The sequence below is a fragment of the Magallana gigas genome, chromosome 9 (genome assembly GCF_963853765.1).
Source record: "Magallana gigas chromosome 9, xbMagGiga1.1, whole genome shotgun sequence".
Taxonomy (NCBI): domain Eukaryota; kingdom Metazoa; phylum Mollusca; class Bivalvia; order Ostreida; family Ostreidae; genus Magallana; species Magallana gigas.
Window position 1 is genome coordinate 5,980,152 of NC_088861.1, and position 71,689 is coordinate 6,051,840.

At 32.6% G+C, this 71,689-nt stretch overlaps 2 protein-coding genes across 3 annotated transcripts; both read left to right on the forward strand.

The window, feature by feature from the left end:
* Positions 1–441: 441 nt before the first annotated feature.
* Positions 442–13,943, forward strand: LOC105328059 (uncharacterized). Of its 2 annotated transcripts, XM_066071387.1 has the most exons (16): positions 442–460; positions 588–734; positions 2,717–2,847; positions 3,134–3,263; positions 3,770–3,838; positions 4,912–5,027; positions 7,301–7,385; positions 7,499–7,753; positions 8,666–8,760; positions 9,290–9,406; positions 11,154–11,214; positions 11,405–11,515; positions 11,812–11,876; positions 12,456–12,527; positions 12,787–12,956; positions 13,229–13,943. In XM_066071387.1, the coding sequence occupies exons 2-16, from the start codon at positions 588–590 to the stop codon at positions 13,342–13,344; spliced, it is 1,740 nt and encodes a 579-aa protein (XP_065927459.1). In that variant the 5' UTR covers positions 442–460; the 3' UTR covers positions 13,345–13,943. The 2 variants fall into 2 exon arrangements, with proteins under 2 accessions (XP_065927459.1, XP_034334547.2); XM_034478656.2 differs by lacking the exon at positions 442–460 and having other exon boundaries at positions 484–734.
* A 16,444-nt stretch (positions 13,944–30,387) lies between these two features.
* LOC105328058 (uncharacterized) lies at positions 30,388–42,241 on the forward strand. Its single transcript, XM_011428807.4, has 15 exons — positions 30,388–30,677; positions 32,197–32,327; positions 32,606–32,735; positions 34,005–34,073; positions 35,791–35,906; positions 37,101–37,185; positions 37,300–37,554; positions 38,377–38,471; positions 39,402–39,518; positions 40,033–40,093; positions 40,268–40,378; positions 40,669–40,733; positions 41,315–41,386; positions 41,652–41,821; positions 42,091–42,241. The coding sequence occupies exons 1-15, from the start codon at positions 30,531–30,533 to the stop codon at positions 42,204–42,206; spliced, it is 1,740 nt and encodes a 579-aa protein (XP_011427109.3). The 5' UTR covers positions 30,388–30,530; the 3' UTR covers positions 42,207–42,241.
* The last annotated feature ends 29,448 nt before the right edge of the window (positions 42,242–71,689 follow it).

Here is a 71,689-nt window from a genome sequence, read left to right on the forward strand (position 1 = left end):
AAACAAATATTTGTTTACAAAAAATGTAATGTAGAATTTCACCATTTTTTAGACAAAATGACATTTAAAAAACAATTTAAATTAATTCAATATCTTCATAAATACTATTATCAACAAAAAAAGTTACATTTGATTAAAACTTACACCAGTACAACACATATATGTAAAAAATGACAATATTCGAGCTTTGTTTACAAAACAAGGAATTATGAACTCGATCTGTATCTTGCTTATAAATAACATGATACTTGAGTTTCAAATTTTGACATAGTATTATAAACTTCTATATTTATCAGTATAAACATTTATTGTAAACGATTTTATTGTTTCGTTTGATAGGAAGTACGTCAAAATATGAAGGTGTCCTATACATATACCTCATAAATATTATTGTGTCAGTTCAATTCTGATCGGGATCGAAGGCATCGAAATCTCCATTTCTATTTTCGTTTTTAGCAAGGTAAGAGGGTTCATAGTCTGTAACTTGTTGTCCTGTGTATCTTGTTTAACTGTTGGATATGGTTTTTCAATTATTTAGAAAAATACCTTTCAAGTTCATCTCTCGCACGTTTCATTCATTTCAAAAGATGGCGGACAGCGATGTACGAGCCCTCTGTGACGAGTTCTGGCAGTGGAGAATGCGGCAGAGCCCCGAGTTTGCATCATTCTGTGGGGATCAGCGGTACTCGCATCTGTTAGATGAGATCGATACGAAAGCTTTTCTCAGTTTTGAGGTATCATATCTTTTATAATGAAAGTCTGCCCCGCCGTCACAAACTTAATGTCTTTGAAGTTCATCAAGTCAATACTAATCTGACAGTCTCAACTTGACTCAAGTCTGAGTTTGACCTCAAATCTATACACTTTTGTTTGGAGGATCTGACTGAGTTGAGAACTGAGTAGAGTGATTTGAAATATTTGTGATGTAGGCGGCTGGCCTACAGAGATATCAGATGTAGAAAAGCCAATGGAAGGAAACTACACTTACTTGTGTACTGGCGTGCGACCCATAAAAAAAAAAAGTTATAAACTATTTCTTGTGTTTTTCTGAGAGAAAATAGTAGTATCTGTATAAATATGTAAAAATATTGTTCTTATATCATTGCACAAATCAGTATTTTACAAAATACACGCCATCAGGTCATCAGGACATTATACATATCAGGTCATTATACAGTCCCCCAGTACTGGCCGAGTACCATTTCTTGCCAGTGCATTGTAACATCATTTTTCATATTATAATTTTATGTGTTGGTAAAATGACGTAACAGCTAGTGCAATGGCGAGAAATGGTACTCATCGGCAAGAACTGATCGCACGTCAGTAGTGCAATAAGCCCCAAATAATAATTTTTTAATAAATCAAGAAGTATCAATTGCTTAATACAAATTTCTTGCTGCCATGAGAGATAGCATTGAACATTAATTTATAAACCAATCTTATCTTATAAACCAATCACCCCATCCAATCTAATTAGGACCCCTGTAATTCTAGTCAGGAGCTCTACCACTGAGCTACCCAGGCCAATATCCACAGTCCATACAGCACTAACTACTACTGTAACAGTCCTCTCTCTTTGACCATAAAGACCCAACACGAGAGTGCACCTTTAATTTCAGGATATATTATAATCTAATGCCTGAACAAGGCAGGCCACGTACGGCATCATTTGAAGTAGGAATTAAAGGATTGCTATAAAAACAATATTTACACCTAATGTAATATTTGTTTATATAAGTTTCCATTTTGCCTTAATTCATCTTAGAGTTTACTAAGGCAAAATGGGAATGCTAAATTTTACAGTTATTTATTAAGGCAAAATGGGACTATAAAACCCTTTTGTATGAACAGAGTTAATATCCCTTAATTTGAAAAAAATCCACCAGGGGGGCGCATTAGCATCTATCCTCCAATTTGAGATTTAAAAAACCTATTCTCCAATAACGGAGGTTGGTTGCCTGCAGACCTGATAAAGGGGAAAACTTAAATTTGAACGATAAACCTGATAGAAATAACGCATGAGAAAAGTAGGATTAAGGCACGATAGAACACATGCATGATATGATAGGATAGTTACACAATAGGACAGAACAGGATTGTTAAAAGTTACATCACAGATATTGTAACAAGCAAATAAAAAAATTATATATGTAGACAAAGTTTGTACTTACTGTTCAGTGGATGTAAACACAAAAATTGGCACAATTAAGCTTTAATTGTTTTCAAAACAAGAAAATGCTAGGCTTGTATCTCTCTTACAGCTTGACAGCCGACATCCCAATTTCAGTTACAAATTCGAAATACTTTAATAAAGCATTATTTTCAACAAAATAGGGAAAAAAAGTTAACTCAAATCATGACCATGAATGTTCCATCAAAATTATGAATCAAACTGCACTGTATTAAATATCCGATAAAGAACCTGACAATTTGACCAGGGGCTATACAATGATCATTGTGACTATACATACATGTATATGACATCCCGTTAGCTAATAAAAATTCACACAGAAATAATGATTTTTGCAATGCACAGAATAATTTCAATCAGTTACTCTTTTCTCTCTTTTATTTTTACCAATTTGATAATTTTTGACAAAACTTAGCTCATCAAGTGCACTATAGGCCCATACACATTTAATGATCGAATTTATTGTAGTTTAAGATAAAAATTTAATCAGATGATATTTTTTTTTTTTTTTTTTCATTTTTATAGTCAGATGTCTGCAAGCTTTTGAAAAAAGCAGAAAATATACAAGTGAACAATTTATCAAGCTGTTGCAAGACTGACTTGCTTCTTATGAAGGATCAACTGCAGACATTTCAAAAGGGAATGACATATAAGGGGTAAGTAATATGAGATAGTTTGATAATGCATGTACATGTATGTATGAAAATGATCATCACGTACATCTTGCGGTCAATATAAGGTTTGATAAACTGTCTTTTAAACATTGTTTTGTGTGTGCATCATACTCATATTTTATGTGTATGCATATTATAAAAATCAATTTTTTAAAATATATGTAAATGGATGAAATTGAATAATTTAATGATGTTAAATTGCATTTCTATTAATTGTCAAAACAGATTTGATCATAACACTGCTTTGTTTGTTATGTGATTCTCTCAGTTGGTACTTTCCAATCAACTTTATGGAAGGCTTGCATGCTGATGTTCCTAAGGTTATAAGCATGAGCCCAGCTAATACAGAGGAAGACTTCAGAAATCTGAATAAAAGAATTGAATGTTATGGGAAAAAGGTAAGAACTATCTTATATGTATCTGTCAAAACAGGTTTCTGTTTTATTGGTATAGTGTTTAAGCCATCCTGTTTGGAATTGCCACCTGGACGTTTCCAGACCCAGGAGGGAGGGAGGGATTGTTTTTTATTTTTCAAATTTTGAAGTTTTATGGATCAAAAATTGGTTACAAAATATATGAAAACTACATTTTAAAGATATGCAAGGGGTGGGGGAGGGGGGGATGTTGATGAGGTGGGAGGCAGTTCCAAATTCCAAACAATAAAGGGGATGGGGATGTGTCTCATATTACATGAAGATGATATGTTTTGAGACTGCATGCAGGATATTATTAGATTTTTTATTTCAAATAATTAATTATCATATGATATTTTTCAAACAACATGAGAAAGAGAAAAATCTTTTTTGCTCTTTTACATATAATATGTATTACTTAATGATATGGAAACATTTAGTTTAGAAAATCTGAACATATTTTTTTTTTTACATGTACTTCATCTTTTCAGGCAAAAAGTTGTATACAGATTTTAAAGGAAGGTGTTGAAAATGGCTATGTTAATCACCGATACTCTGTAGTAAGTTACAATGCAAAGTGTATACGGCATGGAATTGCAATATAATCGGTCAGGATTTGAATTAATTCACTTAATTAATAAATAAAAGTTTCCAATTATTGGTAACAACTAATTGTAAAATCATAAGAAGAATTAAACTTTTAAATTTGAATTATATTAAAAATATAAGATAAAATTTCAAGAATTTGTATTATTTGCATGCATATACTTATACATGACTTTAGATCATACCAGCTACCGGTAAATAGTTATGAGATTGTTTTTTTTAAAGTACTTAATGACATCTACTTAGTATGAATAGAAGAACACAAGTTTTCCTTTTTAGAGGAATGGTCGGCATGATGTCATCGGGTAGCTTCATGTTGAAAAAAAAAATGATAAATAGGATATAGTGCACTGTTTTGTTGATTTCCAAAATAGGAAGGAATAAAAAAAAATTATTTCGTAGTTGGCGATGTGTATTTCTGATTGAAATTGTTATTAATGTAATAAAAATATAATTTGAATTAATATGTAACCGACAGTTTATAAAGGTTTTAATTTCCAGGCAAACTCAATAAAGTATTGCTTTTAAATTTGTACAAGTAATTAAAGATTTACACAAAGCTGTCAGTGCATGGTAGACAAAGAAAAGTGAGGCACAATGTGAGGGCAGAAATTTACATCTGTACCTTTGCGGCATGCCTCATACAGACACAACTGTGCTGAAGCCGAACACGAAAACCTTTACCAATAAATTTATAAATAGATTGAAACATTTTCACAAACAAGTTAAACATTAATGGAGAAGTTAAGCATGTGCAATGATAAATGTACAACTTTAATATTTATGTCTAGTAGATGCCGATGTTGGGTAAAAGATCAATTGCTTATTTAAAGTAAGCTAAATTACATTTGGCAGATTAACAATTAAATTGATTTGTTTAAAATCAGACTTCAAGCATGTAAACGAAACAGTTTTTGTCCTTTATATGTTTTACTGTACAGCAGTAAATAAATTTCATATACAAGAAATTCTACCATGGTTTATTAAAGAAAAATAGAATTTACATATCTTTATTCGATATTTTTAGGAAATAGTACCAGATCAAATAAACGAGATGATCAGTGCTGACCTTACCCCAGAAAAAGATGCCTTTCTTTCTCCTTACAAGAAGTGTCCAACAGGGAATATAGAATCCACAATATGGTAAAAGCATGTCTTAAATGTTAAAGCATTGAGTCAGTTTAATTTTTTTTTTTTACAATATTTATTGAATATTGAGATAGATATGGAATATATACTGACCCTTTCCTTTCTCCTTTTGAAATGCCCCCATAGAAAGAGTAATTTGCTTTGCAAATGTTGGTCAAAGAAAAAATATACAGTCAAACTTCATTCTCGAACTACATGTAGATGGAACTGTTTAAAAACTTAAAATACAAGATATCCAAGTATTTGAGATATCGAGGGTAAAATACTTAAAAAATTAGTGATTGGGACTTATAAATCACTTCGACATATCCATTGTATTCGTGATCTCAGTGTTAGAAATATTGAAGTTCAACAGTTTTTGTCTGGACTTATTATTTGCTATTGACTCATCAGTCTCAGATTTTCGATTTCAAAACTGGATTACCATTCTTGGTTCACAAGTCAGAAGGTTAATAATTCACCAAGATTATCTCAATGTATTGTGACTCTTTACAACTGTGAAATACATGTATCGACAGCATATGACCAGAAGACCAATTGTTGTCTTACTGTGGTTTCATCAATATTTGTTGAATATCAATTTTTCGTGGATTTCGTTGTTAAGTTTATCCATGAAAATAAATGTTCATTGAAGTGACGTCATTTCTAATAACAGTTTGTATTGATAGGGTCATTAGCCACGAATTTACGTATCCTTGAAACTGTGACTTTCACTTTATCCACGAAAATTGATACCCATGAATATTAATGAAACCACAGTACATGTATTATATATACTTTGCAAAGCATGTGTTTACAGTCTTCAATCTTACTGTTGAATAGGTGAGTGAAGGCTTTATATGTTTTATTCTATGCAAATGAGCTACTAGAACTATATATATATTAAGATTATACAGCTTTAGATAACCAATGTATTTTATTGAGTTCTCCTTATGCGCTAATAATATGATAAATCTAGGAGCAAACAGTCACTACTTCATATTGTGACATCATCATTTACAACTCAGAAAACAAAACAACAAGAAAAATGGCTTTGGTGCTTTGGCATATTCTACTTGATTTTAAAGAAATTAATGTGGTTTTACACAGCCAATAGTATCCCAATCGTAGATGATGTAAGTGCAATATTGTTGATTAGTCAATCATTATGACTTTATTCATCATGAATTTATGATAGAAAATTGAAGCAAAATACAAAGATTAGTACACGTATATCTGATTGCTGTTAATATAAAACTTTATAATTTAGGATTTTTGTGTTAATTGTATGAATCATCTTTCCCTCATTTGTTTCTTATGTATCAAAATTTTCTGTGAATGTTAATGGCTTGCCCTTGAGCTAAGATGACATCTTATGACTTTTACATTCACTGCATGTCATGTCCTACGGATGTCATCAGGTTGCAAATTTAAACATATTAACTTCATTTGGGTAAAAGTCAAGGATATATGTAAACTATTTTCATACTTTAATTATTAAAAATGTGATTTGGCTGAAGCTGAATGATAAGCTATTGGATTTTAAAATCAAATTTACTCACTTTTATATCAAGTCTAAGTGCATAGTTTTGTACATTGCTTTAACTCACCTGCGTGATATGAAAGTTTTCTAGGTTTAATGCTATACCCATATCAGATGTTGTCTAACCTATATCTTTAAGAAAATAGGTATGCTCTGTTTATTTAAAAAAAGAATGGGTAGGGGTTTGTCGGTGATTTTGCAAGATACACATATATGTACAGTACCGATCAGACCCAACCTAACACCAAAGTAAACCCCAACTAAACCCCGGGTTTACTTTTGGGGTTTACTTGGGGTTTACTCTGGGTTTACTTTTTGAAAATTTGGGTCCACTCGGGGTTTACTTTGGGTTTACTTGGGGTTTACTTTGGGTTTACTTTGAAATTCCTTTTGAGGTCAACTGCATGCACTGAAGTGTGAAGCAGACTAGTATTTTATCTTACCATCCTACTGCCTGTAATTGCTTCCCTTTGTATATTCCGAATACACAGTTAGCGTCTGCTTTCAGGGGTATACTTCTGACTGGGTTTACTCTCTGTGTCCACTCTGGGTTTACTTTGGGTTTACTCTGGGTTTACTCTGGGTCCACTCTAGTAAACCCGAAGTAAACCCAGAGCAAACCCAGGAAGTAAACCCAGGGTTTAGTTGGGGTTTACTTTCTGTTAGGTTGTGTCTGATCGGTACTGTACATAGCTATCAAATATTAAAATGCTGTATAGAGGTTCTACCTTCTTCTTTCTTTTAGGGATAAACTCTTGGAGGAAGCCAAAGACATAGTCAGATCATGTGTGAGACCAAGCTTTAAAGAGCTGGCCGAATACATAAAAAATGTACTTAGTTTCACTAAATTTTGATCAATTTGACCATTTTTCACCTATAAGCCTTATCTCACACTCTGCTCATAGTGCCTAATGTACGAAGATTATTTTGGTTATGTTTTCAGGACTATATGAAACACACCCGCCCAAGTATTGCTCACAGCTCCCTCCCCAATGGCCAGGCCCTGTATCAAGCCTGTCTGGATTTCCATCTCTCCCTCTCAATGACCCCAAAGGAGGTGTTTGACCTTGGGCAGGCAGAGGTAGAGAGGATCACCCAGGCAATGAGGAAAATTGCCAGAGAGGAGGGATATGGAGACAATATAGCCAAGTTCAAGGAAGCGCTTGGGAAAAGAGAAGAATTTTTCTTTAAAACTCCTGTATGTTTATTTCTGTGATAAGTTTTGTCATTTAACAAGACCTGATGATCTTGCCTTTTATAAAGATCATATTTTTATTACCACCAAACATTGAAGAGTTTAATGAATTGCAAAAGAGTATGGATCGAAATAATGCAAAATCAATGCTAACAACTAACAATATTTTGGCAGAAAATGATTTTTCAACAAGTAAACATTGATATAATTAAGTGCATTTCTCTAAGTACATAATTATGTACATATATGCATTGTATGGATGAAAATGATGTAGTAGAATTTTATGTTTCTGCCAAAATTGTGGATAGAAAGCACAGCCAAATGTTGTACATTTACAATAATGCAAGTGATTTTTACAATATTAATTAATCTAATATTTTAATTTGGATCTGTCAGACTGAGTAAAATCCACTTTAGTGTGTGAATAATTGTATTGTCCATACTTTGATCATACAACCATTTTAAAGTTATGCTACAAATCATTGAAAAACATAAGTAAAAAAAATAAAAAGCATTTTCTGAATCAACATATATACACCCAGCATACATACTGAAAACAGGGAAAGATTTGCTTCCATTTTAAACAACTCCTTTTGCCCTCTTTTCAGCGGGAGAATGTAAGACTGGGTGAATTTGTATGTCTTTGATTATCTCTCTTTAAACAAAACAGTACAGTCTGGGGCAAAACTGTTTGGAAGACTCAGTGAAGATATCTCTGGGTGAAAATAACCCTGTATACAGTAAAGACCAAAAAAGACTGTTAATTGTTTTATGTTTATCAGTGAGAAAATTTGAGTAATGGTAATTACTCTAGATTTTTGTGATAGATAACTACACAAAATTTAATGATATAGATTTATTTAAGCTGTTTATTAAAGGTACACATGTTGATGTACAGGTTACTTTTATTTATAGGAAGATCTTTTGGAATATGTCAACCACATCTGTCGAGAGGAAATCCAACCTAAATTACCTATGTTATTTAAAGAATTTCCAAGCTCTAAACTAAGGTAAATTTGACAAACAATACCTGATATCCAGAAGTATCAAATATACATTATATGTTGAAGTCATATTTCATTATAAAATACATGTAACAATCATTATAAGTTTTTTCCTCTTTCATGTAGCGAAACTATTAAATCTCCTTTTTCATGTTTGTTGCCTTAATTCGAATTTACACCCCTTTTTTTGCTTAGCTGTTATAAATTATTTCTGTAAAAGGTGCCTATATAGAGCCCTGCTTTTAGTATTTTCAGTACTTTGATTTATTCTCATAGTTTCCTTGTTGTTTAAACGCTTTTAGATAATGAAATAGAGAAACCAGTAATTCACCAAAACTTGAATTGTTCAAAGACATGAAACATATGATAGCAGAAGAATGTGTTAAACCTCCCTGAAAATTTTATTCTTATATCATTATATTCAAATGAGCTTTGTCAAATTTAAAAAAGAAAGTTTCTAAACAACTGTTTTTCACTTTAAGAAGGCTTGATGGCTGTGCATTAGTAATCTCTACTCCATTTCTGTCTTCTTGAGAATTGAACAGACCCCTCCTCCGATGGCCAGTGGTCCTGCCGCATTTTACTTCAGTGGTTCTCCGGACGGATCCAGACCTGGAGTATACTTCATCCGGACAACAAACCTGAAAGGAAGGTCTGGAGGAGTTAAGATAAATTATTTATTGATTAATGAGTATATTTGTAGGTTTATATGTAGTGCTGAAGTTTTTCTGTTAAAGTTAGGCAGTCAAGTATGTATGGTGTATGATTTATCATGTATGCAGATAAGGTAATTTTAGTTTGACACAATAAATAAAGTTTTAGCTGTGGTTTCACACAAAAGGACTGTTAAGGTGGCTCTATACACCCACAGTTTATTCCAATTTTCAATAGAAGACCACAAAACATATACTTATCAAATATTAAAATGACGATAGGGATAGTATAGGTATTTTTAAAGAATTTTTTAATGTTTTTTCGTGTTTTTGTAAAATATTTTTTAAAAAGACAGCTATCAACAAATTGAGAGAAATTATTTTGTCATATGATGGATATTTCCTTCGGACACATAAAAAAAAATATAACACTTCTTAACATTCAAAAATGTTATTATTGCAATTTTTTTTAGTATTTCCCCAAAACATATTTTTTCATATTTTCTTACTCTGTTGACAAATCATCTGAAAAAGTTGCTTGATGTTATAAGAAAATGTATTTTAATAAATGTGAAATAAAAAATTGAATGAAAACAATTGCAAATTTACACAAAAAATATTTTAAATTTTATTTGGTATGAAAGTTCCTCATGTAAGGGTTATCGTTCCTAAGTCCCAAGGCCCAAACACCTTGGGGACTTTTCATTTCTGAGTTGAAGAAAATTTCCGAAATATAATGTTGGAATGATAAATACATGCATATTTCATTATAGACTTTGCCCTGTATAAGTGAATATATTCGCTTTAGTGCAAAACTAAGTCAAATAAATAAAGGGGAACATTGACTAGGCTAATAGGATTTATGTATCCCAACTTGAGAGAAATTCAAAGCAACCCTCTCATCCCCGTTAGGTGTCGATATTAATGTGCATTAAAGTATATTATAATTGAAATATTTTCACCTGTTTAGAATTTTCTTTCACGGTATTCAACCAAAAAATACGTTTTAGAAATTTTTGGAAAGTTAAAAAATTTATTGTTCTCGATGGGAATCGAACTCATGACCTACTGATTTGTAGTGAACTCACTAACCCACTGCGCAACGGTGTAACATATCGATGATGCTAAAGAAACTCTTTAAAAATTTATACTTTATTTTATTGTTTATTTCGATAAATAATACCACACAACGTGAAGGTGTCACATACCACATTACTTGTAAGTGATGAATTTTCCAATTATCAAATTAAATCTATCCATTTAACAAATTTTTCAAAATAGCGGTTCCCATACAATTCACCTCAGTTTAAATCAGCCAGTACCGGAAATGCATGTTTCCAGATTAACTTTTTTGCATACTGCGTCATCAAAAAGTGGTGTATAGAGCCACCTTAAACACACCTGTATATATTATCCCAGAGATAATAACATGGTGATTTTCTATAGCCATTTTAGATCCCTCCCCTATTCTCATACAGATACATTTATTACAAATGTTTTCCCCACTTGACATGTATTTTTTCTGAATCATGTGTCTGAACCTTTTTTATTAGTTGATATACAATAAAATATGTTCAAATAATATCAATCAATTTTTATGGCCACTCCCTTTAAAAAACAAGCAATTCATATTGCCTAGATAAGGAATAAATTCATTTCCTAATCAAGATACAAATTGTATTTTTAAAGCACTTCCTAATGATATTATGATAAGAAAAAGTCCCATATTTATTGATATAATTACAGTCCAAAGTATGAACTGATGGCCCTGAGTTTGCATGAAGGGGAGCCAGGCCACCATTTTCAGGTAATCAATAAATTGAGTGTAAACTTTAAAAAAAATTAAGTAATGTCCCACAATCACGATAAATACGCACAATATTAATTCCACCAACCTCAGTGAATGCATTTACACATCCACAAAAACCAATCCATTTTTATGATTTAGAGATCAATTCATTATTAATACTTCTTTTAACCAAATAAATTAAATGCAGACAATGACTTCAATGGAGATGAAGGACATCCATGCCTTCAGGAGAGCTCAGGAAGACATGAACTATGCATGGGTGCCCTCTAGATTTCCTTTGTATACTGCATATCTAGAGGTATGTTAGAGAATTTCAAAGTAATGTAATAATTCAATCCACATTGTCTTTAAATGATTAGACAACTAATGTATAAACTGACTTTTGTAAACTTATGTCTATGTATTGCTTTGTAATATGATATCTGTAAATAACTTTAAAATTTGATTTAGTACATAGCCTCTGCTTTTTGTAATGCAGATCAGGAATATTGAATGTAGTATATTCTTATCCAGGTTTTGAATCTTACTTTCCGTTTACATATGTTTTCTGGTATATCAAGCATGTGAATTAAGTGTGATATATTATTAATGTAGGGATGGGGTTTGTATTGTGAGTATCTTGGAGAAGAACTTGGAATGTACAAAGACAATTACTCTTTGTAAGTACATGTTTTTGCAGTCATGTAATTGAGTGTACTGGTGGTGTTAATATATTTTTCTAAATGCCATTGACTCTTTAAGCCAGTGACTAAAAATCCAAGTAAGCGCATATGATAAAAAGTTTGTTAACATATTATCTACTCATGGAAATTTAGCACATAAACTGATTATAAACAGTTATAATACGTATAAGTACCTTTACTTTAATTGTAAATTGTCTGACCCCTTGTGCACGGCTCTGGTTTCAAAGCAAGGCTCTTAAGTCATATAGTAAATGCTGACCAATCCTTTAAATATGTTTTATACCATGGGATATTGCATATGAACTAAACATTGTCAGTGATAATTTATAGGCTTAAATGTCTCTGTTGAAAAAGTCATATTCATTGCTCTATAATTCAGGAGGGAAAGGATTGTGATCTTTCTTGATTGTTTAGAGAATGTGTTATTTGATTTTAAAACATTATACATCTTTACAACTTATAGTCTGTCCCAAGATATTTATTGTTCTTTCCTCATAATTGCACAGGGTTGTCCATTGGGCTTTTCTTTCCATTTTGCAATATTCATTTTTACAGATTTGGAAGATACTGTATGGAGATAATGAGAGCATCACGGCTAGTGGTGGACACAGGAATGCATGCTTTTGGGTAGGCTCTCATTTCGTTGGACTTGAGTTTACCCTAAAAGAAAAATAAATTGATTTTAGTTGAAAAACATTTTTACAATTTATCAAGTCAATAACAACACACAAAAAGTCCATTTTTATAGAACAGAACACAATGAAGATTAACACTATTACAGTACAAATGTACCTACATATTCCAATTGATTGTATTATAATATCAAAAGTACCTCTTTATTCAGAATCGTAGCATATATCGTTATATTTTCCTCTATCTGTTATAGCTGGTCCTATGAAAAAGCTCTTAACTTCTTGGAAGAGAAAACTTTTTTGGATAGAAAATCCCTGGAGATGGAGTGTAAGCGATACATAACCATACCAGGGCAGGCGTGCGCCTACAAAGTGGGGGAAATCAAGATCAAGCAGCTCAGACAAAAAGCCACGGAAGCATTAGGTATTTATATATAAATGGCATTGATTAATTGTTTATGTTCAGTCATATCCGGTATTTGGAATAAGTTTTTTGTGGATAATTTTCAAAAAGTAAAAACCATATCTGGAGATGTTTCAGCGAAGCAATCTTTCAAAATGAAAATTACTTTTTTGCTACTACATGTGCATGTATGTGATGGCTGAAGGTCTCTAGATGTACTATATAGTGTAATGTATTTGACTTGTTCAGAAATATTTGTACATATTCTTATAGAATATTTGTTTTAATTTTAGGGGACCAATTTGATATTAGGGATTTTCATTCTGTGATATTGAAATGTGGGGCTGGACCAATGAGTTTTCTGGAACAAGAAGTTGACGAGTACATTAGCCAGAAACTAATAAAATAATGACATTTAATTTAATACATCATTATTATATTCAATTATGCTAGTCTGATGCTGTTGAAGGAATTTATCTCATTTCATTGAATATGTCTCTTGGGAATTTTTTGTTTGAAATAGATTTTTTAACATACTTTGTCTTTGGTCGTTTAATTAGTTAAAATAAATTGATTAAAGTATAAACTGGATTAAACAGTTAACAGTTTGTTCACAATAAAAAGGAGGAATATTTTGATTTGAAAATACCAGAAATGAATTATATGATTGTGTTAATGGTTTCAAAAAGCTACCATCAGAGTTTTCTTGAAAGGCCGCTATTAAATGTTTACCTTGAACGTACCTTGGGTCTTGTTATGATACAAGTTAAAGCAATTATTATACTGGTTGATGCATGTTCATTTTATTTGACAAGTATTGATGATGTATTTGTTAATTTTAGAAAGTTTTATGTTAAAGAGACAGTACGGCGCATCTTATCAAAAAACCGACTTGAAAAATTTCCCGATCGGGTTCGGTATTTTTTGTACTTTTCATAAATGTACAAACTTTCAGAAAATTACAAATTTCTCCATTTGTCCATGAAATAAATCTAATTATTTTTCAAACATATTTTCATTTACTTTTCCAACTTCAAATTTTAGAAAGTGTCTTATGTGCTACAGAACTTGCATACATTGTCGGTATAAGCTTGTGTTTAAGAAGTAATTAAAATTAATGTCTCATAATGTTTATTCTGTGTTTATACAGCACGACATACTGCCCCTGACAACAGGTACATTTCTATTTTTGTTCAGGTGTGAACCCCTCACATCCCCAAGAACAAATATACTAAATGAAAAGAAAAGACCCAACGGTGAATGAAAAAGTAGTTGAAAGCAATTAATTAGCTTTAAATAAACCCAGGGTAACTGTAGTGCCAAGTAATTTTCTAAATTATAATGTATTTGAAAGTATTTATTTACCTTTTAAAGAAATTGACCAAACCCTACATTACTGCCAAGTGGTATATTCACAGGCATTTAAGGCAAATTTTCATCAAAGTCCATACATGTCAAATGATTGTCTAGCTAGAGAGTAAAGACCACTTTGGTATGTGGTGTATTTCACCTGGCAGGTGAGCTATTTACATGTTAAAAAAATCCTGGGGGAAAATACTAATTCATTATGAAAATAGTTATTTTTGTAGGAGTGATACAAACTTCCTATTTCTCATAAAATTCTATTTCAATTTCTTTTATGTTTAATAGAGGTTTTATTCACACTGGTGGTGTCTTTTATACTCAATTTAATACCCAAACGTATGATACATACAATATACGTGTAATTCAGTTATTATTGTCCAATATATCTTGAGAGCTACATGTATATAACGTTTTGCGATTCACCGGTGAGATTTGTGCAGAGGTCCGCACCGATAACATACAATCACAGCTATGCTAACGATTGCATAGATACATATATTTGATGAAAATCATTCTTTAAAAGTAATTTAAGAACAAATATCAATTTTCTTCTTTAAATAAATAATTTTATGGCCAGAAAAGAGAGGTTTTCTGAAGGATTTTCATAAAAAGAGGAGAAAAGTGATTTGAATAAACACGGATCAATTAGACTAACTCATACAGATTACAAAATTAAAGCATTCATTTCTGCACGAAAATTACACACTTTTATTTAAAATAGGTAATGAAAATACATTCATAGGTATCAATGCTCCTTTTTTCTAGATCACGTTTGTGATAATATAAAGATTATGACAAAGGGAATCTTTTTATATGATTTTGAAAAGGCTTTCGATTCAGTGAATTGGAATTTTTTATTTAAAACACTTAATAAATTCATTTTGGGGAAAACTTTTAAAATAGAAAATGGAAATATTTTTAATATCAAAGTCCAATATTCAGATTAAGAATAAGGCACCGATTTCAAAAATAAGCAAAATGAAATAATCATTACATTGTTGGTTCATCTTACATACTTACGATTTGTTCTCTGACACCATGTGTCTCTTGGGCTTACCATCCATTGAGTTGCTGTATTGTTAATCTCTCATTTTCTAATTGCTGTCTGAGCATTTCTAACTCCATACTTTGATTTCGAAGTTCTTCTGTTGCTGATTGTTAAATTCTGCTTCTAAGAAGCACACTCGGTTTTGTAGCACTTGTAAAGTAGAACTATCATTTTCAGACTTTATTTTCAGATGTTCTATCTGTGTTGTTTGCTGTTTGAGGTTTTCAAGTTCACCAGTCAGGTTTAAAGGTATTTCATCATCCCTGCCATATCAAAATTATTGCTAGTAAGGCCGTGAATTGAATCATTTGAACTTTTAGAGTTCATGTAACAATAATCCTTCAGTTTTTCTATTTAAACGAAGGAAAAGCAAAAGGACAAATTTAAAGTAATGTATGTTTCGAAATCCCATTCTGAAATGTACTGTGTACTGTTATCTAAAAGTCGACAATAGATCCTGGAGCGTCGTTTTTTTTTTTAAATTCCTGTAAATGAAGGAATTTCGACTTATACATGCATACTTGCAAAGTCACACCAAGATAATTATAGTCATAAGATAATGGGAATGTTGTATAATTAATACACTGCGACTCCATTAAAAAGCTCACAGAAGAGTAATAAGAGTTACAAAATGCGATATTAACCAGCTACATTAGAGCGTTGCATAGAAAAAAACATGAATCCCGTTCATAATGCTTTCAAAGGACAGTGTAGATAAAAACCATATGATCAGAGCAGAAGCTCTGGTTAGATTAGTGTCAGAGATCTTTTGTGTGAAACATTTTTAATCGGTATTTGTTTAAAAAAAATGACCAATTAAAACAAAAACAAAAAGAAAACCACTATTAACGATTTTTTGTAATAAATTTTCCGTTGAATTATATACAGTCATGTATTATGCATATTACACAATTTGAGCTTAATTTTTTAAAATTGTTAAATGGCTAACTAAGGTATTTTTAATGATTTTTAAAATGTCAGTTGTCAAGATACAAAGTTTACAATTCTAGATCTTTGTTTACACTTACATTGTTTGTTGCTCGATTGAAAACGTTGTATGAAGAACAAATATGGATGTGAATAACACCAGAAACGTTTTTCTTGCGTTTAAATACAGTATTAGTAACTCGTATAAAAATGAATTAGATCAAGCTCTACTAATATTGCATCCATGTTTTAAATAATCACAAGGCCTGAGCAATTTTTACGTATTAAAGAATTGTGAGTACGTTATCTTGCTAATTATTTTCAACTTTAAATTTAGAATTTGAATTTTGATTACCTATAAGTACTACCTATTTAATACAATGAAAATGCTAATATAGAGTTTGAAATTGTTTGGGTCAATTCGTGACTGTGGCGAAATAAAATTTTAATCAAAATAATATAAAATAATAAGACAATCTGTAAGGTATTTGTTTTACATGCTCAGTGTAATAAACTAAAACAATTGAGTGTGATTGAATACAAAACTTTCAGAATGCATGGGTAGTTGAACAGTGCGAATCTGGCACAGTAGGCAATGAATAAATTGTACCATGTCTTTTGTAAGTGTTATTGTAAAAATCTATTATATCAAGAATGATATCAACATACTATAATTAATATTTTGTTACAGAAACAAACACATTCATGATAAATTATTTACCTTAACAGTATCGTAATTTTTCAAGAACAAGATATGGACCTTTAATAAAGAATATCAGACGCTTAAAGAATTATGATCTTAACAATCTATACATAACATGTTGTACCTTTAATTTAATGTAATTAACTGCTATTCAATTTCATGTACTTAAGTTTTATTTTATTTCATAAATTGTACCTTTAAATTTGTTTTAATGACCCCGTTAATGAGATAAAGGGCCAATCTCTTAAACCTCCCTTCTCAGATATGTAGAAAAAGGTAAAGAAGTTTTAATTTCTTGCTGGACTAAATGTGTATAAAACCAAAAAGACCTCTCACTTAATATTAGCAAAAAGGTTTTGGCCCCTATAGTTAGGCTTCGAGAGGGGCATATAAGCTTTTAATTTAAGCTCTATATTGAATATTTCCTAACATGTTACAGAAGCAAAATGTTCACTCTACAATTATATTTACCTGAACAGTATAATGATTTTCATATGTTACGTTATTTCTGATTTTCAAGGTCAATAGACAAAACCGTTGATTTTCAATATGATGAGGTCTCCATGTTCATGGAATTTTGTGAATCTGGCCTGATGCAAATACAACTATCATTGGTTTTTCCTATTGTAAGAAATTCCTATCCAAAAGGTTGTTTAAAAACCATTCTGATGGTCGGATTCTTAATACGCAACATATTGTCTGCTAATATTTCGGGTATCCTGTTAAATAAGCTGCTTGTTTTTATACATTGGTTGTTTATTGATAAAGTCCTCAATTTCCAGGATCTAAGACATATATTTATTGACATGGTTTCCCCTGCTTGTTGATATACTTAACCACTGTCGTATTATTTGACCTTATTAACACCTTTTAATTCCTAAACATTAACGTTAAGTTACAATTCGTTCTTGGATCAGCTTTGTTTACGTTTACATAAAAGAGTTAACACAAGATTTTCAACGCATTCTCATGACGTTGTCATTGGGTCATGTGTTTGCCTATACCTTAAATGGGCATGGTCACGTTTTTGGTCAAACATTATTTTTCAGATTCTAGATTTTAGAATGATTCAGTAAGGCATTTTTAATAGGCAACCAAAAGTTTAGTATCGTTCTTCGACTTATAAGTAAGTAACAAAGCTTATAACTCTTGAATGTTGAAGTCAAATTTCAGTTTAGATCTAAAATGAATGTGTTAAACGTTTTTAACTGTTTATTCATGCCTAAAATGAATAGAAAGATAGACAAATCAAATATAAAAAGATTTTTAACCGGTGTAACGAAGAATTTTGACCCGGGTTGAAAATTGACCCGGGGGTCATTTCTCCACGTTGAATAATGAGACGAAAGGTGTTGAATAAAGACCCTAATCCGTTGAAAATTGACCCGCATCGTGGAATTTTGATCATGAAACCGGTTCAAAATTCAACAGCAAAGAAGCACAAAATAAGGAATCAATATTATAACTTGAGTTTATTTAATTAAAAATAATCAGTTTATACATATTTATTCTTTATATTTATATGTTTCAAGGGGGTGGGGGGGGGGGTTAAAAATGAAACTTTATAAATGAATATTTTTTAATTTACATATTATCCCTTTAAATATGTAATAACTATTTTATTCATACATGTAATAAACTTTTCGCGTATATTTGCTGTTTTGAGTGATATCTATATATTTCTTAAAAAAATATATGTTTTTTGAGAATATTTGTATATGTCACAGGATTAATTATTTTAGTTAATTAGTATTCATATTTGCGTTCACTTATTTCATCATTCCATGTTTCTATTTCCCATTGTTCATTTGTTTACATTCACACCACTTCATTCATTCATACAATCATTCATAGTATGATAGTAGTACGAGAGGTCATGTGGTTACGTTTGGCGGATGGATCAGTGAATGAATGGGTGTGTTAGACTGGTTTTTCGGGTTTAAGTGAGTGAGTGCGCATGTCCGTTTGCATTATCGAATTTTTAGCACGAACTTTGATTTAATATCACGACGCCACCCAAGACAGACGGTTGAATTATTAAGCTTCATAGCTTGTCAACCCGACTATTATCTTAGTTGACATTGCTGTTATACTTGGTGAGTTATTTTAATCAAATATGTGTAATTTAAATATCATTTAACTAAAGATAAATTTAATGAGTGAATGTAGAGAATGAGAGTGTTTTAGTAATATTTTATTGTATATTATAGATCACCTAGCTGTACTTGAGGAAACCATTTATTCGATATACAAATACAACAATAAATATTCAGCGTCATTTCCACAAAAGGCCTTGGAGTTCTTAATTGTTCCCAAATGTAGCCCAGAATATTATATATCAGCTACCCCTTGACATGTACATAATTACACGTTAAAATATTCAATGCAGTTAAACTCCATTTTTTAAATTCGCTGGAGAAGTGTACAAATGTAAATATTTAAAAAATTACAATACATCATATTGTTTAATTTTGGTTTTACGTTCACCCCGTAAATTGAAACTTTGATATTGTTCATTGTATATTTTCTGGGTGTGTGCAAATACAAAATTTAGAGTATGTCATATTGAGATTTTTGTGCTCGCACCCACTCAGTTTGTTAAAACTGTGATTATCTGAATTTTGTATTCACACCTATCCAGCCAATAACAGTGTACAAAATGATGATATGCTAACATGTACTCTTTCATGAATAATGCTGTAGTAACTATATCTTGAAAGCCTTTTTTTTTAATTTTATTTGTTACGTAGTTACTAGGGTAACTAAATATCATCAAATCGCTGATTTTTTTTTAGGCATAAACAATTCTGCTTCATGGAATCTGTAGCAAGTTAGCAACCTAATTTTTGTACAGGGTGACAATAAAATAATTTTGCTTTAATAGTTTCTAAATTGCTTAGATTACAAAAATTTATCATTAATACTAACAGTAATTGTTTTCGTCAATAAATAGGTAAATTGCATTTTTTGAATAGAAATATGTAGAAGAAGATCATACAGCAGCGTTGGAGTAGATGGTTGACCTTCCTATCACAGCCACCTACATTATTAATTCAAATTAATCGTATTTTATTGAACGGAATGTTCAAATTATTGAATGGATTGGATAAGAGTCATAGCCTATGTAAACCCTTTCAAACGTACAAAGTCAAGAAGAAATTATATGTAGTCATAAGAATATAGTATTACAAGTTTACAGAATATTATTGATATTATGTGCATATAAGACAGGGGATATTTGAATATTAAATAATTATCTGAATATTTATCATATATGATTGTACGACATATTGTTGGTAGACATGTTGACTCACACCTACATTAACAAACCTATCACCTTCATTTATACCTGCAGGGATACAAACATAAGAATGACATTTTCATGATCCAGCCCATTTGAAAAGAACAGTAAATAAAAGGGGACTATATATTAAGTAAATATACATGTATAATACTTAAATAGGTTTAAACCGTGTAACCTAAGAGAATCAAAAACGCTTTGGAGCTCTAATATAAATATAGACAAGGGAAACAATTTTACAATTTTATCTATATGAAAAATCAGAACTACCATAAAGTATATAGTTCATATAAAAAGGTACACTAATGTCATTAAGTTGTTTAAAAAGTTCGTCTCTTTGTTGAGTATATCTTGGATATCCAGGGGGAAAATCACATTTCCTTCAGATGCAGACCTACACTATAAACATCGACTCCCATCAGTTTAAAAAATCCTTAAAGTAAGCTTTACTAGCTTTATTCCGTAATTGACGTAAAATAATATTTCCTATTGCCTTAACTGAAATTTTTGTAAGCTTTAGGTAGATTTTGTTTTTTAAGTTTTGACTTAAACAAAGATGAAGTTGATGAAATTTCTTTCCTGCATGAAGATTATTCCATAATTTACATGTAGACGGAGCAAAGCTTTTGTAATAAGTATATAGTGGTAGATAGTAAAAAAGCTAATTCGACCTAAGATTATATGTATGTTCAGTTAGAAAATATGATTGAATTCAATTTAACATATCTTGTAGTGCTAAACCAATTATAATCTTGGAGAATATAATTAGTTTATGTTTATCCCTTCGAGATTGTAAGGTTTCCAAATTAAGCTCACAATATAAAATTATTTTAGAAGAATTAACTCTGATCCCTTTCACTGTCCTGGTTGCTTCAATTTGTACATGTTTAAGCAAATCGGATTTTCCTTGATACAGCTGCTCCAAACAACATCACCATATTCCAGTCTAGGTCTGATAAAAGCCGAATTTTAACAAGTGTTTATCAATCAATTGTATGCTTGAGTAATCTTAATATATTCTTTTTGCATGCCTTTTCATGTATACCATTAATATAATTAGATCAACCATCCTCCGACTGTATATTTAGATGAAAACCTACTTTTTTTTTAAAAAATTGATAACATTTTTGCTGTATGCTATATGTTTACGTCAGTTGCCTGTGTTTCTAATTTACTGGTAATTAATGGAATTGAAAACTCACTGATAGTTCTAAATAAATTGCATTTTTTTTTTTAAAAACTATGACTCTGCATATGCAGAAAATTGGATGGTGCTTCAATAAAGTTAATCCGACAAGTTTATGAAACATTATTGTTAAGTATATATGTATAATACAGTATACATAAAAAAAGATAAAAAAAAAAATGATAACCATTCATTTATTTTTTTGTCATGGATGCTGACTTCTCCAAATTAAGCATAGGTATCTGTCATTATATCCTTTTGTCTTGATATAAATATATATACCCTTTACCCAATAAAACAGTATAGAGGTTATATTTTCAATTATTAGAAAATACAACGCCAGGTGCTTGTCGAATAGAGCTCTGTTGAATTGCCTTAAAAGTGACAATAACGGGCAATACATTTGTTAGTTATATTTATCAGAGATTATGACAAGTTAAAACTTAAAATTCTGTCACATGAGGGAATGAAAACCATGTCATCTATGTCAAAAAGTATTCTAGCCCTACTCGCCTGTTCCATTCCGAAGCAAACGGTTATTTTCTTAGCTTTATTTACATAGTATAGTAATAATAAATGGATATCATATTTTTAGTCTCAAAATTAAATGATTAATTGGACCTATCAACCTAAAAGAAATTAGCCCGTCCGCATATATATCGGACAGTATGAACATTTTAAAACTAAAACTTTCAAATATGTGCATGATTGTACATTTAAACTGTGTAGAGTAAGTTCCAGTTCAGATCAAAACTCTGAGGTTGGGGTCAATTCTCAACAGGATCAATTTTCAACGTGTCGATGTCTTCAGAGTTTAGAAAAATCTTTCTCATACCGTTGAAAAATGACCCCGGGTATAAATTTCACGATTTTGGTCTCAATTTTCAACGTTGAAAAATGACCCCCCGGGTCAATATTCAACGTTGAAAAATGACCCCCGGGTCATTTTTCAACCCGGCTCAATATTCTTCGTTACACCGGCTATATCATAGGCGTCGGAACCGGGGGGGCTAGGGGGGGCTTAGCCCCCCCCACTTTTTTTGCAAAGTTATACCTAACCATTAGAAACATAGCATGATAGAGGGTTCAGCCCCCCCACTTTTTCTCGCAGGAAAGACTATTGTTCCTAAATTACCTTGAAAGATTGAGAGGTTAGATTCAGAAGCATACTACACCCCCCCCCCCCCCCCACGGATTAGGAATTTCATGATTTTGGGAAAAAAAATTTGGGTAAGTAAATTTTTTTTTTGGAAGTATAGGTATACTCCCCCCCCCCCCCCCCCCCCCCCCCACGGATTAGGATTTCCATGATTTTGGGAATTACTTTTTTTCTCAATATTTCTGAGGATTAGTCTAGCCCCCCCACTTTCAATTTGCTTCCGACGCCTATGTATATTGAACTTATGTAAACAAAAACAGAGCACGAGCCTTGTTTACATGATAAAGAATTGTTAGCCCTGTGTCTTGCTTATAACTCTACGACTGACTCTCAAAATTTATTTGATCATTAGAAATATATTTCTTATTTTAAAAGCATTGTACAGTACAGCTCACGAGTATCCCGACACCCACCGTGTAAAAAACACGGTGGAAAACGGTCTGTGTCGCACCGTGTACACGGTGTGACACCGTGTATGTGTATTGGAAAATTCAAGAAAAAGCACCGTGTCGCACCGTGGCCGCCTGTGTAACTCCGTGGCCACTGTGTTACTCCGTGGATATCGTTACCTGAGACTTAAAAGCATTGTACATGTATTAAAAATATACCCGCATTTCATAAAATAATTTTCAACTTTATTTCCGTATAGCTCGTAATGGCCTCGTGATTTCACATGAAAAAATCACTCGTGCGATGTACGGAAGCTGATCAGATACACAACATTGTCTTTCATCTTGGGTTCTATACACAACAGGTGTCATTGGAATTTACAACTAACTGTGTGTATATTTGGACGTCTGAACAGGTGTACTCGAGATGCCGTTATTCACACCTTTCCGCGAACACCTGTTTGGTAACTCATCACAACCCGTCGTGTGTATGGTCTGAATATATCTTACTTCTACTTTGTTAGTTCAATGGTTTTTCCTAATCTCTAACAAACAAAAAAATTGTCTGTAGATATGTACACAAACAACTACACGTAAGAGTATCGGCGCGTGGATCCGGGGAACAATTCAGCAACTCTATAAAATTAATGCGGGAATTTCACAAAGTATTAACTTGCGATAAGAAATTATTTACAGTACCGGGTACACATACATGTATGTACAAAAAAACCCTGATTGATTAAAAAGATGAATGAGATAATACCGGTAACTTTTTGCAAGCATTTAGAATAAACACAACTTTATTGATGTGAAAAAGCGTCGAAATTGTAACGAAAAATATTATTACATCGTGAACTTTACAAACGTTTAGTCGTTGTGCTGAAATCGTTATTAAAACCATGGATCTAAAATAAATGAATTAAATTCATACAAATATAACTCTTAGACTTATAATTCTAAAATGATTGCACAAAAATACACACTTTCACACACAGAGAGAGAGAGAGAGAGAGAGAGAGAGAGAGAGAGAGAGAGAGATTTTACAACGTAATATTCCAACCCTCATGCATGCAGTATAAGAATGAAGAAACTTAACATTTCAAACACTGAATACTTCATTGTTAAACATTTTCTATTTTGCGGACTTAACAAAACAACAGAACGACATTTTTTCCAGATCATGGAAGGAGCACGTGGTTTATCTCGCGGGCTGATTTGATTGACAGGGATAGCACGTGGATCCTGACTGCATATATTCTATCGCAATTTTAGGGAAAAGGGTTCAATATAATGGAAACTATAAATCTAACTTATTACACTGAATTACAAGTAAAATGTACTTAAATTAAACTCATACTGGTACTCTCTCTCTCTCTCTCTCTCTCTCTCTCTCTTTCTCTCTCTCTCTCTCCTATGACGATCATTAAACAACCAAACAGTAATTATTGCAATAGTGAGTAGTTTCTTGAAACACAAATAATTTCTAAACTCAAGTTGCTATAAAGACGAAATAAAAAATTATCAAGTACCGATCCACGGATTCTTAGCGCTATGAATATATGTACCGTGCAGTACTACATGGACAAGTACATCACACATATGTATAAAAGAAAGAAAATTTGAACATATATATGATATAAAGCTGTATAATTATATTATTTAGAGAAACTACATTTGTTTTCAACAACCCGTTAGATTTGTTATCGTTAAATAGAGTATAAGTGAGAAAAGATCACAGTTATGGTTCTATGCACTATTGAAACTGCCAAACTACAGTAACTACGATTACTACTACGTTTAAAAACGGACTGAAACAAAAACTTATGGAACCGTTTATTTGAATTTTAAAAAGGAAAAGAAAGTGTTAGTGTTTTAATTGATCAAACCCTTATGTGGGCGATATTGATTTTTAATATTAACAAAAAATCAACCGTGTCAATCGCATACGTCTGAAAATTGCGTGCATAAAAATTTTATTTATTTCTATTTCTTTGTCTTTTTCTTTGATTCTCTTGCGTACATCAATAAATATTTTATTCTTTATAAGTTTTATTCCTAAATCCTCCTTTTTTCACAGGTAAATACCGCGTGTTACACCGTGTTATTGTCCGCGTTGCATCGCGTTGCACCGTGTCGCACCGTGTTTTTTCTCGTTCCGTGGCCGTAACAGAGAACAATAGATCAAAGGTACCGACACTTCCACGCTCAGCGTGGACTTTCAAACACGGTGGTCGGTGTTTTTGTCGGGATACTCGTGAGCTGTACTGTATATAGTAAAAACAGAAAAATAGAATTCGACCAGAATCGTTACCCTGCCCCTTTAAGATGTGGTGCCCACGAAGCGAGATACCAATACACTGGTGATTGAAAGGTTAAAAGGTATACACCCTATAATTTGCGTCAATTAAGAATGGTGTCGAAAATGCACATTTTTGTTAACTTATATTAGTTAACATTGTGCTGTAAATTACAACTATTTATATTATTATAAAATGTATATAGGGCTAAATATAATGAAATTTACTCTAAAGCGCTTAAGATAAAATGAGTGTATAAATTACAATTACATTTTACATGATTAAGATAGACAATAAACAAGGCATAAAACATAAGGATTACATTTCTTTAAAATCTAATATCAGGAGTCCTATACACAGATATCAATAAAATGGATAACAATGCTGAATTAAATCTTGTTACAAAGATGTACAATTATAACCAATAAAAATATGTATTTTCTTGTCAGGATAGTAATGCCTCCTTATGAAAAGCAATCAATAACGTCACATCGACAACAAAATTTAGACTGATATACAAAAACGTTTGGTGGGTCAACCCCATTATAATCGCTGTATTGCTTCAAGAGGGAAATCATTCAATTTCTCCCGTAAAGCATATATTGATCGTATATATGAATACGACCAAACAAATACAAAACCTAAGTATGTGAGAGTGTGAGGGACGTACATTAATATACGTGGCTGAAACAAAGACGTAGATGTGTTTTCCCCGAAGGGTTTTTTAAGGTACTAGTACTTCTAAGTAAATGTATCTTGAATGAAAAACGTATTACACTTTTGATATATGATGATATTTCAAATCAACAGATATTATAAGCATATAGTTGACGGATGTGTAATTTAGCAGGCAGTAACAACCACCAGAAGCGAGTTCAGCAGAACGGGTTCTCGCGAATGCTTGCCAACATTTCCTATATCTGTAACACAAATGCTGGAGAGCGCTCGCGAGCATTCGCTCTGCTGAACACCCTTCTGATTTTAAGCGGAAATGCGCAATGAGGTTAGATTTGCTCTTCGTCAACATGCATGAAAAGGCATCGAATTCCTAATTGCAAAATATACGAATTTCTTTGTAATTAGAATGACTTGTTCTGCAATAATTAGTGGAGAATGTTACATGCATTTCATTGAACTTGAAATGTTTCTCAATTGACGCAATTTTATTTAATACCAAAACAATTCGTGTTTTATGGCGTGTATAGCTTTAACTACACACTTGGTACATGCTTCAAATGGGAATTTAAACCATGTGATTATATTCGTTTATCTACATTAATTCGCTTGAGTTAATTTTCATGAGACCAAGCTTGTTTTATTTAGTTCAAAAGAAAGGCAATTTTCTCATTTAGATAGGATACGCTTTTTTTTTATCTCATATATAGTTATTAAATATTCAGAAGAGACAGTTGATATTTGTTTATAAATTCTTAATTGTACATCTGTCTTTTGTAAAGATTCAAGGAATGGGACTATTTGGTCTGCCTTTAGAGTCAATAGCATTCTCTTGCTGCTTTTTAGATTATATATTCTCGTTTTTATGAGAAGTTTTTGTGTAATTTTCTGTTTTAAGTTCTGTTTGTAGTTTTTTTTTGCATTAACCTATACAGTAGGATATGTTCACATCTTATAATTCACTGATATTTTATATACTGGTACTGTACCAGTTATCGGCTTAACTGAGAGTTTGGGTTTATAGCACGCGGCAACTGTTTCTGTTGCGAAAAAAGAAAAGTAAGTTTGCTTGAAAACTTTCTTAAATATGTTTTATACATGAGCTTAAACGATCATTGTTTACCGCTGATTTACATCTTTGCAATTTTAGCTGTGGGGGAAGTGACGTAATAAGTTAAAAAAAGATCATTACCTCTTTGTGATACGTTATTATATCCGTTCTTTGATTTGACATATAATATCAATTCATATAACATGTATAAACAAATGGAATTAACTTATTTCCATAAGATCCATAGCGTTGTTGAACGCCTGATTGCACAATTGTGTATTAAATAGTCTAAGATTTTGTGTATTACCGTATGATAAGAAACAAATATTTTTATAAGTTTTGTTGATAATGTATCATAACCCCGACGACTTTAATCTGACCCCACAATGGGGCATAATTCAAATTACATTTAGCAAAGTATAAATCAACATTTACAGGGATTTTACTATGTTATTATCACAAAGCCGATAACTGGTACAGTAAATCGTAAAAGCACCATAAACTTATTAATTTGGGTAAAGGGCTTCGTTGACATTAAAACCATGTATTTAATATTACTTAAATATATATTGGAGTATAGGAGAAGAATCAATTTATATTCACTATATTGCCATATAGGCCCCGCCCTAGAGTCTGAACCCCTGACTCAGGGGCATTTAAATTCTTAATCAGGGTAGGAGGCTTCAAGACATCATAACAATGCATTTAATTTTTCTAAAATATGTTGTAGTAGAGGAGAAACAGATTTATTATACATTTTCCTTATATGGCCATAGGATCTGATCCCCAAACCTTACCTCACGATTATGGTAAAGAGCATTATGGACATCATATTCATGTCTTAAGTTTCTTCCAACATGTGTGGGAGCAGAAAAATTATTTATTTAAAAATATTTATGATTTGTAGCTAGTACGTCTTTCTATGCTGTGCCAGCTATTTCCTTAAGCTCTTATTCGTAGGGCACGGGTCTGTTCATTCCTTATTGTTTTTTGATTAAAGAAATACATTCAAAGAACAAAGTTTTCTTTGTTCAATTTCGGTGCTTGAACTCATGTCCTCTGGAATCCACTCTCCTAACTCCTACCCACTCGTCCATCTAGGCAGAACAAAAATCTTGCTTTCGATGACAAACGGAACCATGCGCGCTTGTCGCGCACTCACGGTCGTTTGAGTTACAAGTGGAATAGAGTTATAAACGAAAATTTGAGAGGATCGGAACGAAACACATTGCATAGATATATACATATACAATAAGCACAGCCATTGCAATTTCTTTCAGATCGACATGTACCTGCCCATAGTGAATGATATAGATTTATATAAGGCACAGAAAAATTTACTATATTGGAGCTCAACCTCCGCTCCGGGTGGGGCTTGAAATGAAGACCTCTGGAAACCACTCTCCTAACAGTGAGGGACCACCGCGCTAACCACTTGGCCATCGAGGCAAGACTTAAATCTTGCTTTCTTTCCGATCCTGTCAAGTTGCCGTTTAACTGTATTCCACTTGTATCGCAAACGACCGTTTAGAGCGCGGCAAGCCGATTGGTTCCGTTCGTCATTGAAAACAAGATTTTTGTCTTGCCTAGATGGCCGAGTGGTTAGCGCGATGACCGCTCACAGCTAGGAGAGTGGGTTCTAGAGGTCGTGAGTTCAAACCCCGCCCGGAGCGGAGGTTGAGTTTCAATATAGTGAATTTCCCTGTGCTTTATATAGATATTTATCATTCTGATCCTCTCAAATTGTCGTTTATATAATTCCACCTGTATTTCAAATGACCATGTAGTAAGCGGCCAGCGCGCTAGGTTCTAGCTGTTCGTCATTGAGAGCATGTCTTGCCTAGATTGCCGAGTGGTTAGCAGAGTGGCCGCTCACTGTTAGCAGGATAGATTCCAGAGGACAGAGTTCAAGCACCCAAATTGAACAAAGAAAACTTTGTTCTTTAAATGAATTTCTTTGATTAAAAAAATATCCAAAATCTTTAAAATACATTGTACATTGTAAAGTACATTGTACATCTAAGTGACACAAAATTACCATGTTGGCAGTTTTTCGGTCGTTTTGTAATCATACGTACGATGGCCGATATGGGTCAGACAAAAAGTAACCACGAGTTGTGTTTGATATCCCGGCAATTCTTAGATGCCGGCAAATCTTAAATGTGGGCAAATCAATGACTAATTAAACTACCAGAAGATATCGAGTTAATAAAATCAAGTTATCTTAATTGCTTGAAAGGGTTGGAAAAAAAACAGAGTATGAGGAGAAGTAAGTGGGGGATTGCGCGCCGACATGGCGTCTGGTTAAGGGCCTTCCGAAACTACGGCATTGTATTTATGCATAAAAAGGTGGCATGTTAACATTCAGACATGTCTTAACTTATTAAAACCCGACAATCTTAATGAAGTGTTTGGTCAATTTATTTTATGTTATAAATAATTAAGAGTGTTTCGGCGATATTATTTACACATGTCATTTCAAATTTGTAAAAAGACCCGCCTCGTCAGGAATTCACTTTATGCATAAATTGATTAATCTCTTTGAACTTCATTTTATTTTAATTTGAATCTAATGATTAAATTACTTTTTGTGTTTACTGTATGCAACCATAGAACATGTTGTGAATAATTTTTTGCATATAAACTTCGTTATGTTGTATGTTATCCCAGTATTTCATAAGTCGTTTCCTTTCACCTTTTATACATGGGTTAAATTGGTCACAAAAGCATAAGACACAACTTTTTTGTTGTTTTTCTTCTTTTGTTATTTGAGAAGATCCATTCTATTTGCAGAACAATTTTCTACCATAATAGGTCCAATTTTTGATTGCTTGTATCCTCTTTTTCGAGATGAGTTTTGAAATCTTTATAAAATACTTTGTAATACAGCTTGATCACTAGTATTTCTCTGATGTCTGGCAAATTCTCCATTAATAAGGCTCTTGAAAACTGGTGAGCACTGCCATGTTTTGTTTTTTTTGGTCAAACCCTTTTGTCAATTAAGATAACTCGACTTTTTTTAACCTCTATATCCTCTGGTATTTTAATTGAACACTAAGATTTGCCCACTTTTAAGATTTGCTGTCATCTAAGAATTGCCAGCAAATCAAACACATATCGTGGTTACTTTTTGACGGCATTTCATAAATTGCCAGCAAATCAAACACAACTCGTGGTTGTTTTTTGTCCGGCCCATATTGGCTATCGTACATACGAGTATCCCAACAGCTATTATTGCTTGATTACGTTGCTACATTTAAATACTTTAGTTTATGAACTTTCAGTACCATATATTATAAGAACTGAATCAGGTTCAGTTCTCATCGGGTTCGAAGTCTCTATTCCTACTTTCGTTTCTGCAATCAGTCATCAGTTGGTCACAGTCTGTGGCTTGTTTGTCTTGTATATCTTAGTGACCGAATGTTATGATTATTCATTTATTTACAAAAATACCGTTCAAATCAATCTCTCGCACGTTTCGTTCTTTTTAGAAGATGGCGGACAGCGATGTTCGAGCCCTCTGTGATGAGTTCTGGCAGTGGAGAATGCGACAGAGCCCCGAGTTTGCATCATTCTGTGGAGATCAGCGGTACTCACATCTGTTAGATGAGATCGATACGAAAGCTTTTCTCAGTTTTGAGGTATTTTATTTTCTTTCATATTGGAAGTCAGTATAAAAATGATGTAGTAAAGCGCTCGCTAGGTAAGTACAGCTAGTGTTTCTTACTACATTTATCGATTCGGTAAGTGTAGGGTTAATTATAAAAAGTCCACGTATTATAGTATATGAATTACACCTGAGTGCCAAAAGTATATCATTGAAAACAAAACTTATTTTTATAAGGTTTTCTGTTGTGAATTTTTATATTGATTACATTAGGTTCAATTTGCATTTTTTAACATACATTGAAATAGTGTTTGCAACTCGTTTGAAGATATTTCAAGCATAACACAAATATATTTTTTAAGAGCTCTACTATATTTCTTTTGCAATATGCAAGCCAAAACATCTTTCTTTGGATTGTGAATATCAAATCTCAGGAACAGAAGTTGGGAAAAGATTTGAATATGATGCCAAAAAAGCTAGCAGAATTCTGAATTTATCAATCTAGGTCTTTTCAAAATCGGTCCAGTGGTTACTTTTTAACGATTCTTTTAAAAGTGTTGGTTTTTAATGAAATATATAGTGAAAAGAAAAGAAATTGACATACTTTTGGCACCTGAGTGTAGTTAAATCCCATGAAGCATGAACAGCTGATTAAGGGATTGTCAGAAGATATGATTATACTCCACCAACCAAATTGTATTTGTGACAAGAAGGGTCAATTTTAAAGGGGCATAATAAGAAACAAAAAAACGATTTGAAGCAAAAAATGGGTTGTTTTTTTTTTTACACTTTATAGGATAATATACTGAAAGCCATTTGAAATGGTCAACTGAAATTTGAATGACATTTGTCGAGTTTCAGACAAGATACAAAGCTTTCAAGTCTTTTTTATGTAATAAAACAAGGCTTGTGTCATATTTTTATTTACATTTAGTTGCTGAATAGAAAATATCACATTTAGATAAAGACAACCCCCTAAATAGTGGAAATTGTTTGATTATGTGCTTATAGTTAATAAGTAAATAAAAAAATATCTTATTAAGGTAAAGTTTGCACCACTATTCAATGGATGTAAACAAAAAATTAAAGACACAAGCTTCATTTGCATAACAAGAAAATGATAGGCCTGTATCTTGCCTACAACTCGACAGCTGACATCCCAATAGCAATTACACATTCTAAATACTTCAACAAAACATTTACAACAAACAAAGGAAAAATAAATTTTAGCTCAAATTGTGACGATGTATGCCCCTTGAAATTTGTTAACCAAACTCTGTTCTTAATATATAATAAAACACTTGACAAACCAGCTAGGGCATATCAATAATCGTTGTGACTTTATACATAAATATGATATCCTTGTGCCTAAAAAAGTTCACTCAGAAATGATTTTTGCAATGCACAGAATAATTTTGATAATAAGACAAAAAGATTTATCTCATTTGGTGCACTAAGTCCACATTTTTTATTCTTCCTTAGATTTTATTGAAGAAAAAGAAAAATATTTAATTCAAATAGTATTGAATTTTTTAAAACAATTCTATTTAAAGTCTGATGTCTCCAAGCTTATTAAGAAGGCTGAAGAAATACAAATGAAGAACTTATCAAGCAGTGCAAAAACTGACCTACTTTTAATGAAGGATCAAATTCAGACATTTCAAAAGGGAATGAAATATAAGGGGTAATTAATCTAGGATTGTTTGATAATGTATATTGAAATGATTATTACAAATTGTTATCTCTAATTATATATAAGCCTGTTTGATCTACTGTGTTGTAAATTCTGTACGGTGCATGCATCATGTGCATATTACATGTGTGTATGTGTGTCCCCGAAAAAGGCAAATTCTGAAAATATATGTTCAAAGGATAAAATGTTTTGGAATTTCATTCTTGCAATGTTTACTGGTAGATTAGATTTGATCATATTTTGCTTTGATTGTTATGGGATTCTTTTAGTTGGTATTTTCCGATCAACTTTATGGACGGCTTGCATGCTGATGTTCCTAAGGTTATAAACATGAGTCCAACTCATACAGAGGAAGACTTCAGAAATCTGAATAAAAGAATTGAATGTTATGGGAAAAAGGTCAGAAATCTTACATTTGTCAAAAGCCAGTTTTTGTTTTATTGGGATAGTGTTCTGGAGATATATAGGGGGATATGTCTCATAATACAAGAACATGATATGTTTCGAGATTGCAGAGATATTATTAGGGTTTTTTTTGGAATAATTAATTATGATATTTTCTAAACAGCATGTACATATAACTGACATGGATATAATTTTTTTTTTTATACCTTTTCCAAATAATTAATATGTACATTTGGATACATGTACAATGTGTATGAATGAAGAGTTCATCTAAAATAGTTATCTTTTCTGTTCTTTTACATGAGAATTTTATGAGAAATTTTCGTTTAAAAAATATAACTTAAGGGCGACGAACCAAAATCACTTCTACAATTATAGTGATTTTCATGAAAATTTAACATAAGTTAGAGGTACTAAAGATATATTAAATCAATCAAAATGTAGCCTAAAAGTCGAATTTGATTTCAAGTAGGGACCTTTTCAAAAATGTTTGTATAACAATTTGCTTTTCTTTTTCAATTGAACATAATTGAGAAAAGCGTTCTTGTGAGAGAAAATATGATTTTTAAAACATATATGCAATGAATGCCCTATCCAAATTAAAATATGATACTTATATGTGATTTTGAATTAATATCATTTATAAAATGACAATGTCATCGACTTCGTTTTTATGGGGGCACATGCCAATGTGGAGTGTGTCATTATTTTTCCTCAATTTTTCATGAGAAGTACTGGGCAAACTCTGAGGAAAAGGTTATGAAAATCATTTCGAGGTTGATTTATAAAACAAAAATCTATCAGAGAGTGCTAAACATGTTTTTTTTATGATAAAATAATTCAAAACTTAAACACAGGGGTGGTGTTGTTATATTTTCAATGCAAGTATTGAAGCTGATCCGAATGTGAATGATTTGTTCATGGCTCAAGCTTTGTTAACTAATCTATGCAGATAAATACTTCGAGCTAATATGAAACTCATTACTACAGAACTGTGACATCCCCTAAAGAAATTTGTGCATGTTAAATAATGTAGAAAAGCGTATTCTAGCATGTTAAATTATAGCAAACTACTTGCACTACATAAAGTGAATATTGATGACGTGGAAGAGCTATATATTGCGTCATAAGCAATTTTTCATTGCGTTTTAGTGATTAAGAATTCAACATTCGAAAAAATCACTCCTTTTAAGTGCGTGATATATCTGCGTAAAGCAAATTTGGTCTGTTGTCCTTAACATATTTTTTTCTTCATCTTCTCAGGCAAAAAGTTGTATACAGGTCTTAAAGGAAGGCGTTGAAAATGGCTATGTTCAACACCGATTCTCTGTAGTAAGTTATATGTAATAAAATATAAAGAGTCACTTGTTCAATTTATTACTAAAGAAAAGTTTCAAATTATTGGTTACAGTTTAATATAAAATCAGTAGAGGACTTGTAACTATTAAAATTACTAGTAAAAAATGTTTGAAAATATAAGATAAAAATTATACATTAAACATTTAAGAAATTGTATTGGCATGCATGTTTTATACATTGTAGATATCATAACTAATGGAAGATAGTTACGATATTGTTTTTCTAAATATACTCTTTTACTTCAAATTGTATTCATGAATGAAAGTAAAAAACAACCTTTACCAGCAAAGAGAAGCAAACACATTTTCATTACCAAGTTAAAAAATGGAGAAATTAAGCAGTGATAAATGTACAACTTGAATATTTAGGAGTAAAATATATACAAGGGTTGTTAGAGAACTTCTCGGACACAGTTTTACGAGAAAATCACTTCGTACTTTTTAGGATAACCTATGTTTTATTAAATGACTATCAATTGAAAATAAGTATGCAAAAAAGCATATGATTTTAATAATTCTATTTTGTATGAATTAGATTTACGGAGAAGTATTTCATATTACCACGACGTCAGGTGACGTCAAAAAACTGGAAGGAAAAGCTGTCACTCTTTTTCAAAGTAAACATCTTTCAATTTCACACACTTTCATGTCATTTAACCCACTAATAAAATGCACATTCATACCATTATTTGCCAAGTTTTTGCAGAATGTCTTTTGTGGTATATCGTTGAAAATTAGGTCCGAAAATCTCAGTCAGTGCAGTTTGGACAATAAATAATTAAGGGCAGGATCTGGGCTATATGCGTCCCCCCCATGTGACAAAAACTCAAAATATGAATCCTTCCATCATTAAACCTCTAGTTCCATTTGTAAACAATTGTCCAAGACACATGTGGGCCAACTTCAGCAGCATTTAAGAACTTTTTGGTCTCAATCGAAATTTTTTCTTGCTTGTACACAAAATTTAATGACGGCCCATTGCTCAAAGATGTCCATTGACGCTAACGTTTTTTGACTCAATATTCAAGCGTTGGTCGTCCGTATTCTGCGATAAAACGATCAGAAATTCTTCAATTTCTTTGAAACTTTCACTAAATGACGTTTCTAAGTTATTGTGATGTCATATAAATTATCGTGCATTTTAATGCGCTTAACCGGTACATTTTAAGTACAAAGGCAATTTGCATAAAAAAAAAATAACCCCCAAAAACTGACATCCTCCGGGAAGCATACATGTATCATAACAATTTAGCTGTATATTTTTATGGTGCATTAAAAAAAATAAATCTGTACGTATTTGTTAGAAAATACGTCCAGTTTGGATCTGAAAAGTTTTGCTGGTATCGTGCAAATAGTCCGCTCACAATCGAATTTGTCCGCGAACTTTTCCAACAACCCTCGTATACCATATGTCAAAGATGATATGCCGATGTTGGGTATAAAAGCAATTGTTTATTCTAAGTTAGCTAGCTAATATAAATAATTATTATTTAGCTATAACTTGCATTTGACAAATTCCTAATTAAATTCAGTTTGATTTGTTTAAAATATATGTCTTCAGACATGTAAACAGCACGGTTTTGGTCATTTAATTATATTTCACTGTACAGTAGAACAATATTTTATACGCAGAAAAGTTTATTATGGTATCAAATAAATTAAATTTACATGTTATATATCAATTTCTTTAGGAAATAGTACCAGATCAAATAAACGAAATGATTAGTCCAGATCTTACCCCAGACAAAGATGTCTTTCTTTCTCCTTACAAGAAGGGTCCATCAGAGAATATAGAATCCACCATATGGTAAAAGCATGTTTAATTGTTAAATCATTGAATTATTTTTCTTTTACAGCATTAATATAATATTCAGATTGATATGGAATCTGTATATACACACCTTTTTTCTCCTTTTCAAATGCCCACTCCCAAAAAGGGTATATTGCTCTGTAAATGTTGGTCATAATAAAAAAAATGCCGTCTAGACTTATTATTTGCTATTGGCTCATCAATCTTTAGTCACTGAATTTCGATGTCAATTAGAGGAACATTCTTGATTTACAGGTCAAAGATTTATTAAATAAGTCACCAAGATAACCTCAATATACTCTATAAAAATGTCAAATATTACCGTGTCTGACGAACAGACTAGTTATTGTCTGATTAAATATACTTTGAAAGCCATGTCAGTCATGAATCTTGCATTTAAGTAGGTGAGTTAAGGCTACTTATTATGTGTCCAATTCTATGCAAATGATCGAGCTTTTTATAATCCATAGATATGATTAAGCAGCCTTAATCGACATATTTCACTGATTTTCTTATGCACTAGTATTATGATACATCTCAGAGCAAACAGTCATTGCTTCATATTATGACATCATCATCAATTACAATAGTATGATTTTTTGTTTATCATTTATGATAAACATATGCAGGCAAAAAAAGAAGACCAATACATGTTTGTCTTATTTCTGTTTTCTTGTGATGTCATCAGGGTGCTTATTTAAACATAAGTTCATTCAATATAAAAGTCAACGATATGTCTCCATGTATAATTAAAAATGTGATTTTGTTGAAGCTAAATAATTTAAAAAAATTAAAATGACTCTTTATTTTTTATTAGTTTTATGTGCATAGTTTTGTATGTTGCCCACCTGCGTGACATGAAAGTTTGCTAGGTTTAATGCTATACCCATGACAAATGCTTATTTGTATGAAATATGTTTGTATCATCGCTTTAAAGCTATTTGTCAGGGATATGAATATTTAATGGAACAACCATAAAACATATCAAAAGGTACTTTGTAAGTTTCATTTTATCTTACAATAATAGATTTATTCATAACGCGTGGTGACGTTCACTTGTGCTCATAGACCATGAACGACACAGATTTCCAATGCTAACATAAGAGAAATGTACATCGAATGTAAATATATGCACATAATTTTCAAACAATAAACTTCAGTTTAGAAGTTCTACTCTCTTCTTTCTTTCAGGGATAAACTCTTGGAGGAAGCCAAAGATATAGTCAGAACGTGTGTGAGACCAAGCTTTAAAGAGCTGGCTGAATACATACAAAATGTACCTAGTTTCATTAAATAATGCTCAGATTGACCTTTTCTAACCTATAGCCTTGTCTCACACTATAGTCGTAGTGTCTAATGTACTAAGGTATTATTTTGGTGATGTTTTCAGGACTATATGAAACACACCCGCCCAAGTATTGCTCACAGCTCCCTGCCCAATGGCCAGGCCCTGTATCAAGCCTGTCTGGATTTCCATCTCTCCCTCTCAATGACCCCACAGGAGGTGTTTGACCTTGGGCAGGCAGAGGTTGAGAGGATCACTCAGGCAATGAGGAAAATTGCCAGAGAGGAGGGATATGGAGACAATATAGCCAAGTTCAAGGAAGCGCTTGGGAAAAGAGAAGAATTTTTCTTTAAAACTCCTGTACGTTTTATTTCTGTTTTAAGTTTTGACATTTAACTGCCCAATGAACTTGGCTTTAAATGAATTTATAAAGTTTATTACCACCAAACATTGAAGAGTTTGATGAATTGGACAAGAGTATGGAATAAATGCAAAATCAATGCTGTCAACTTTACAAATTTTGGCAGAAATTGATTTTTCAACAAGTAAACATTGATATAATTAAGTACGTTTCTGAAAGTACATATTTATAAACATGTATGCATGGCATTTAGGAATGGAAGTGATTTAGTGGAAGCTTAATATGTTTTCTGCCAAAATTGTTAGTAGAATACACAGCTAAATGTTATACATTTACAGTAAGTCAACACAATGCAAGTGATTTTTACACGTCTCATATTTTAAATTGGATTCGTCAGACCAAATGTAATCAAGTTTAAGGACAATTGTTTGGACCATATTATGACCATCCAATCATTTTAAAATTACACAATTCATCAGTTCAAAACATATTAAGTTTTACAAAACCGCATTTTCTGAATTAAAACATATACCCAATATGCATACTGTATTTAGGGAAATATTCACCCCCATTTTAATTTCGCCCCTTTCGCCCTCGGTAGCGGAAGAATTTAAGACTAGGCGAATTCCTATGTCTCAAAGTATCTCTTTTTAAGCACAATATTGTCTGGGCGAATTCAAGATGGGGTAAAACTGTTTGCAAGTGAAGAAGGGCAAAAATAATCCTATATACAGTATATATAACAAAAGATTGTTTGTGTTGTTATATGTTTTAATATCAGTGAGAAAATTTTAGTAATAGTTATTACTTTAAATTTATAGGAAGATCTTTTGGAATATGTCAACCACATTTGTTGCGAGGAAATTCAACCTAAATTATCACTGTTTTTTAAGGAATTTCCAAGCTCAAAACTAAGGTAACTTAAAATACATTACCTTGGCTGATATTCAGAAGCATCAAAACAACATGTAGAAGTTATATGTTGATAATGCCATATTTCATTCATAAAATAACAATAACCGGTATATTAAGTTTTTCCTCTTCCATATATGAAACAGTTACATCTCCTTTTCCATGGTTGTTGGCTTAATACGAATTTATACGCTTTTTCTGTCTATAGCTGTTATTAATTATTTCTCTAATACATATGTCAATTCAATTAAGAGGACAGCTTTTTGTATTTTTAGTACTTTGATTTATCCCCATAGTTTTCTTGTTGACTAATAACTTTTATATGATTAAAGAGACAAACCACAAACTCACCAAAAACGAATAGATAATACATGTACATTTAATATGAATATAATTATGTCAGAGGTAAACAAATTCAGACGAAAAGGGAAAATGTGAATTATTGCTTGAATAAACACTTTAATGCTAAGTTTTAATTCGACTTCATGGTTATGCAAGTGCAGAGAAATGTAAGTACATCTTATTTCCTTAGAATCTAATATTACTTTTAAAAATTATTTAGGTGCTTTCCTTATAAATGAAGATTTCTGACCACAATCATTCAATAACTTCGAATTCCAATTTTTCTCACTGTGTCATTTTCATTGTAACTTCATTTAAACAGCTATCGCAATCATATGACACTCAAATCATTGTCAAAAAGTATCAGGTTTAATTCCAGATGAATTTAAGCTCCTGTAAGTTGTTATGTGATGAACTATAATGTGTAAATATTCTTCAAATTTTTTATATCTTAAATCAATATATCCTAATTAACTTCGTCAAAATTAAATAAAAATGTTTTTGGGTCACTAAATATCACGTTAAAATATTCAGACATGTTTACTATCAACTTGATTAGTAATCTCCTCTCCTATTTTTTTGTCTTCATGAGAATTGAACAGACACCTCCTCTAATGGCCAGCGGTCCGATTGCTTTTTACTTCGGTGGTTCTCCGGACGGATCCAGACCTGGGGTATACTACGTCAGGACAACAAACCTGAAAGGAAGGTCTGGAGAAGTTTGAATAAAGAAATAATTGATTAATGAGTATATTTGTAGGTTTATAATTATGTAGTGCTACTGTTCGCTGTTAATGATAGGCAGTCAAGTACGTATGGTGCATGTATGATTTATTAAGTAAATTAACATAATTTCCATTTGCTGCAGTTTAACACAGAAAGACTGTCAAATATATATTATCCCAGAGATAATTAGACAGAGATTTTTTATAACCATTTTAGATCCAGTGTCCCTATTCCTTTGCAGATACATGTATTATAGATGTTTTCCCCACAGAACATGTATTTTTTCCAATCATGTGTCTGAACTTTTTGTATTCCTTGATATGTAATGACATATGTTCAAATAAAATCAATCAATTTTTATGGCCACTACCCTTAAAAAGTAATTGTCATTGCCTAGATCAGGAATTAATTCATTTCCTAATAATCACACAAATTGAATTGCTAGATGAAGCATCCGAATGATATGAATTATTTTTTTAGTATTGATATAATTACAGTCCAAAATATGAACTGATGGCTATAAGTCTGCATGAAGGGGAGCCAGGCCACCATTTTCAGGTTATCAATAAATTGAATGTAAACTTTTATGTAATGTCTTACAACGATAAATATGCACAATAAAAATTCCACCAAACATAAACAATTTACTTATGCACATAAACCAATCAATTTTTATGATTTAGAGATCAGTTCATATTTTATAGCTTTTAAACCAAATGAATTTGATTGCAGACAATGACTTCTATGGAGATGAAGGACATTCATGCCTTCAGGAGGGCCCAGGAAGACATGAACTATGCATGGGTGCCCTCTAGATTCCCCATGTATACTGCATATCTAGAGGTATGTTAGAGAATTGCAAAAGGAACAATTCTATACACATTGTCTTTAGATGATTAGACTCATAATTAATGTAACTGACATTTGTTTACTAATGGTACGTTATGTCTTTCAAATATGACATGTAATTCAAAGCTTCTGCTTGTTGTAGAACAAATCAGGAATATTGAATGTAGTATATTCTTATCCACCGATGTAAATTTTACTTTCCGTGTTTATATACATGTATGTTCTCTGATATACAATGCACTATGCATGTAAAAATGTGTTACATACATTTTGAATAAATGTAGGGATGGGGTTTGTATTGTGAGTATCTTGGAGAAGAACTTGGAATGTACAAAGACAACTACTCTTTGTAAGTACATGTTTTGCAGTCATGTAATTGAGTGTACTGGTGGTGTTAATACATATTTTTAAATGCCATTGATTCTTTTAGCCAGTGACTAAAAACCCAAGTGAGCTCATATGATAAAAAGTTTGTTAACATATTATCTACTCCTGGAAATTTAGCACATAAACTAAGTATAAACAGTTATAATACGTACCTTTACTTTAATTGTAAATTGTCTGACCCCTTGTGTATGGCTATGGTTTCAAAGCAAGGCTCTTTAGTCATATAGTAAATGCTGACCAATCCTTTAAATATGTTTTATACCATGGGATATTGCATATGAACTAAACATTGTGATAATTTATAGGCTTAAATGTCTCTGTTGAAAAAGTCATATTCATTGCTCTTTAATTCAGGAGTTCTGGTGCTAGGGAAATGGATTGTGAGATTTATTGATTGTTTAGAGAATATGTTATTTGATTTTTAAACATCGTACATCTTTACAACTTATAGTCTGTCCCATGATATTTATTGTTCTTTCCTCATAATTGCACAGTGTTGTCCATTGGGCTTTTCTTTCCATTTTGCAATATTCATTTTTACAGATTTGGAAGATACTGTATGGAGATAATGAGAGCCTCACGCCTAGTGGTGGACACAGGAATGCATGCTTTTGGGTAAGCTCTCATTTTGTTGAACTTGAGTTTACCCTAAAAGGAAAATAAACTGATTTTTGTTCAAAAACATTTTTACAATCTTTCAAGATAGTCAAGTATTTAACAACACACAAAATGTCTATGTTTACAGAACAGAACACACTGCAGATTAACAGTACAAGTGTACTACCTATTTAAGTTGATTGTATTATAATATCGAAAGCATATGCACCTTTTTATTCAGAATCGTTGTATATATCGTTATATTTTCCTCTATCTGTTATAGATGGTCCTATGAAAAAGCTCTTATCTTCTTGGAAGAGAAAACATTTTTGGATAGAAAATCCCTGGAGATGGAATGTAAACGATACATAACTATACCAGGGCAGGCATGTGCTTACAAAGTGGGGGAAATCAAGATCAAGCAGCTCAGACAAAAAGCCACGGAAGCATTAGGTATTTATATATTAATGGCATTTTAGAATTGTTTATGTGCAGGCATATACGGTATTTGGAATAAGTTTTTGTAGATAATTTTCAAATAAGAAAAAACGTATCTGGAGGTGTTTCAGTGAAGTGATCTTTCAAAATGAAAATTACTTTGTTGCTACTACATATATGTATGAGATGGCTAAATGTCTCTAGATGTACTATATTATGTTATGTATTTGACTTATTCAGAAATATTTGTACGTATGCTTGTAGAATATTTATTTTAATTTTAGGGGACCAATTTGATGTTAGGGATTTTCATTCTGTGATTTTGAAATGTAGGGCTGGACCAATGAGTTTTCTGGAACAAGAAGTTGACAAGTACATTAGACAGAAACTAATAAAATAGTGACATTTAATCTACTATATCATTATTATATTCAATTATGCTAGTCTGATGCTCTTGAACGAATGTATCTCATTTCATTGAATACGTCTCTTGTGGATTATTTGTTTGAAATAAATTATTTAATGTGTATTATTTTTGGTTCTTCAATAAGTTAAAAAATTGCTTCAAGATAAATCTGAATTGAACAGATAACGCATTATAAACAATGTTTTGTACTTTTTACTGACACTTTTTGTCTGTCGTCCGTCTGTCCGTCCGTCCGTCTGTAAACTTTTTACATTTTCGACCTTTTCTACAGAACCACGGGGCTAATTTCAACCAAACTTCACACAAAGCATGCTAAGGTGAAGGTGATTCAAGTTTGTTAAAATGAAGGGCGACGCCCTTTTTCAAAGGGAGATAATTAAGAATTAATAACAATTTGTTGTTATCTTTAAAATATCTTCTCAAAAACCAATTGACCAGAAAAGCTGTATTTTGCATGGAAACATCCTTAAGTAGTGTAGATTCTAGTTTGTTCAAATCATGATCCCCGAGGGTTGGTAGGCCACAATTGGGGGTCAAATTTTTCACATAGGATTGTATATAGAAAAAATCTTCTTCTCAAGAACCAATTGACCAGAAAAGCTGTTACTTGTGTGGAAGCATCCTTAAGTAGTGTAGATTCAAGTTTGTTTAAATCATGATCCCCGGGGGTTGGTAGGCCACAATTGGGGGTCGAATTTTTCACATAGGATTGTATATAGAAAAAATCTTCTTCTCAAGAACCAATTGGCCAGAAAAGCTGTTACTTGTGTGAAAGCATCCTCAGGTAGTGTAGATTCAAGTTTGTTCAACTCATGATCCCCGGGGGTACGGTGGGGCCACAATTGGGGGGTCAAATTTTTACATAGGAATATATAGAGTAAAATAAAAATCTTCTTCTCAAGAACCAATTGGGCAGAAAAGCTGTAACTTGTGTGGAAGCATCCTCAGGTAGTGTAGATTGACAGTTTGTAGAAATCATGACCCTGGGGATACGTAGGGGCCACACAAGGGGTTCAACATTTGATGTAAGATTTTATTTGTTGAACAGTTGTTTAAGATCATTTTGATAATGGCAATGGTCATTGATATAACTATGAAATCATCTAGTTACAAAAGGTGCCTAACATAAAAACATCTGAAGAAAAGTTTTAATTTTTTTAAAAATAGGATTAATTTTACTCATTCTTTGTCCCGATATTTTGGATATGACTTCATAAAGTTGATTTTATTATGTTTAGTGTTGCTCAGGAGAGCGTAATGGCCCATGGGCATCTTGTTTATTTGTCCAAGATGCTTTTTTTGTTGTCATATTAATTTTTCACAGTGGAGAGGATGAAAACATTGAATTATGTGTCCATATATGTCAGTTTTAAGGAAGATTTATCTTTTTTTTATTTAGGTGCAATAAGAAACAAATTTCATGTGCGTATACACAGGAGTTGCAAATTTATTAATCTAGTTTAGAATAAAAAAAAATTATTCCAACATGTTGATGTGTCAGTTGCTATCAGAGTTTTGTAGGGTGCTAATAGAATTTATTTTTAAAACGGACACCACTCACATTAACAAACATTGCCGATTTTCCATGCAGTATTGGATGTGCGTAAATTTTGTGTTTTTCGCTGTTGTAGTGCTTACATGTATGTTTATTGTTGTATGACATTTATATAACACAACTGTAATAATCAATATGCATGTACATTGATCATTGTGCATATGTACATGCATATATAAGTAGTATGTGTCATCTTTGTATATACTCGCTCTAATGGAATGCCATAAGTCCGAGTAGATGCATACACTAACTGTAAGTACTGTCTAAAAGAGTACATGGATTAATATCAAGAGTACGCACAAACCACGCATCTCGTAACCATTTACACTTTAGGCTTTAAATGGCCACATGAGGTTTTGAATGCCTGGCAGTTAATGTACGAACACCTCCGAGTCGAATGCTTAGGACCATGAAATCACGTGAAATCCGTCTTCACTTAAAAATCAGCGCTGGCAGTAAGGCTTTTGTTAACAAATAAACTTATACAATGCAGTTGATGAACCCTAGTTTTTACCAATGTAAAATGAGTGTTTGTAAATGTGAACATGGAAATAGTAGATGATGATGTATATATTGTATTAAGTGTAAAAAATGCTTGAAAATAATTACACATGCCTTTCAAAAGCAATTAGAAAAAGTAGCATTTTTAAACGTAGTATTTTTTGTAGTTACCCATCCCAGGAATGTCATTCAGCTGATTGGTCAGTTTGTCGATTACTTCTGTGCCTCATTTAGTATGTAAATTCATTCCGACGTCACAGCAAATAGATTGCCAGTTTTTACTACACAATATGCATAATGACACAGCAATGACAAGAGCCCGGCTTTCAGTACTTCAGTACTTTGATTTTCGACAAGAAATGATGATATATTTGTTAATTTAAAATAAAATTATGTTTAAAAGCTTTTTGTGAGATGTAACGAAAATTTCCATTTTTACATCTGAGAAAAACATTATCTTAAGGCCAAGATCTAGTAAAGTGAAAGATGCCTACAGGTTTATGAAATTCAAGATATAAATTCTTTTAATGATGCTTCATAACGATATCTTTGTTTCATAGAGTGTATCGGGGCCTAAAGTTTTGGTAGACACATTGAAAATTAATGTTTTAAACAACCATTTTCTATGAAATATGAAGGATAAAAGTAGTTTTGTCCATTTATGACTAATGAAATATATCTAGAATGCCTACAGTCTCTCAAAAAACGGCATTAAACAAGCTCTTGACTTCCTCTTTAAAATGATGTCAAATTAAATATAGGTACCGGGATTACTTTTCCCGTGATTAAATATAGAATGTAAAAATATTGTTTTATTTTCCACATAATTCCTTTAAAGCCGTAAAATACGGGAAACGATTCATCAAATCAATTATGACGTCATAATGGCTCTAGCACCAAAAAGACAGTCTGGGATCATTACTAGATCTTGACCTTAAAATGAAGCAATAAATGCAAATTTTTTTTATTAAAAAAAGATATAGAGATCCGTAAATAATGCATGATAATCGTATTCGAATTCGTTAGCAAATTTTAAATCCATATACGTTGTTTCGTGACTTTCATCAATGAGGTAGCTGGTCCCACCGCTTCGTTTGGCCCACACTCTGCTACCGGTCTGTAGATGTAAGATGACCAGGTTGGTTCTGGTCTGGTGAATTATAACGCTGCTTCCAATGTCGTACCTAGCCATTGCCTGGACCTTAGTAGATCCATTCAAAAGTACATTGTATGTCAGCCAAGATGTACTTTTGAAACTCCGACTGAACAGAGACATAGACCACATATGTCCCTGCTGTCGGCGCTGTAAAGATACCGGTAGTGGGGTTGTAGCCTGTTTCTTCCCTGTAGATTACATCGGGGAACACTAGGATGCTTCCTGTCCAATTAGTGTAACGGATGGGTATACTCGCCGAAAACGCAATGTCGCAACTATTATATGCAGTTGAGAAATCACCAATTATTGTAAGTTTACTTTGTATGAGTTTGTAATAATTTATCTTAAGGGTGTTGTTTACTGAGGGTTTGAGTTCTCAAATTCCGATTGTTATTAATTAAGTTATGCCATGAGTAAAATTTGTTCTAAACACAAAAAGTATTTATGAAATGAACTATTATTGACATAGCATTCGATATTTCTACTATATTATGGAATTAGGGTCAAACAAAAATATACTTTTAGCCAAACAGAGGAAATTAGGTCTAATTTTTCAGGTTTTGTTTTCAGCTAAAACATGTTTGTCGGTACTCGAATATCAAACGTTAAGTTTGTATATTTCAGTATGTGTAATTTTACATATATTCTTTTGGTTTTACCTGAGGGTTCACTTATTCATTAAAATAAGTGTACGGCACGAATTGCAAAAATATTGAAAAACGCTTAAAAACGATAAAAGACACCATATCTTAAAGTTTTGATCATTGACCTCATATTAATTATATGCCAACAGAATAAAGTCAATACATATATGAATAGCTTAATACTATAAATGTCTTTGTATTATCGTCATTCAATTTTTTGTAAAATTGGGTCAAAAATGGGTAGGGATTTGAAAACCGATAGAGGATATTCGGACTGGAATATTTAAAATAAATGTCGCTAAAATTTTAATGTTTTAATTGTATCTATTTAGTCCCACTACCATTCATTAACTGTATTACATTTAATTAAGAAAATATCAATCGTAGTGTAAAAGTTTATGGGATTTTTCACCATATATTCAATGGTCATTAACTCAAAAAGAAGGTCATTGACCTACTTTTTTGAAAGAAAAAAATAACACTACAATCAAAGGTCTATAACATAAAATAGATGGCTTTTCTTTATCATCAGTGGATTTTTTTTTCATTCTGATTAAACGTCATCCTTAATATAGTGTTTTTTAAATCAGTGTCACACTCATATTTTCACTGTTTACATGGTTTTACATATTTTCATTCAGTTTCATATAAAGCATTTATTTCAATTTTTCAAATGAACATAAAGATGATTTTATAACTCTTAATCCTTAATTTAGTAAGCTAAGCCATTAGATTATAGTTTTTGTGAAATAAGCCCAAGGTTTATATGAGTAGGAAAAAGTGGTCCAGGTTGTGCATAAAGATAAATATTGTTTTCCGTATCTGGAGGAAAAGTCTGAACCATACACTAGCCAAGGTTTGAAGTATACGACGAGTTGGCGCGGTGTGATTTAGTAACGTTATTGTGATGTCATTTTGTTATACCCGCACTTTCTAAAGAAAGTTCGGGTATGTTGTTGTTACCTTGTTCCGTCCGTCCGTCTGTCCGTCCGTCCGTCTGTCACGTTTTACTTTCTCAAACTGCTCTTACATCTTATAAACTAGCAAACTGAAATCTTGGAGTTTGATTTGGGGTATCATGTTGTTTAAAATTTGTAAAAAGGTTTCAAAAATTCTCTGTCAGTCGTGGGGGTCAAATAATTTGTAAAAAATGACGTTTTTTCACAAAAAACCTTCCTCGAACTCCTCCTACATTTTCAACAGTAGACAAATCATCTTTTGGAATTTGTTTTAGGGTATCCTATAGATGTGCAATAAGGTTTCGGAATATTCAATTTTGTCCTGGGGGTCATTTAATGGCTGAAAAATGACGGGTTTTTTTTGTTTCTGTTTTTCTTTTTTTACAAAAAAGTCATTTTTGTTGGCAGTAACGAAATGATCTTCTAGAATATGATTGGGGGTGTCATATTGCGGTGTGATCAGTTTCCAGATTTTTTTTTTATTAATGGGATGAGTTGGCAACAAAAAATAACTTTTTTTGCAAAAAAAATATGGTTCCCAAAACTCCTCTGACAACTTAAAATTTGGAGAAGCTACGTCATCTCTTGGGATATAATTGGGACTGTTTTATAGATGTGCAGTAAGGTTTAAAAAATTTAAATTTCATCCAGGGATCGACGAGTCAAAAAGTAGCAGAAAATTGACGTTTATCACTTAAAAAAAACATAGATCCTAGAACTCCTTTTATGATTTAATGGATAGACACATCATATCTTGGGATATGATAGGAACTGTTCCATGGCCATAGATGTGCATTACGGTTTTGAAAATTTAAATTTAACCCTGGGGCCCATTACCTACATGTCTTTTGATGCCCTTTAAGGATCAAGAATATATATGGTTAAGGGGTGGGGATCCCAACCGTTTTCGAGATATTCATGTACTTCCTGTACGAGGGGGGTCATGACCACCCCCGGGGCCCATGACCTACATACCGTTTGATGCCCTTTTGACACAAGGAACAAGAATATATATGGTTTAAGGGTGGGGATCTCAACTGTTTTGAAGATATTAATGGACTTGCTGTTTGAGGGGGTCAGGACCACCCATAGGGCCCATGACCTTCATAACATTTGATGCCCCTTGACATCAGAAACATGAATATATATCGTTTAGGGGTCATGATTATAACAGTTTCTGAGAAATATGGTGTTTCAAATTCCTGGGGGACAGGGATGACCCCAGGGGTCAGATCTAATAAACCCTATATATTACCAGTAACAGTCAATATATGATTATGAAAACCCTATATTATTATCTTTGTCCGTTTTCAAGTTACCATTTAAAATAGAGTCTACGATTCTTCCTACAAGGTTCAATATTAGACCCCACACCCTTTTGACACCCCTTAGGGTCATGACTTACATGCCATAATGATCTGATGCGCCTTGACCTAAGGAGCAATAATATCTTTGGATTAAGGTGGGGATCTCAATGTTTTTTTTAATGATATTTGATAATTTCAGGAAGAGCACGTGGGATCATGACCTACATACCATTTGAAATGCCTTTAACAAAGAAACAATAATATAATATGTACATGATATATGATTCAATTTAAGAACCCAGATATAGATCAATCATCTATGTTTTGTAATACCTCCTATGTATATATACATGTATTAGTTTGTGTTTTGTTCTATACTATTCATGTTCATAACTGTAGTTATGTTACATTACACCTTGCAGAAATGACAAATGATCTATTAAGATATGATCAGATGTCATATTTCTACCTTGGGATCAATAACTAGTATTCATTGACAAGTTAAAATTAATAACAATAAATGATTCAAATTATAAATGTTTATACTCCACATTCACCCCCCCCCCCCCCAATCTAACCTGGTTCTTAAGATTAAGTCTTTTTAATACATTTGCACATGTGTGCAGTAGCAAATTTTAAATCATTTCTTGATTGCTTTTTCTCTCCTGATGCACAACATTTTGGAAATTGCTTAATTCAATTTTCTAGATTTTTTAAACAAAATGTTATATGCATGTGTATTCGCCTATTTGGGGCAATTATAAAGTCTCTTAACAAAGCAGTGACATCATTTGGCTAGGAATTACCCACATTGATCAAACACTACTGTAACATATGTAAAATACTTTATTGGGAGTTGATTTTAATCAACTCTCCTATGCACTTACTCGGGTAAAGCGAAAGTGAAACAGTGTTTGGATCTAAGCACAAATCAATACCGCTGACAGCACTTAGTTCTTGAAAATAATCAATAAATTTGATGCTATGTATTCTAAAGCATTGTTTTTCAAGAAAACTTATCTATTAATACCGTGAAAATAGTAAGATTTTAAATTGTACAAACAGTTAAGATATTTTTTAAGGTCGTATTCTTACGCTAGAGTTCAATGAAGTCTCATTCAACCAGACGCTTGGCTGTCTCCGTTAATATCCGACAAAACAGAGTCTCTCTTGCTTGTCGGAGATAAACGGAGACAGCCGAGTGTTTGGTTGAACAAGACAAGAGTTCAATCTTGCCTAGATCCATACAATTTCTCAGAAATATTTCGATTACTGATACTTCTTGTCATGCAAAATCACATATCGTTGATTCTGAATAAATGATAATCGATAAAATCAACTTCCGTCAGTACCCCAGTACTTTGATTATTTCTATAGTTCTAGAATGTCAGGGTGTCTCCAAGGGGGCATAATCTATATACAATTTTACGCGCAATGACACAAAGAGCAAGAATAAATTATATGGTTTAGGGATGAGGATCGAAGATCTCAGAAGTTAACAAAATATACAGTGTATCATCATTTCCTATTTCATAAAGACGGGGGGGGGGGGGGGGGGTTTCAAGACAACACCTGGGGGTCATTAATGTACTTTACACCATTTGATGCATCATAATGACATTAGAAGATATTTTGGTTTAGGGATGAGGATCGAAGATTTCAGAAGTTAACAAAATATACAGTGTATCATCATTTCCTATTTCATAAAGACGGGGGGGGGGGGGGGGGGTGTCAAGAGACAACACCTGGGGGTCATTAATGTACTTTACACCATTTGATGCATCATAATGACATTAGAAGATATTTTGTATTTTCCTGTTTCGTGGGGTCAGAACAGCTAGTCCTATTAGGTCATGATCTACATTGTATTTGATGCATTAATATAATACATTAAGAAAGAAATACTCCTTCCTTCCTATTATAACTCATATAAAAATGATAATTAAGTGTCTAGTACACTTACTTTCATGCAATACACAAATTTAATAAGAAATTGTTTACACAGGGTCAAGATGGGGTCAACTCAATAGTGCAAGTCTGACAAATGAAAAAAAATAACTTTTGCAACTAAAAGGGTGATCACATTTAGAAAGTGAAAGTAGAACTTATGTATGCTGGCATCTCATTATATTGTGCTACTATATGTAGTAGCAGCTGCTACTACATGTATTATGCTTACCTATATTGGTCAGCATCGTAATGATGATCCAATTAAAACACAATATTGAATTCCTTCAGCTGATCTTAACTTATCCTTTTCTGCATATGGAAAACACGTTGCACAGACATGTATGTATACACGTGAACCCATCTAATCGAAGAGCCGGGTAAAACTAGTACCCGTAAACTGTTCCAAGTTATGTTATATTCCTTATAATTTAATTTTGTACTATTTAAATTAGATAATAAGGCCCATTTATTAGTTAAAATATTTTAATTTGTACAAAATTTAAACGTAACGTCAAACGGATTAATACGTTTCGCTCGCGCGTCTTATTGTGACGTAGGCAAGTTATGGTATTCGATATATATGAATTTGTTTAGCCAATCAAATGAGGTGTTACAATCAGAATTAAATCATTACAAATTAAAAAAAATCAATAATGAAAAAAAGAATCTGAATAAATTTATTTTTATTTTTATTTTAATGTATTTTTTCAAATTTTCATACGCCCAAATAAGCCATGTGGCACCGAACGTAGATATTCAAATAGGCCCAAATAGGCCCTGTTGTTAAACTGTAACGTAATGTTATAGTCTGTCCCAAGATATATATGCAGCACATTTGGACGATGTTTAATAAAAATACACATATATGTGAAAGACGTGCAATTGAAATAGTTGAAAGGGATAATTTCCAAGATAATTTCATTGACTCGTTACTAGTTTCATCTTTCACTCGGAAAAATTCATAGAAACGAAAAAAGATTCCTTACGGAGATTTATAATGGGGGATGTTTACATCTTTTCTTCATTCGGAATACACTCGGAATACATCGCACAATTTTACAACGTTATCATCCAGGCTTACTGCAATACAAAATCCCCGTAGACACGTAGACATAACTTTTTTTAGCATTGTATTGAAACCTGATAAGCTAACAGGAGCGTTTCGACTGAGAAATCTTGCAAATTTTTCATATTTCTGAATGAACATCGTTTGAACCCTGGGTATTTATAAATATCATGCAATTAAACAAAATGTAAATCCAGGATATCTTGGGACAAAGTATAGGTTTTCATTGTTCTGGCTACTCTGTCAATGCTGTAGTTATTGCTTCCATGGAAGTAATGCATTACTTTTTGATGATTTTTTATAAAAATACACATACCTGTGAAAGAAGTACAGTTGAAATCAATGAAATGGAAACTATCCAAGTTATCCCTTTTCACTCATGAAATTGCACAGGAACGAAAACAAAATTCTAACGGAGATTTATAATAGGAAATGTTTAAATCTTTTCTCCATTCGGATGTACTCCGGACACCTAGCGCAATTTTTCAACGTTATCATCCGCTGGTGCAACGCTTCAATAACCTTTTTTTTATAATCCTCATCCTTATAATTCTTATCAGTATAACCTTATCCTTACAACATTATAAACATTATCCTTATACTTGTAAACATATAAACCTTGTCCTTATGACCTTATCCTTATAGCTATAATATAATACTTATAAACTATGACAACATTCATAATGGTACTGGGTGAGCAGATGCTCAGCAGAAATTGCAAACTATTTAAATAAGATATAATGCGTCTCTAATAAGCGCCAACTTATTGTCTCTTGAAAAGACAGCCACTGCCAACAACGTTTGTTGGCAACGTTTGTTAACTATAGTTAAGACTTGTTAATCATAGTTTCACAATCGTGAAACGTTATTTATTAAATAAATCGTGTTTTGCAATGATCAAAAATAGTTGGTTTCATGCAGTGTTAATGATACTTTTACACTTCTGAAACATGATTGCGTTAACTGTGGTTTACAGATGTGCAATATAGATTAACGGCGAGAAAAAAGTTTCACAGATGATATCAAACTGGGTTTAACGACTGTTAACTATGGTTTACGATATAATTAACCATCCTTTAGCTATAGTATCCATCTATATTTAATGGTTGTAAACTATAGTTTACGAATGATAATCTAACTTTATCTGTCTGCAAACAACGTAATTAACGACAGATTTTGCTGATAAATATAGATTCACACCTGTTAACTATAATTTGCATTTGTTAACTATAGTGAAGAGTTGTTAATCACAGTTTCACACTCGCAAAACAAAACTATATTTATCTAATAAACTATGTTTTGCAATCGCAAATAGTTGTTTTCAGTATTAATTATAGATTTACACTTCTTAAACAAAAAAAAAACTAAATTTCACAGGTGTGAAATACAGATTATTGTCGTTAACTGTATGGTTTGACAGTATTTGTTTAAGATGGTATAGGACTACGAGAAATAAAAACAAGGTTATCTAGATTAACCCCGAGTTGTTGTTTTGAAGATTTGAACTGTTTGACACCAGGGATGTAGCTTCCATTGTGGCAATGAGGCAACTGCCTCACTAGAATTTGTTTGACCATCAATGGGATTTTTCCTCCCACATAGTAGAAATTTTATTCTACAGCAATGCTTTTATGTTGGCGGACTCTTAACTTTTATCCCAATGTGCATGTCATATTCCGCATTTTACTCCCCATGCCAGATGGTTCAGTCTTATGCGAGAGATCTTTCTCCACAATGAGAAACATTGGGGAAGGTCAACAATGACCGAAGACCATCTGGTTGGCCTCACCTTACTTTTTGTTCACAGGCACCAAATGGTCTCAGTTGACAATATTCTCACAAAATTTGCTAACTCCAAAAAACGCCGAATCGGCCCATTAAAATTTTGAAGTAAAACAACGATTAAAATAAAAATTATAATTCATCTAAAATATGTTAGAAGTTTTATTTTATTTAATACTGTCGTATACACATTTTGGATCATAAAGAATTCAAAAATTAAGACAATGGGTTTTTTCACATTCTAAAACTCCTAAATTCATTTTTCGTAGGAAGGCTTTGCCCCCCTGAACCTCCCGGCCGGGCCCCCAGACCCCCTGCCGCAATAAATTTGCCTCATTAGAATATTTTCTCCAGCTACGCCCCTGGACACAGACTGTATTGATACGTCTGATGAATCCGCGACCCGCTTTAGTGCTTCTTCGCATCCGAAAATGCTTTGTACGCTCTACCACAGAGAGGTCGCATGATGTAACAAAACACATTGTACCTAGTGAACGACAAATTCGTGGAAGCGCTTCTAAAAACAACCTCAAGTCAGACCAAAATCAATTTGACCACAAAAAGTCGGACTATTACAGATAAAAGTCATAAAACCATGATTACGAGTTATTCTTGGAACGCAGTCAGTTTTTATTCCGTATCAGTAGACCTTTTTTAAACATTCTGTATATACATTAATACGAAATGACCACGCTTTTAGCCACATCCTGCATTAAGAATCCCAACCCCTTTACAATATATGGGTGTTTTGGCCCCGCCCTAGATTCAGAACCACTACCTCGGGGGACATGAAATTAAAAATTTTGGTAGAGAACTTCCTGGTCTACAAAATAATGAGTTCAGTTTTCCATACAGGTGTGTGGGAGTAGACAAGATAATTTTTAAACATTTTAGGCATTAACACTATACATCCATTTTGGCCCCGCCCTAGAGTCAACACCCATAAGAAACCATCTAATCAAAGAGCCGGGTAAAACTAGTACCCGCTAATGATACCTGCAGACCTGTGTTGTGAACGTAACTTCAGACAAAGATCAGTTATTTGTAACATGCATGTATTTTTATGACATATTCTTCAAAACCCCTTGCACTATTTTATTAGGTAAATAACAGCTTTAATGTGGTGCAGGACACCTGCATATTGTGATGCATACTTCCTAGTGAGATAAACAATAAAGTATACATATAAATCCAATATTTACCCCCCAAATAGTGTTACCTAACATGGAAGCGCAATGGGTTAGAGCGTTTAAATGTCTGTAAGAGCATTGGGGTTCAAGGTGTATTTTTGATAATTTTACTATTGATATAAATGAATTTTCATGGGGAAGGGGGGGGGGGGTGGTCTCGACCCCTCACTCCCACCCCTTCTCTAAATTTGTGCACACGGTGATGTACATGTAGGCACACAGAAGCAAATCTAAAACCGGCAACCGCCACGGGGAGATGCATAATTTAATTTTTAATTTTGTTTGTATTTATTATATAGACCATTATACTTTCTATGACATGAAATGTTAAGATTATTGATTAACTGAAAATTCACTGCAAACAGCTCAACCCCAAATTGCACATAAAGTGCTGCTCATGTGTATTATACCATTTAAATGTATTACCGGAGTTTGCATGTGGCCTTCATTTTTAATTAAACTGGTACAAAACAGTGTTATTTAGGGGCAAAAACTTTATGCGGGTATCACTGTCTAATGACAGCATCTAGTTATTATTTTTTTTTCTTTGACGTTTTCTCAAAAACGCTTCAGCCGATTTTGCTGAAACTTTAAGACCTTACTAAGTACAAAATTTGTAAGAAATTTATCGATCAATTTTTTGGTCGTCACTTCCGGTCCCGAGATATTAAAGATTTTATGTTTTTGCTTGTTCACCGCTTTTCTCAAAAAGTATAAAAGATAAAACTTCCGAATTGTCAGTGGTAGTAGAAGGTCTTTAGTCGCAGTGTCTTTCGTATATCCAAACGTCTGCCGTTACTTCCGGTCGTCACAGGAAGGAGATGAAAAACTTTGATTTTTCAATTTTATTGTTTTGAAAATATTTTATGTTACTATTCGATAGAGACTCTCAAATAACTTCAGAATATGAAATCTGTTTTTAAATCGATCCACGCCAGGTATGGGGTAATCGTAATCGAGTAATCGTAATCGAAGAGATTTTTGATTACTTGCTATCGTAATTTAATCGATTACAGCTAAACATTTCAGTGTAATTATAATTACTTTTTCGATTACTTTCGATTATTCTTCACATGAATATTTTGTGATGCACATATCAATAGAAAAAATACTTAACCAGTTTTATTAATAATATTATAATAAGAGTAAAATTGATTATATTCATGTAGTTAGTATGATTTTCCTCTTTCACTTAGAATATAAATATTGGTTAACTTGAGTATATAATCAGATAATCAGTTGTTCAGTATGCATTCACTCCGCCTTGCAATTTTTTTTTTTAATTTACCTAATGTGTCTTAGATAAATCACTAGAGCTATATACCTATTTACCTATAGATTGACCAGTAGAGAGAGAGAGAGAGAGAGAGAGAGAGAGAGAGAGAGAGAGAGATTTCTCAGTAGAACTGCTTAATGATTGACCATTATGAGAGGGAAACAGAGAGGGGGAGGGGGTATACATGTATTTTGAGTCTTTACTTGTTGTTACTTTTGAAACTTTACAAATACCTTTTATTAGAAAAGTTACCGATATGTCATCCAATAACTTTGGATACAAGTTAATAGATTTTTGCATCAACAACAACATTTTTATTGTTAATGGTCGAATGGGTACAGACAAACTCATAGGTAGTTTAACATGTAAAAATAGTAGCACTGTTGACTATGTATTATCAAGTGCGTCATTATTTTATTTTATCAAAGAGTTTGAAGTGCTAGATTTTTGTAAACTGTACTCAGATGTGCACAATCCAATTTCAATGTGTTTTTCTTTTAATTATGGGGCTCCCAAAAGTAGTGAATACGCACCGAACAAAATTCAGTCATCCGTAAAATTGTGGTTAGCTAACAAAGCCAATGATTTTCAAAAGAATATAAAACAATGCGATATAGAGAGCTTACGAAGTCAGTTATATTCAATGAAACAGGCTCCAGGCGTTGTTAGAAAAGAAGACATGTATTCCGTAATGAATAATTATAAGATATGCGACACTTTTCATAATGCAGCAAAAATTTCTTTCGGTACTAGAAACAATAATAAATCGAAAGGTGAACATAAGTCTAAACCATGGTTTAATAAAAGTTGTAAAACGGCACGAAGAAAATTACATTTAAGCAAGGAAAATCCACAATAAATATAAGTCCGATGAAACCAAAGCTTCTCTCAGGGTAGAAAGCAAAGAATACAAGACAACTCTAGACCGATGTATTAAAGATTACAAGGCCAATTTATCACAGAAATTAAAAAATCTTCACAGTAAAAATAGTAGGGACTTCTGGCAAATTTTAAATCAATCGGATCAAGTTAGTAAATTCTCTGTCAATGTCGATGATATGTATCATTTCTTGCGTAGTATGAATGAAACTGAACGCACCGATAGTTATAATATGGAGCGACAAAGTTTTGAGTGTGAGGAAACTAGTTCTGAGTTTCTTGATAGTACTATTACCGAGGAAGAAATCCTCTCCGCAGTTAAAAAGTTAAAAAAACAATAAATCTCCGGGTTGTGATCAAGTATTGAATGAACATATTGTATCAACTATTGTTATATTTTTACCTCTATATGTGATGTTGTTTAATATTATTTACGATACAGGAATAGTACCTGATGAATGGTTAATTGGTATAGTTAAACCGGTGTATAAAAATAAAGGTGACCAAACACAACCGGAGAATTACAGACCTATCACTTTGTTAAGCTGTCTTGGAAAACTTTTTGCAGGCGTTTTAAGCAGTCGACTTGAAATATATTCTGATGATTTAAACTTAATTAGTGGTTGTCAGTCTGGATTTAGGAAAGGATATTCTACTCTTGATAACATTATATTATTGCATATTTTGTCACATACTTTAATGCAATGAAAAAAGAAAGAAACTGTTTTGTGCTTTTATTGATTTTAAGCAAGCATTTGACACTGTGTGGCGTGAGGGTTTATGGTTTAAAATTCATAAAGGGGGTATAACTGGCAAATGCCTTACATTCTTAAAAAACATGTACAACGATATCAAGTCAAAAGTAAAATTGAATGATGAAACTTCACCTTTTTTCTTTTGTAACCTTGGCGAACGTCAAGGAGAAAATTTATCACTTCTTCTATATTCCATGTATATCAACGATATAGAAAATTTTATGAATGAGAGAAATGTCAATGGGTTAAGTAGTATCACAAATGATTTAGAAGAAGAGTTGCTTGTTTACAGTAAACTTTTTATTTTGTTTTATGCTGACGACACTCATACTAACAGAGTCGGCTCAAGATTTACAACATGCGTTTGACGAATTTTGTATATATTGTAAATTCTGGAAACTTACAGTTAATGTGAAAAAACCAAAGTTATGATATTCTCCAAAGGACCTGCTCCTAAGTGCTCATTTATGTACAATAATGATAAATTAGAAGTAGTTAAAGAGTATAACTACCTAGGTATATTATTTTCCCGAATTTTGTATATATTAATAATAATAAGTGGCTAGTTTGTATAAAAAAACATTCTTGATAGCTGTGGCTTATCCTTTGTATGGCACCAGTAAAATCCTGTTAGCGTAAAATGGTTAGAAACTATTGTCAAACAAAATCTTAAAGATCAATTTGTCCAAAAATGGAAAAGTGAATTAGATAGTTCGTCAAAAGGTGCTATATATCGTATTTTTAAATGTAATTTTTGTTGTGAAGACTATTTATTAATACTTTCAATAACAAATTAAGAAACTTGTTTGTTAAATATAAAACTACAAACCATCACCTCCCTATAGAAATTGGTAGAGGTAGGTACTCCACGTGAAGACCGCAAATGCGGCTTATGTGAAGCCAATCAATTTGGCGATGAATTTCATTATGTTCTAGAATGTAGTGCACTGTCACATGTAAGAAAAAAATGTTTAGTAATTATTATCTTAAAAACTCAAACATCTTAAAATTTAGAACACTTACGTCATCTTTAAATCATGTAATACTTATGAAAATGTGTACTTTTATTAGAAAAATATTTGATTTGGTCGGTCATCCTACGTAACAACTATAACAAATTCATTGTTTACTTTATTCTGTTTCTTTTTGTAAATCCTGCTTTTCTTATACTTTTGTATATAATTCTTCTGCACCTCATGTAACATTATATGTTATGAGTGAAATAAATGAACTTGAACTTGAACTTGAGTCTATTTTGCCAGAGAAGGAGACAAAGGGGTGTGAAGGTGTCACTAAGGGTGTTTGCCCTGGTCAGTTAAGGAATCCACAATGCAGTTAATGAGGTATGACCATCCTAATGTTTGGATAACAATTAAACTGTAGCACCGATAAGGATTTAAATTTAATTAGAACAATTACAAGCTCTAAAATCAATTATTCTAATTCAAGAAACAAGCTTCCCTTAATTTTGTTTGCATATTACCAATAATATTTTAATCATCAAATTTCAATCAAATTCTAATTTTCAAGAAACCAATAACAGAATAATTATGATGGCTAAAGGTGCAAGGTCAAGATTCTAACTAAACCATACAAAAAACCATATTAACTTAATTTAACAGACTGATCTCTCCATATTGATTATACTTTGACATTTGAATTTGAATAAGCAGTAGCTATTATAAAGTGTTATCATAATAAGATTGAAATTGAAGTCTCAAATTTGTTAAAACCATTCTTAATGAAAATTCATATATAACTCTAGATCAAAATAAACTTGAAGAGTTTAAACACTGTGTTCAGAAGGGGTATCATTTACATTTAAGTGAAAAATAATGGAAGTAATCGATTATTAATCGATTACTTGTTTTAAAGTTATCGATTACAATCGATTACAGGACAAAAATTAGTGTAATCAATTAATAATCGATTACACAAAATCCCACTATGTAATCGATTATTAATCAATTACATTTTCAAGTAATCGTGCCCATGCCTGGTTCCGAGGCATATTTTTGGTAATTTTATAATGTAATTTAAAGATATTTGAAATTTGCAGGGGGCTCTGGACCCCCAGACCCCTCCCCCATTCGCACATGAGACCTACCCTAAGACAATACATAGTATTGGATCGAGCAAACGCCCGTTATTTTTTAAGGTCTTCCGTTTCCAACGGAAGACCTTATAGTGATTGTAATGTTTCTTTTTAAGGTCTTCCGTTTCCAACGGAAAACCTTATAGTGATTGTAATGTTTCTTTTTATTAAGGTCTTCCGTTTCCAACGGAAGACCTTATAGTGATTGTAATGTTTTTTAAGGTCTTCCGTTTCCAACGGAAGACCTTATAGTGATTGTAAGGTTTTTTATTATTATTATTTTTTTCCCAGTTTTTGTCCACAAGATTTCTCAGAGATGACTGGATAGATTTATGTGAAATTTTCTGGAATGGAAGAAAATGACAATATCTCGAGGCGTTTTTTTCATTTTGTCAAAAATCGTTTCCGGTCGTCCGTTTCCTGTCCCGCGTTGAAAAAGCTTGTACCAACGAGATCTCAAAAACGGTAAACACTTGAACATCCAAACTTTGTGGGATGATAGACCTATAGTTGTAGATGTGTTTAAACATTTTTGTTTTGTTCGGCGTAACTTCCGGTCGTCACCAGAAGCACTTCAAAAATTTTCGTTTTTACATATTTAATTTATCTCCCATAAAATAAAGATATTAGTATAGATCCTTTCATATGTCATCTATACAATGTTAAATAAACAAAAAAAATCTACTTCCGGTGAGATATCTCGATTATCTCAGGAAGCTTTTTTAAAACATATTTTGTACCCGCAAGTTCTCAGGTACTGTACGTGAATAAGACACAAAACTTTCACTAATTATAGACATTTGATTGAAGATGTGTTTAAACAGTTTCATTTTGTCTTCCGTCACTTCCGGTCCACAGCGGAAGAGTTCAAACAAATCAAACTGTTTATCCATAAAACTGTTTTTATTTGATAGTTTAAGCTACTTCGATGAATAATAATGTAAAATAGGAAAGTAACAAGCTATAAAAAATTTAAATTTCATTAAGCACTTCCGTTTGTCCGTTTCCTGTCCCGAGACAAAAAACCTTATATCGACGAGATCTCAAAAACGGTAACGACCTCAACAACCAAACTTTGTAGGATTATAGACCTGTGTATGGACACGTGTTAACACTATTTTGTTTCATCCGGCGTAACTTCCGGTCGTCACAGAAAGTACACCAAATTCTGATTTTTTAAAAATATGTTGGTTATTTGGCATGGAAGTAACCTTTTAGTTATAAAAATACAGGAGGTCATCCACAGATGGTGAAAAAAAAACAAAAAAGTTCTACTTCCGTTGAGACATCTCAAATATCTCAGGTAGCCTTCTTTTAAAAAAACAAACTACCCCCAAGATCTCAGAAACTTTGAGAGATCAAGACACAAAACTTTTATGGATAATGACATTTGAACGAACATGTGTTTAACGGGTTCCATTTGGTCGTACGTCACTTCCGGTTTTCACTCGAAGTGATAAAATAAAAGCAATAAAAGGTTGTTTTTTTTTAAATTAAATTTTTTTTTAGCATATTACTCAATGTGATGAACAATACACTTATCATAGGTAAATGTACTAAAATACGTATTTTCAATTTCTTAATCACTTCCGTTCGTTCCTTTCCGGTCCCGAGACAAAAACCATTTCTCAACGAGATATTATAACTAACAAAAACTTGAACATCCAAAATTTGAGGAAATACAAGGCAATGTATGAAGATATGTTTACTATGTTTTGTATGATCCGGCATAACTTCCGGTCGTCACAGAAAGTACTCAAAAATGAAGTTTTGTCTTTTTGTTTGTTTATTTCTTGGGAATTCCTTTTTAGTATAAATAATATCCATTTTCTGTTTACAAGAGAAATGGATCTTTTGTACAGATTTATACATGAGGAACGGAAGACCTTTTTGTTGCTATAGCAACAAGAGTCTAGTTATTATTATTTTTTTTTTCCTTTTTTTTGTCCACAAGATTTCTCAGAGATGGCTGGACAGATTTTTGTGAAATTTAGTGGAATGAAAGATAATGACAATATCTCTAGGCGTTTTTTTCATTTTGTCAAAAATCATTTCCTGTCTTCCGTTTCCTGTACCGCGTTGAAAAAGCTTGTAACCTCGAGATCTCAGAGTCGATAAAGACTTGAGCATTTAAACTTTGTGGGATGATAGACCTATAGCTGTAGATGTGTTTAAACTATTTTTTTTTGTTCGTCATAACTTCCGGTCGTCACCGGAAGCACTTCAAAAATAACAACTTTAACGCATTTAATTCCTTTTCCATAGAATAAATATATAAGTATAAATCTATACATTAGTTGTATATGCGATGTTATATTAACAAAAAAATTCTACTTCCGGTGAGATATCTCAAATATCTCAGGTAGCTTTTTGGAAACACATTTTGTACCCACGAGATCTCGGAAACTATTAATGATCAAGCCCAAAAACTTTCATGGATGGTAGACATTTGATTGAAGATGTGTTTTACCGGTTTCATTTTTTCTTTTGTCACTTCCGGTCCACACAGGAAGAGTTCAAACAAATCGAGCTCTTTATCAGTTTATCTGTTTGCCTTTGATATTTGTAGTGAAGTTGATGAATAAATAAGTAGAAAGGGCAAGTAAAAAAAAAATATTAAATACAATTTACATTGAGCACTTCCGTTTGTCTGTTTCCTGTCCCGAGACAAAAAACCTTGATTCCCAGAGATCTCAGAAATGGTGACGACTGGAACAATCAAACTTTGTGGGATGATAGACCTATGTATGTACATGTGTTTACGCTATTTTGTTTTGTTCGGCGTAACTTCCGGTCGTCACCGGAAGCACTTCAAAAATTTGTTTTTTTCATATTTTATTCATTTTACATAAAATGAAAATATCAGTATACAATCTTACATATGTCATCTATATAATGTTAAATTAGCAAAAAAAGTTTACTTCCGGTGAGATATCTCAAATGTCTCTATGTAGCTTTCCTTTTTACAAATTTGATATCCGCGAGATTTTTATCACTGTAAGCGAATTAGACACGAAACTTTCATGATTGATAGAAATTTGATTGGGGATGTGTTTAACGGGTTTAATTTTGTCAACTGTCACTTCCGGTTCTTACCAGAAGGTTTCAAACAAATCATGTTTTTAACAAGTTTAACTGACTTTCTTGGGTGTTTTATCTAGCCTGATAAACAGTGATGTACGCTTAGCAAATGTACGAGAAATACCAGCTTTTGTTTTTATTAATTACTTCCGTTCGTCCGTTTCCGGTCCCGAGACAAAAAATATTGTTTAAAAGAGATCTTAGATTTGGCAGAGACGTAAACAACCAAACTTTGAGGAAAGATTAACTTATGATTGTACAAATGGTTGACATTTCTGTTTTGTTCGGCGTTACTTCCGGTCTTCACAGAAAGTACTTCAAAAATTGATTTCTTTTTCATTCTCGTTGTTTTACATGTAAGTAACGTCCGTATATATCATTCACAATAATTATCATATCCACTTTTTTCTGTGTTAGAGAAGCAATGTCTTACAATTAAATTGAAACATGTATATCAAAACGGAAGACCTTTTTGTTGCTTTTGCAACAAGAGTCTAGTTATTAAGGTCTTCCGTTTCCAACGGAAGACCTTATAGTGATTGTAAGGTTTTTTATTATTATTATTTTTTTCCCAGTTTTTGTCCACAAGATTTCTCAGAGATGACTGGATAGATTTATGTGAAATTTTCTGGAATGGAATAAAATGACAATATCTCGAGGCGTTTTTTTCATTTTATCAAAAATCGTTTCCGGTCGTCCGTTTCCTGTCCCGCGTTGAAAAAGCTTGTACCAACGAGATCTCAGAAACGATAAAGACTTTAACATCCAAACTTTGTGGGATGATAGACCTATAGTTGTAGATGTGTTTAAACATTTTTGTTTTGTTCGGCGTAACTTCCGGTCGTCACCGGAAGCACTTCAAAAAATTTTGTTTTTACATATCTAATTTATTTCCCATAGAATAAAGATATTAGTATAGATCCTTACATATGTCATCTATACAATGTTAAATAAACAAAAAAAATCTACTTCCGGTGAGATATCTCGATTATCTCAGGAAGCTTTTTTAAAACATAATTTGTACCCGCAAGTTCTCAGGTACTGTACGTGATTAAGACACGAAACTTTCACTAATCATAGACATTTGATTGAAAATGTGTTTAATTAGTTTCATTTTGTCTTCCGTCACTTCCGGTCCACAGCGGAAGAGTTCAAACAAATCAAACTGTTTATCCATAAAACTGTTTTTATTTGATAGTTTTAGCTACTTCGATGAATAATAATGTAAAATAGGAAAGTAACAAAGTATAAAAAAATTAAATTTCATTAAGCACTTCCGTTTGTCCGTTTCCTGTCCCGAGACAAAAAACCTTATATCGACGAGATCTCAAAAACGGTAACGACTTCAACAACCAAACTTTGTAGGATAATAGACCTGTGTATGGACACGTGTTAACACTATTTTGTTTCATCCGGCGTAACTTCCGGTCGTCACAGGAAGTACACCAAGTTCGGATTTTTTAAAAATATGTTGGTTATTTAGCATGGAAGTAACTTTTTAGTTATAAAAATACAGGAAGTCATCCACAGATCGTAAAAAAAACCCAAAAAAGTTCTACTTCCGTTGAGACATCTCAAATATCTCAGGTAGCCTTCTTTTTAAAAACAAACTACCCCCTAGATCTCAGAAACTTTGAGAGATCAAGACACAAAACTTGTATGGATAATTGACATTTGAATGAACATGTGTTTAACGGGTTCCATTTGGTCGTACGTCACTTCCGGTTTTCACTCGAAGTGTTCAAGCAATAAAAGGTTGTTGTTTTTTTTTAATTAGAATTTTTTTTAGCATTTTGTCAATGTGACGAACAATAACTTATCATAGGTAAATGTACTAAAATACGTATTTTCAATTTCTTAATCACTTCCGTTCGTTCCTTTCCGGTCCCGAGACAAAAACCATTTCTCAACGAGATATTATAACTAACAAAAACTTGAACATCCAAAATTTGAGGAAATACAAGGCAATGTATGAAGATATGTTTACTATGTTTTGTATGATCCGGCGTAACTTCCGGTCGTCACAGAAAGTACTCAAAAATGACGTTTTGTCTTTTTGTTTTGTTCATTTCTTGGGAATTCCTTTTTAGTATAAATAATATCCATTTTCTGTTTACAAGAGAAATAGATCTTTTGTACAGATTTATACATGAGGAACGGAAGACCTTTTTGTTGCTATAGCAACAAGAGTCTAGTTATTATTATTATTATTATTTTTTTCCCCTTTTTCTCTCGTGAATTTCTCAGAGATGTCTTGATGGATTTTTATAAAATTTTCAGGAATGACACGAAATAAAAAGATCTAGAGGATTTTAATTAAAAATGTTCTAAATTCACTTCCGGTCGTCCGTTTCCTGTCCCGCGACAAAAAGCTTGTCACCTCGAGATCTAAGAAACGGTAAAGACTTAAACATTCATACTTTGTGGGATGATAGACCTATAGCTGTAGATGTGTTTAAACACTTTTGTTTTGTTCGTCATAACTTCCGGTCGTCACCGGAAGCACTTAAAAAATATTTTTTTTTACGCATCAATTTTTTTGTCAATAGAATAAATATATCAGAATAAATCTATTCATAGGAAATCTCTGCGATGTAATATCAACAAAAAATTTCTACTTCCGGTGAGATATCTCAATTATCTCAGGTAGCTTTTTTAAAACACATTTTGTACCCGCGAGATATCAGAAACTATAAGCGATCAAGACACGAAACTTTCATAGATGATAGACATTTGATTGAAGATGTGTTTAACCGGTTTCATTTTGTCTTCCGTCACTTCCGGTCCATACCGGAAGAGTTAAAAAAAAGAGCTGTCTATCAGTTTAACTGTTTTCCTTTGATATATTTTAGTTAGATAAATGAAAAATAATGTATAAAAGGCAAGTATACAAGAAATATTGAATACAATTTAAATTTAACACTTCTGTTTGCCCGTTTCCTGTCCAGAGACCAAAAACCTGATTTCGACGAGATCTCAAAAACAGTAACGTCTTGAACAACCAAACTTTGTGGGATGATAGACCTATGTATGTACATGTGTTAACACTATTTTGTTTTATCCGGCGTAACTTCCGGTCGTCACAGGAAGTACACCCAATTTTGATATTTTTATCATTCACAATAATTTTCGTATCCATTTTTTATTTATGTTAGAGAAGCAATGTCTTACAGTTAAATTGATACTTCTATATCAAAACGGAAGACCTTTTTGTTGCTTTTGCAACAAGAGTCTAGTTATTATTAAGGTCTTCCGTTTCCAACGGAAGACCTTATAGTGATTGTTAGGTTTTTTATTATTATTATTTTTTTTCCCCTTTTTTTGTCCACAAGATTTCTCAGATATGGCTGGATAGATTTTCTTGAAATTTTCAGGACTAATAGAGAGTGTTAATATCTCGAGGCGTTTTTTTCATTTTCTCAAAAATCATTTCCGGTTGTCCGTTTCCTGTCCCGCGTTGAAAAAGCTTGTACATTCGAGATCTCAAAAACGGTAGAGACTTAAACATCCAAACTTTGTGGGATAATAGACCTATAGTTGTAGATGTGTTTAAACTATTTTGTTTTGTTCGTCGTAACTTCCGGTCGTCACCGGAAGTACTTCAAAATTAACAACTTTTACGCATTAAATTCCTTTTCAATAGAATAATTATTTAAGCATAAATCTACACAAAAGTAATCTTTGCGATGTTATATCAACAACAAAATTATACTTCCGGTGAGAGATCTCAAATATCTCAGGTACCTTTTTTGAAACACATTTTGTACAAACGAGATATCAGTGACTATAAGAGATCAAAACACAAGACTTTTATGGATGATAGACATTTGATTGAGCATGTGTTTAACCGGTTTCATTTTGTCTTCCGTCACTTCCGGTCCACACAGGAAGAGTTCAAACAATTCGAGCTGTTTATCAGTTTAACTTTTCGTCTTTGATATCTGTAGTGTGCTCGATAAATAATAAAATGCAAAGGGAAAGTATACAAAAAATAACTAAAAAAATTTACATTAAGCACTTCCGTTTGTCCGTTTCCTGTCCCGAGACAATAAACCTTATTTCGATGAGATCTCAAAAACGGTGACAACTTGAACAATAAAACTTTGTGGGATGATAGACCTATGTATGTTCATGTGTTTACACTATTCTGTTTTGTTCGGCGTAACTTCCGGTCGTGACCGGAAGCTCTTCAAAAATAACTATTTTTACGCATTAAATTCTTTTGCCATAGAATAGATATAGAAGTATAAATCTATACATACGTTATCAATGCAATTATATATCAACAAAAAATTCTACTTCCGGTGAGATATCTCAAATATCTCAGGTAGCTTTTTTGAAACACATTTTGTACAAACGAGATTTCAGAAACTATAAGTGATCAAAGCACAATACTTTTATGGATGATAGACATTTTATTGAAGATATGTTTAACCGGTTTCATTTTGTCTTCCGTCACTTCCGGTCCACACAAGAGGAGTTCAAACAAATCGAACGTTTTATCAGTTGAACTGTTTTTCTTTGATATTTGTAGTGAGCTCGATGAACAATAATGTACAAAAGACAAGTATACAAGAAATATTTAATACAATTTACATTGAACACTTCCGTTTGTCCGTTTCCTGTCCCGAGACAAAAAAACCTTATTTCGACGTGATCTCATAAACGATGTCGACTTGAACAATCAAACTTTGTGGGATGATAGACCTTTATATGTACATTTTTTAAAACTATTTTATTTTGTTCGGCGTAACTTCCGGTTGTCACCGGAAGCACTACAAATAATATGTTTTTTCTTTATTTATTTCTTTTACATGAAATGAATATATTAGTATACAATCTGAGATGTGTCATCTTTATTATGTTAAATTTTCAAATAACTGTTCCTTCCGGTGAGATATCTCAAATATCTCTATGTAGCCTTTCTTTTTACAAATTTGATGCCCGCAAGATTTTTGTCACTGTAAGTGAATGAGACTCAAAGCTTTCATGAATGATAGACATTTGATTGATGATATGTTTAGTGGGTTTTATTTTGTCAACTGCCACTTCCAATTTTCACCGGAAGGATTCAAATAAATCATATTATTAACAATCAAACTTTGTAACCTGTTTTGTTTGATTCGGCATTACTTCCGGTCGTCACAGAGAGTACTTCAAAAATTGATTTCTTTTTCAATCTCGTTGTTTTACATGGAAGTAACGTCTGGATATATCATTTACAATACTTATCATATTAACTATTTTCTCTGTGTAAGAGAAGCAATGTCTACGGTTAAATTGATTCATGTATATCAAAACGGAAGACCTTTTTGTTGCTTTTGCAACAAGAGTCTAGTTATTAGGGTCTTCCGTCTTCAGCGGAAGACCCTTCTATTATTCTATTGTTTCTTTTTCACTTTTCTTATTCTTATTATTATTAGGGTCTTCCGTCTTCAGCGGAAGACCCTTCTATTATTCTATTGTTTCTTTTTCAATTTTCGTATTATTATTATTATTCTTTTTTTCCTTACACATTTTGTGCAGGCGATTTCTCGAAAATGGCTGATTTGATTTCCTTCAAATTTTCACTGATGATGCCTCGCCATCTGAAGTTTGTACCCCCGTGATATTTTTTCAAAATTCACTTCCGGTCGGAAGTTATCGTCAATAAACGATTTTTTAAAGTCAATTTTGTCTGTCAGGTTTCTCAAAAACGAGTAAAGATATAGGGCTGAAATTTTCAGAGATGATAGAACTACCGTTTTTCTGGTGTACCTCGGTCAAGAGAATGTCTGCTGTTACTTCCGGTCGTCACCGGAAGGAAATTTCAAAAATTGAATTTTTCGACTTTTTTATTTTTGAATATTTTTTTTTGAAATTTTTACACCTTATAGTGACCCTCCTACTGATTTAGAATATGTAATTTGTTTTAAAATCGATCAAGGCATTCTGGAGAAATTAAGCGTCAAAGTCCTGAAGCGAAAGTCCGAGTAGCTCAGTCGATATAGTCGTGGACATGGCCCAGGCGACCCGGGTTCAAGCCTCGAGTGCCGCAATTTTTTTTTTTACTATTTTTTGCTTAGATCTACGTTTTTATCTTTGAATTGATAAGTTTAATCTTATCTATTCAAAAATTGGTCGGAAGACCCACTCGTTGCTCGCAACGAGATCGAATCTAGTTAGGGTCTTCCGTCTTCAGCGGAAGACCCTTCTATTATTCTATTGTTTCTTTTTCACTTTTCTTATTCTTATTAGGGTCTTCCGTCTTCAGCGGAAGACCCTTCTATTATTCTATTGTTTCTTTTTCACTTTTCTTATTGTTATTATTATTATTAGGGTCTTCCGTCTTCAGCGGAAGACCCTTCTATTATTCTATTGTTTCTTTTTCACTTTTCTTATTGTTATTATTATTATTATTATTATTATTATTCTTTTTTTTTCTTACCGATTTTGTGCAGACGATTTCTCGGAGATGGCAGGGTCGATTTCGCTCAAATTTTCAATATAAACGTGTTTTTATCTAAACCTGATATATAATTTTTATTTTTTGAAAAAACACTTCCGGTCGGAAGTTATCGTCCGTTTACGATTTTAAAAAGTCAATTTTGTCTGTCGGGTTTCTCAAAAACGAGCAAAGATATAGAGCTGAAATTTTCAGAGATGATAGATCTACCGTTTTTCTAATGTACTTCGGTCAAGAGAATGTCCGCCGTCACTTCCGGTCGTCACCGGAAGGAAATTTGAAAAATTGAATTTTTCGACTTTTTTATTTTTTAATATTTTTCTTTGAAATTTTTACACCTTATAGTGACCCTTTCACTGAGTAAGAATATGTAATTAGTTTTAAAATCGATCAAGGCATTCTCGAGAAATTAAGCGTCAAAGTTCTGAAGCGGAGTCCGAGTAGCTCAGTCGTTATAGTCGTGGACATGGCCCAGGCGACCCGGGTTCAAGCCTCGAGTGCCGCAAATTTTTTTTCTCTTTTTTTCGCTTAGATCTACGATTTTATCTTTGAATTGATAAGTTTAATCTTATTTATTCAAAAATCGGACGGAAGACCCACTCGTTGCTCGCAACGAGATCGAATCTAGTTAGGGTCTTCCGTCTTCAGCGGAAGACCCTTCTATTATTCTATTGTTTCTTTTTCACTTTTCTTATTGTTATTAGGGTCTTCCGTCTTCAGCGGAAGACCCTTCTATTATTCTTCGGTTTCTTTTTCACTTTTCTTATTATTATTATTATTATTATTATTATTATTCTTTTTTTGTCTTACAAATTTTGTGCAGGCGATTTCTCAGAGATGAGACGATCGATTTCTCTCAAATTTTTAGGACTAAAGCCTCGTTATCTGAAATTTATACTGCTGAAACAGATTTTGAAAATTCACTTCCGGTCGGAAGTTATCGTCCGTTTACGATTTTAAAAAGTCAATTTTGTCTGTCAGGTTTCTCAAAAAGGAGCAAAGATAGAGAGCTGAGAATTTCAGAGATGATAGATCTATCGATTTCCTGGTGCACCTCGGTATAGAGAATGTCCGCCGTCACTTCCGGTCGTCACCGGAAGGAAATTTGAAAAATTGAAATTTTCGACTTTTTTATTTTTAAATATTTTTCTTTGAAATTTTTACACGTTATAGTGACCCTTTTACTGATTAAGAATATGTAATTAGTTTCAAAATCGATCAAGGCATTCTCGAGAAATTAAGCGTCAAAGTTCTGAAGCGACAGTCCGAGTAGCTCAGTCGTTATAGTCGTGAACATGGCCCAGGCGACCCGGGTTCAAGCCTCGAGTGCCGCAAAAAATTTTTCTCTTTTTTTCGCTTAGATCTACGATTTTATCTTTGAATTGATAAGTTTGATCTTATCTATTCAAAAATTGGACGGAAGACCCACTCGTTGCTCGCAACGAGATCGAATCTAGTTATTATTAGGGTCTTCCGTCTTCAGCGGAAGACCCTTCTATTATTCTTCGGTTTCTTTTTCACTTTTCTTATTATTATTATTATTATTATTATTATTCTTTTTTTGTCTTACAAATTTTGTGCAGGCGATTTCTCAGAGATGGGACGATCGATTTCTCTCAAATTTTCAGGACTGAAGCTTCGTTATATGAAATTTATACCGCTGAAACAGATTTTGAAAATTCACTTCCGGTCGGAAGTTATCGTCCGTTTACGATTTTAAAAAGTCAATTTTGTCTCTCAGGTTTTTCAAAAATGAGCAAAGATAGAGAGCTGAGAATTTCAGAGATGATAGATCTATCGATTTCCTGGTGCACCTCGGTATAGAGAATGTCCGCCGTCACTTCCGGTCGTCACCGGAAGAAATTTTGAAAAATTGAATTTTTCGACTTTTTTATTTTTTAACATTTTTCTTTGAAATTTTTACACCTGATAGTGACCTTTTCACTGATTCAGAATATGTATTTTGTTTTAAAATCGATCAAGGCATTCTCCAGAAATTAAGCGTCAAAGTCCTGAAGCGAGAGTCCGAGTAGCTCAGTCGATAGAGTCGTGGACGTGGCCCAGGCGACCCGGGTTCAAGCCCCGAGTGCCGCAAATTTTTTTTCTCTTTTTTTCGTTAGATCTACGATTTTATCTTTGAATTGATAAGTTTAATCTAATCTATTCAAAAATCAGACGGAAGACCCACTCGTTGCTCGCAACGAGATCGAATCTAGTTATTATTCTTTTTTTGTCTTACAAATTTTGTGCAGGCGATTTCTCAGAGATGGCACACTCGATTTTTTTCAAATTTTCAGGACTTAAGCCTCGTTATCTGAAATTTATACCGCTGCAACAGATTTTGAAAATTCACTTCCGGTCGGAAGTTATCGTCGTTTTACGATTTTTAAAAGTCAATTTTGTCTGTCATGTTTCTCAAAAACGAGCAAAGATAGAGATCTGAAATTTTCAGAGATGATAGATCTACCGTTTTTCTGGTGAACCTCGGTCACGAGAATGTTGGCCGTCACTTCCGCTCGTCACCGGAAGCAAAATTAAAAAATGAAAATTTTCAACTTTTTATTTTTATATATTTTTTCCAATAAGATAATAGTGACCCTTTTACTGATTCAGAATATGTAATTTGTTTCAAAATCGATCAAGGCGTTCTCGAGAAATTAAGCGTCAAAGTCCTGAAGCGAGAGTCCGAGTAGCTCAGTCGATAGAGTCGTGGACATGGCCCAGGCGACCCGGGTTCAAGCCCCGAGTGCCGCAAAATTTGTTTCTCTTTTTTTCGCTTAGATCTACGATTTTATCTTTAAATTGATAAGTTTAA

What these genes read in the sequence shown, in the direction of transcription:
- LOC105328059 (XM_034478656.2), top strand. Translation starts at nt 519, where the DNA reads ATGGTTTTTCAATTATTTAGAAAAATACCTTTCAAGTTCATCTCTCGC. An exon ending in AAGGGAATGACATATAAGGG is followed by an intron (nt 2,848 to 3,133) that starts GTAAGTAATATG and finishes TGATTCTCTCAG; the next exon opens with TTGGTACTTTCCAATCAACT. An exon ending in TTGAATGTTATGGGAAAAAG is followed by an intron (nt 3,264 to 3,769) that starts GTAAGAACTATC and finishes TCATCTTTTCAG; the next exon opens with GCAAAAAGTTGTATACAGAT.
- LOC105328058 (XM_011428807.4), top strand. Translation starts at nt 30,531, where the DNA reads ATGGCGGACAGCGATGTTCGAGCCCTCTGTGATGAGTTCTGGCAGTGG. An exon ending in TTTCCAAGCTCAAAACTAAG is followed by an intron (nt 38,472 to 39,401) that starts GTAACTTAAAAT and finishes TGTCTTCATGAG; the next exon opens with AATTGAACAGACACCTCCTC. An exon ending in AGCCAGGCCACCATTTTCAG is followed by an intron (nt 40,094 to 40,267) that starts GTTATCAATAAA and finishes ATTTGATTGCAG; the next exon opens with ACAATGACTTCTATGGAGAT.